This window comes from Nuphar pumila, chromosome 11 (genome assembly GCF_984573655.1).
Source record: "Nuphar pumila chromosome 11, dmNupPumi1.hap1.1, whole genome shotgun sequence".
In the NCBI taxonomy this organism is placed as follows: domain Eukaryota; kingdom Viridiplantae; phylum Streptophyta; class Magnoliopsida; order Nymphaeales; family Nymphaeaceae; genus Nuphar; species Nuphar pumila.
The window spans coordinates 48,594,174-48,666,262 of record NC_143259.1 but is presented as its reverse complement, the minus strand read 5'-3'; positions in this window follow the sequence as shown (position 1 = coordinate 48,666,262).

The window sequence follows — 72,089 nt, the reverse complement described above, 5'->3', positions numbered from 1 at the left end:
AAAAATTCATAGTGACTCAATCATTCATACCTGACAGGCACCAGAGCTCATGTTGAATGCAGATGAAGTTTCCCTGTCCTGAAAAAAGTTGCACAACTCATTATGGACAAGGTTGTGAATGACTTCATGTAAAAAGTCATGCATTGTGTCCTGAAGAAACTGGCAAACACCATCTCAAGAAACAATAGGGTCAATCGGATGGTGAGAGTTGATACTAGTGGGAGAACTCTGAGAGCCCTGACTGCAGGAGGCAACGACTGGTGTGGTGTTCATGTTACTCCCAAACCTGAACACACGACCCTTTTTGGGTTCATCGGTTGCAGTCACCCATGCTGCAGGATCAAAAGGCGGATGCTGAGTGGAGTCATCTCCATATCGCTCTACCATCTGCTGCTCGTATAACTCCTACAAAGTAATGATTACAGTATGAATTAATAATTAATAATTATAATATTTATGATAATGTAATTCATGATAACTTGTATATTACAATGTTTATTAATACAATAAATACATACCGTTGTCGCTCTCGCCTTCTCTGATATGAATTCTCCCGTGCTCTTATGTTTATGTATTTTAACAAATACATCCTTGTAAGACACATGACTTCCTTTTTCGGCTTCTTATAAGGTTAAATGATAAAAAAATCAATTAGAAAGTATGCAAAAATACTTATAAATTTGACAATATATATATATATATATATATATATATATATATATATATATATATATATTGATGAGTTACCATTTTCTTCTGGTGGCTCGCAAAAGTCCTAGAACCACTTGTGTGTAGATGGGCATCGGGCATCTTCGCTTAGTTTTGTGCAGCCTTTGCTGAGCGGTTTTGAAATTCATGGCTCACCCACTTGTCGCATATTGCATTCCAATAATCTGTCCTGATAGTAGAAGGGTCATGGCCCTTTCACCGCAGTGGATCATCTATCCCACCAGCTGCTTTTATTGTTGCAGTATTCATATTATGCATCACGTCAGCATATCGACTGACAGCTACCTTTTGCCACACTAGACTTGAGTCATGCTCCTCCTTCGCAGTTGCGAAGCGATTCGAAGCCTACAAATAATTTCAAAAAGTTAGTGCACATGACTATAACAAAAAATTAAATATGAAACATATTAGATATGATAAATGATTGTATACCATGAATGAGGACCATAATCTTCAAACACCTCATTCAGATACTTTTTTTATTGAGCGATCGGTCCTGGTAGATGCTGAAGTAGTGACTTCCTAATTTCTCGTATTACTTCTTGTGTCTCGAACCTTGTGTTGCACATGAATTAATATACATTAACAATGAACTATCGATATACACTATTTATAAGATAAGTATTGGACAAGTGACAATGTAATACTTACGCTCGACTATCGATATATACTATTTTAATGAGTCATCGTGCATGAGACTCAGAAGACTCTGCATCCGGCGTTGTCTCGTGATGTGTATGAGCAACTGCTGCAAGTGGGTCATGTACATGCAAAATATCATCTACAGAACAATGAATTAGAAATTCACACAATGCACATATAAACTAATCAACTGTATATTTATTTAAATGATATACCTATTGAAGCATTACGTGAAGACGAAGGCTGAGACTGGCTATCACTGAGCTAGGATCCTATAAAGATGATTAACAAGTAACAAATTTTTTATCAACATATAAGCAAAAACATAATGAATTCCTATATTTAAATATAACACAAAGACATTTACCTAATGATGTCTCATGGCCTCCACTTGGTCCTCGACCACAGAGTGCTCAACCACTGTGACCTCCACGAACCATATTCTAACAAATAAAAATGTTATTTAGATCAGTTATATAACTCTTGATCTTAGCATGGACATGACATATGGATGAAATGTAAAGATTTAAAGGTCTTATATGAATTAGTTTTATAACTATGCATGAACTGTGCATGTACATGTTAAGTATGGAATGCAACATAATATGCAATTCCATGAACATGGAATACATAATCAGATAAAAAATAACTTCATGCAAGCATGCATACAATCACATCAAATATTGCAATACATTCAAATCATTCATATCACAACAATGTCAAACATGTACCTGCAACAAACACACTCCAATATCTCGCTAACTACAACTATGACTAGCATGGTCTCCGAAATACAAACATAAGAACATATGAGAAAGTGATGTGGTATGTATTACAAGATATATTTCACTAGCTCGAGTATGCTTCCTCATCACTTGTTTGACTTTCATATTCTTCTTCTTCCTCCTCCTCCTCCTCTTCGTCCTCTTCTTCATTGGGCGCCCATCCGCTTGGTATATCATTTGTATTACATTCTTCCATACGTGTGCCATCAGACAATGGAGATGTGATATGCAAACCATGTGTGACATCATGACTATAAGATAAGTCATACATATCATTTGATTGATAGTAATTACTCTCTTCAATAATCTTGTTTTCCAATAACTAATCATACTCAAGGTCTAGTTTAGACTTCACCTTACAAACCGCCCACCATTCATTTCTATCTAACTTCCTTGTATTCAGATATGAAGTATAGTAAACTTGTTGAGTTTGCAAGGCTAATATGAATGGTTTATATGTTTCAAACCTTGATTTATGATTCACCTCCATAATGCCTAAGGCTTTGTTGACTCTTGTTGCTGTGAGATTAAACCAATGACACTTGAATAAAGTTACTATGTTATTTATGCCTAAGTAAGTAAACTCCATCATTTCTTCAATAACACCATAGTAGTCAAGTTTATTTTCACCGTAACTGCTACCCTTGACACACACGCCATTGTTCATCATTAACTTGTTTACACCATAGTCTTTTGTATGGAATCGATAATCATTTATGATGTACCCGTTGTAATATTGCACAACTTTGGTCAGACCATTTTGTAAATCACATATTCCTTGATCATTAACATCACCATGACGGACCTACAAGCATAAACAATGACTGTAATCACGACCAATTAAGTAACATATTGTTGTTTACACGAAAAGAATGCATGTCATCGTCCTTACCAACTCTTTGAACCATGCCCCAAACTTATTTTCATGTTCTTTTTATACTTCTAAATCAGTGAGATGTGGAAGTTATCTTCAGAATTGCAGATCAAATCGTCTACACTTAATAAATATTTATATTACCTAACCATGTATGCACGTAGAGAACTTAGTGTTATATATTAAGTATACTTACTCGATATAGGGGTTGATCACTGAGCAATTAAAAAGGATATAGATTTATGCTGCATCTTGCTCTCGATCTTCCAAGAGTCTTGACCAGCAACTGCCAAAGGCATGCCCAAGTGGTTTAAATATCTATAGTTTGTCAGCCATAATAACTTGTTCTCCATCATCATTACAAGGTAGGCAAGTGTAATGTATTAGAATGTGAGGTTCAAAGTACATAGATGAGAAATTTAAAATCTCTTCTAAAGTGTACGCCTCACAAATTGAACCATCCACTCTTGCTTTATTTCGAACCTTTTTTTTGAGGTCAAACATGCATCTGTCAACAATATACATCTCATAATACAATAAATTCTCAATAGCATTAGAGAGAAAAGTATAAATAAAAAATATACCTTTCAAACGGGTACATCCACCGATATTGTATAGGACCATCATCCCTAATTTCATATGGCAAATGTATGATCACATGTTCTATAACATCGAGAAATGCTGACAGAAATATCTTCTCTAGCTGACAAATAGTAGTGACAATAGAATCCTCGAGATTTTCTACCTCAGTTACTACAACTTCTAATGCACATAATGTTCTGAAAAATCTACTCAATTCGGATAATACCCCCCATATAGGTTTGTCTAACATATCATGGAATGCTAGGGGAATCATGTGATCATTGCAAAATTTTTCCTCTTGTATTCCTTTCTTTTTCTCCCTTTTCCCTTTCTAGCCTCTATTCCATTTTTAAAGGGGAATCAAAGACAGAAAAAGAAGAGAGAAAAGAAAAGAAAGAGAGAGAGAGAGAGAGGAACTCTTTTGTAAAGGTCTCATTTGACCTAAATTTTGAATATGTTTTGAAATTACTCGCCTTCATTTTGAAAATTTGTGGGAAAATAGAGAGACGAGATTCGCTCGTCGGTACGAGGTTCGACCGTTCTTGGCACCGTTACTAGGGGTAATCGAACCAAGGATAGAACTTATGCCTTTTGCTTTGCATAAATATTGTCTAAGAATTTATTCTAAGTCTAAGAATGCACAAAGAATCATGCTTGTGCGAATGCAAACTCAAATGCAAACAAAATGTATGCTTTTGAGAAGAAGATTTTAGAATTTTGATTTTCCCAAGTGATTTTGAAATACATTTGAAGATACTTGAGGAAATGATTCAAAGGGTTGAAATTGTTTTTAAAAAAGTTAGATTTTGAATATAACTCAGAATTTGAAATGGATCTGGAAGGAGAGTCTCGAAATTCTAAATCTTGGAATAATCAAAGTTTGGAAAATGGATTTTGAATTTGAATGGATTGATTCTGAAAAAAAAATTCTTAATTTCCGAACCTGAAACAAGAATTGAATTTGGATTTAGATTTAAAAAATAGATTTGAAAAATGGTTTTGGAAATAGGAATTTGGAAATGGAACTGGGTTTGAAATCTGGAATCCTAGATGGAATTGGATCCAAAATCTGAAATCCATAATGGAATTGGATCTTGCAATCTGAATCCACGATGTGATTGAATTTAAAATCTGGAATCCTAGATGAATATTGGATTTGAAAAACTGAATCCAAGGTGAAAGGGGCTTTGAAATTCGGAATCCAATATGGAATCGGATCCAAAATGGGGAATAGATTTCGAAAATGGGATTTGGATTTTGGAAATCCAAATGAAACTCGAAATTGGATATGAGAAATCCTAAATCGATTTTGAAAGGGAGATGAAATTTTAGAAAAAATTTGATTTTCAGAGTGAATACCAAGTTTTGATTTTTAAAGTTTGGTTTAAGACTTAGAATTTTGAGAAATAAAGAATAAATCTTGAATTCAGACTTGAATTCTGAATTCAGAAGATGATTTGAAAAATTTGGGCACCTGAAGTAAAGAATAAAAAATAAAACTTGATTTTAAAACTGAAATTTTTGAAATCAGGTGATGAATCTAGGAATTTAAAAGTTAAATTGAACTTTAAAATTTGATCTGAAATGTTAAATTGAATTTGAAATTGAATTCTGAAAATGAATTTGGAATTTCAAAGTTGAATTGAACTTTGAAATTTGATTTAAATTGGAAATTGAATTATTGAATATAAAAATGAATTTGAAATTTCAAAGTCAAATTGGACTTTGAAATTGAAGTTTAAATTTTTGAAATAAGATAGAATTGAGAATAGAAAGATGAATTTGAATTTATAAGAATTGAAGATTGATTTGAGAAGTGAAGAAGATATTTGAAGAATTATCTTAGAATCACTTGGATTTTGAAATAATATAAAAAGAATTTTGAAAATATGATGTAATTTTATCCTAAATGATGAATGAATTAAAGAATTTTGAAAATTCGATATTGAAAACCATATTTCATTCTTTAAATAAATTGAAATAAGATTGAAGATATAATACATTTCTGACTATGGTCATAAAATGTATTATATAATAATCATATTTAAATTCAAATGAAGAATAAAATACATTTTGGTGCCTTTATAGAGTTTAAAATGAAATTAACTCTCAATATATCCTGACTATGGCCATTGATATATATTTTGAGTTAATTTTAAGTTAAACTCTGATAAAAGAAGAAAATATTTTAAAAATATAATAATTTTTTAAAAGAGACCCAATGTGGATCCAATATTATTGCATAAAAGATGAAAATCCTAAGTTTTGTTCACACCTTGACTATGAGCATTGATGCAGATCATCAACGTAGGATTTAATCACCTTTTATTAGAATGGTGCATGTGCCATTCATGTTTCACCATGGTGGATTTTTGAAATAAAGGAGAAAATAAGATGAAACAAGTAATTTTAGAAAATATGCATGCTCATACATTCTAATCTAAGCTAGAAATGTAAAATTCTTATTATTATCTAGATATTACAACATTGAAATTGAATTGAAAAAAACAATCCTTAAACTAAGAAAGAAAAGCAATATTTTCCATATATTTATGCAAAACAGGGTTAGTATATAGCAAAATACAGTAGAAAGCATGTGAGAAAATGAAGGATGTCATGTGAAAACCCAAGCAGATATGTAAGAAGGCAAATATCCAAATGTATATATAAAAAAAAATGCAGAATACCCAAAGTTAATCAGGAAATGAATGTTGAAATATATGTGAATGACATCCTAAGTTAATCAGAACATATATATACATCATCTAAATGAAAATGTGGTGTTTGTCTTTGATGGTGTTATATATATATATAATCACAAGTGGACAACTATGTATACATTTGCAATATGCAAATACCTGTGCAAATACATATACCAAAAGGAGGTATAATACAAGTACTAACTGTCATAGGAATGAAGATACATAGATATGTATGCTGTGGTGGAGCTAATTGGAGTTGCAGGGATAGCATGAGATGGTGTTGGTAGAGGGAAGTGTGCTATGGTAATGCTGCTATGTTCATCACATCAGATGAAGATGTGGTGCGGGTAGGTGAAAATGGAAATGTGAAGTAGGAAGTGCTTATAAAGAAAGTATACAGGTGGGTGTCACTGCTGTGCAGGCGAAGATGCTACCGAATGCAAGTTGCAAAGGTGCGGGTGACTGTGAGCTATTGATGTGCAGAGGGCTGCGTATAAGTGATGTGAATGAAGGAGCAAGTTATGCCCAGGCTGCTGCAAACGATACTTTAGCAGCAATGACAGGGGGAGGTAAGGTGCAGTGAGAGTGATTGTATTTGCGCAGGTGATGAGGCTGGAGATGTACTGGTAATGGTGTTATGAAGGGTAGGTTGTAGCAGTGAAAGTAATGGGAGCAACAGGTAAACTGGCTGTCAGTGAGGGTATGTGGCAGTCCACATGTGGTAATATGCTGATGGTGAGTGTTTATTTTACTGCATATCAGTTCACCCTTCTGTCGAGGAAAGTCCACCCGATTTTACTCGAAGTCGAACTTTTCTGCCCTCCATAAATATGGTTGATGCTTGTCAATTCAAAGACTTCCAGGCATTGCTCACTTTTTTCCTGTTTGAAGGACTCCTCTGATACTCACGAAATATGCCTTCCATGATTCCCAAAAACTGGAATTTCTTGATTTGTAGTCAGAACTCAGGCAAGGAACGTGTCCCAACTTAGATCTGCCATTTTGAGAGCTAGCAATAATAACTGAGGATGTCTCAAAGCCTAGACAATGTCAGCCTTAAAATGCATTAGCAGCACATTAACCAAGTATCACCCTTATGCAGAAATATAGTTTGTCAGAGGGAAAAGGTTGTAAATCATTAGTGTGGAGTGTTGTATAGGGAATAAAACAAGTATTTACACCATGGCAAAAGCATGAATTCAGACTGTGATAAGATTCCAGAAAGCAAAAGACTACAGTACCATGATAAATAAAATAAAAAAAAGAACTGAATATGACAATCAGAGGCTATGACTGAAGATAGTGATAATACCTGATCAAAAGTAATGGAGAGTCCAAGGGTGTTACAGGATGTGATGTAGTAGTGAGATGGAGAACTCTACTGTAAACCCCTATCTCCTCAATTCCAACCCCATGGCAACAACCAACTTTCCTTGTCATGACACGGTTGGAATTTCTGCACATTGCAAGTACGACCTCAAAGCCAATTCTGGACATGGCACCATATTTTCATGAGGTCTCTTGCTGCTCTCTATATGCCAGCTTATCATTCTGAGCAAGGACAAGGCATTGAAGCAATACATCCTGGGGGACTGGGATACCTCCTTCAGGCATTCACAAAATCAGATTAATCACTCAAATGTAAATCAAGATGTCATACAACTATAAAACCAATAAGTCTCATCACTATTCAATCTCTTGATTTATCCTTTTGATTACAAAGAATCTTGGTGATGAACCTGCACATAAAGAAAAAGAATGTACACCAATTAATTGTAATCCAACTTCATAATCTACCGATAGTAAATCAAATGGTCCTAGTCCTTGAATAGTATCCTAAGTGAGATAATATGCATAAAATGAACACCACTCATGAACCTGCCACTAGAACATCTAATTGAAACCTTTCCTGCAAGTGCCATTCTGCAAGCAGAGTTATGGTTCGACCATCAAAGTGATTACCTCTATCATGCAACACTCTGTTACCTTCTGTAATCTCGCAAAATTTTTTTTTTCGATGGGATGTTAGCGCCTTTGAAGCATTATGATTGATCGCTTCATTTCTCATGAGAAAACATAATAGGGTCGATTACCCCTATTTGCTTACCGCTCCCCCAAGTTCAATCACCCTATTAACAAGTTCTTTAAAAAAAAAGAAGAAATGGAAGGACACGCCCAGCATACAAACCAAACGATAATCCGAACATCAACAATAGGATCATGAAACACAAGTCAATGTTCATCCCCTTTCATCACTTTTTTCACCGTCAGGTTTATCTCTTCATTATCCTTCTCCAGTGTAGTCAGATTTTCATGAGCGTCAGAGAATTCATCCCTTTTCATACCTTTATTAGCGTATCGGTGAACATAGGTACACTTAGCATACATAAGATCAAACTGATGATCACAAGGGTTTATAAACATCATTTATTTTTATTTTATATTTTTTTTGTCAAAGCGTGATACCAAAGATATAGACAGAATCCCATGGTCATGGTACATCGTTATGAAGTGTGGTGAAGCGAAATTTTGAAAGAGATTACTAACAAAATCACCTGAATGTCAAAATGAAGCAGAGGTAATGAACCTCAAAGTGCTTATAGTATGGATGGCAATCACAACCACAGAAGGGTACAAACAAAGGGATGACATGCCATATGAATGTAATGATGCTACACAAGATCAAAAACACCCGGGTAATGAGCTCGCAATGTACAGAATCGATGAAGTAAAGAGGACAAAACGTGATACTGAAATCCCATAAATAATTCTGATCAATAAAAAAAAGCGACGAGAAAACCACAGGAATTTAAATTGAAATGCAAACAGAAGATCGAAAGCCAGAATATAATACGATTTAAACATTGGAATGCAACGGAAAAGAAAATGGAAATCAGAAAGGAAATCGTCCATAGATAAGAATGCCACAAAAATGCAAAACGAAAGAAGAAAACAAAAGAGAAAATATATTGGAATAGAGTTATTCCGTTGTTGTTGCACAGAAGAGGTTGATGTTGCTATAAGCAACCCAACACGCTCGATAGTGCGTTAGTGGGGATAAAGTGAGAAAAATCTAGAGGAAATATATATATAAAAGGATGAAAAACTGAAACAACAGAGGGGAGAGGGAATGAAAAAGAAAACCAAGAGATAAAGTCTGAACAATAAAAGAAAACGTAATAAAGAGAGAAGAATTTTGTAGAAAATCAAAATAAGGGAGAAGTGCTTACTTACCTGTTACTGCAGCAGGGGATAGGCGATCGACCTCCTTCAGTTGATGGAGAGAAAGATCAAAGATGAAGAAGGAGGAAATGAAGAAGCGAGGGGGGAGAAAGAGCATTTGGATGGATCCAGAGGAAAGCGTGAACCATGGGGAGGTGAGAACAGATCAGATACAGATGAAGAAGAGGGGTGCTGGGGTGAAACACGATGAAGGAAGAGGACCCTCTGATGGTTGTACATATAGGTAGAAGAGAAGGATCGAGAGAGAGAGAGAGAGATAAAGAGAGAGGATCAAGAAGGTGGAGGCCATGCCCTCCATCGCCCCTTCATGCGATTCTCTTTGCAACAGCAGGCCGTTGGGGATTTTCAACTTGGATCCTTCGAGTTTTAAAAATTTCAACAAGAGGGCTTGTTTATAAGGTTTTCTCAAAAGGGAGGTTAACTATGAAAATTTTTAAAAAAAGTGGGTTGGGTTACTTTCTGAATTTTTTAAAGGGGAGTAAAAACCCCAAAATGTTAAGGAAATACAAATGATGGGGTCTAAACGGGATTTTTGAAGTATTTTTGTAAAAATTTTGTTTTGAAATTGTAAGTTTTTCTGAAAATGAGGCTTTTTGGAAAATACATGATTTATTTAAGAAAATGAACCCCAAAATGGATTCGGATCCAAGATTTTGAGAAGATATTGATTTTGGATCTCGCATTGAGATTGGATCCGGATAAAACATTCAAGAAAATTCAAAGAATTGATTCTTTTGATTTTTTTGAAAATAAGAGATCCGGGATCAGAATTGGATCCAGATATTTGATTTGGATCATAAATTGGGTCAAAAATAAGAATTGAATCTAGATTCCAATGAATCCGAGAAATGAATGATTTTTTGATTAGAAGTTGACCCGATTATTCAGAAGATGTGAGTCAGTGGAAAAAAGGGGATTTTTGAATTTTTGGAAAAATTTGTAGTGTTTGCAGATGCCCCTCTTTGTTGCTAAGCTGCTTGTAAGCCGAGCTTAGCAGGAAAGAAAACACACCAATTTTTTTTAAAAATGCCTCAGTCAGGAGGTCTGAACTGGGTGTGAAAGAATTGTTTTTGTAAAATATTATTCTCAGGTTTGATACCTTACTTTGAAAGGTTTTGGGAAGAAATGAAATCCTCGATAATGAAAATAATTTGGACAAAAGAAAATGAGGAAATCATGATGGGGCTTTGGGATGAATATCCCGAAATGGTAAAAAGGAGAGATTTTGAAGAAGCCTCATGGCTGAAACAAAAATAAGAATTTTTGAAAAGACTCAGGTTTAGCCCTTAACCTGGATGGGACGAAGATATTTAAAAAACCATGATGGGATATTTTTGAAAAATACCTCCTGAGACAAGGTTCAGGTATAATCCTTATTTGAATGGATACACAAAGCATGAATTCCTTGATGGGGAAGACCATGATGGGATTGGGAGAAATACCTCACCAGAATGAGGCAACTCTCTTTGAAAAATTAAAATAGATATTGAGCATTTATTTCATTTTTGGATAACCAGAAAATTTTGCTAATAAGATGAAATTGTAATTGATTCAAATGCTTGAAAGTGTGCACATATATGCGAAAAATATTCTCTCTTTTTACCTTGAGTATTTCCTCCAAAATGAGGTTAACTTTCCGGATTCCAGAGTCAGATTCAAATTTTTATGCTGTTGAGTTTCTTCAAGGGAGTTATCCATTTCCTTGATATGAATAGAGAAGAAATACTCTTAATTTCATAAAAGCAAGCAGTGAAAAGATATTGATGAAAGGATTTTGCATAAGAAAAGATGATTTCTGACAATTTGATATCTGGGAGTTTTCCCATGATGATCTTTTTGCACTCTTTTTGAGACATTAAGCTTTCTTGGGTTTTTGGCGAGAAGTTTATTACATCATCCTTCATTTTGGAGATGTCCTGACTTTTCTTTTTTTCTGGGAAGGGTACGTCACAAACTTTTTCATCTTGAAGATGCTCCGACCCTTCTTTTTCTCAGAAATTATATTGATGATATTAGCTCATTGATCAAAATCTTTAGATGATAGCAGAAATCAAATATCTTTTAGGGTTTGTCGGGAGGTTCATCACAGTCGCCTTCATCTTGACGATGATCTGAAGTTTCCCTGGAAGGATCCGTCACAAACTCCTTCATCTCGAAGATGATCCAAATCTTCTTTGACCTTGGGGGTCTAGCTCGCATATTCGTCTTCAACTTGATGACAATTGAGAGATCCCTTTTGCAGATATTTGATTGCAGCCTAGATGACTGAGGAGATATGGATTGGGTGGATTCCTTTTATCGCTCAGGATATTTCCACTGCCGGATTGCCAGAAAATCGTCTTTAAACATGCGCCATAGCTATGATCAATATCGATTCGCTTTTGGATCTTCAACATCATTGAATATTTCTTTCGCTAATCACACCAAGGATATTTCTTACATCCTTTTGTTTGATCAATAGAGAAAAGATTTGAATTTTATCATTTTTCGCAAAAAGCTTCAGCCTTTTGAAAAGAATACTAGAGGTAATCTCAGGTGATTCTTTTGTGCAGTAAAATATTGGAATCAACACATTATTAGCAGATTGGCAAAATTTTTGAAAATTCTTTGTGAAATAATCACTCAATATAGATTTTGATAAGACCTTGAGCTGAAATTCGAAAGAAATAATGTAAGAATTTTAGACTTTGAAAAACTTGACCAGTAAAAACTGGATTTGGCAGGACCAACTAAATGGATTTGGGTAAAAGGATTTTAGTAAAGGATTTTTGGTAATGGATTTTGGTAAAGGATTTTTGTAAAGGACAAGTGTTAAACTGGAGTTTGAAGGACCAATTTGAGCAATTGGATTTTTGAAGGACCAGTGTAAAACTGAAATTTGAAGGACCAATTTGAAAAACTGGAATTTTGAAGGACCAGTGTAAAACTGAAATTTGAAGGACCTAATTTGAGAAAATTAGAATTTTGAAGCACCAATGTAAACATTGGAATTTTGAAGGACCAATAAGATTTTTGAAGGACCAATATAAAACTGGAATTTTGAAAGACTAGTGTAAAACTGGAATTTGAAGGACCAATGTAAACATTGGAATTTTGAAGGACCAATTGGAATTTAAAGGACCACCATAAAACTGGAATTTTGAAGGACCAATTTGAGAAAATTGGAATTTTCAAAGAACAATTGGAATTTGAAGGACTAGTGTAAAACTGGAATTTTGAAGGACTAGCGTAAAACTGGAATTTTAAAAAACCAATTTGAGAAAATTGGAATTTTAAAGGACCAATGTAAACATTGGAATTTTGAGGGACCAATTGGAATTTGAAGGACCAATTTGAGAAACTAGAATTTTGAAGGACCAGTGTAAAACTGGGATTTTGAAAGACCAATTTGAGAAATTGGAATTTTGAAGGACCAATGTGATAATTGGATTGGATGAAGACCCAGTGTTAGACTCGATTTGGAAGGACCAACGTGAGAATTGGTTTTGACGAAGAACCAATGTTAAACTGGATTTGAAAGGACCAACGTGAGAATTGGATTTGATGAAGGACCAGTGTTAGACTGGATTTGGAAGGACCAACATGAGAATTGGATTTGATGAAGGACCAATGTTAGAATTGGATTTGATGACGGACCAGTGTTAGACTGGATTTGGAAGGACCAATGTAAGAATTGGATTTGATAAAGGACCAGTGTTAGACTGGATTTGGAAGGACCAACATGAGAATTGGATTTGATGAAGGACCAATGTGAGAATTGGATTTGATGACGGACCAGTGTTAGACTGGATTTGGAAGGACCAATGTGAGAATTGGATTTGGTGAAGGACCAATGTGAGAATTGGATTTGATGAAGGACCAATGTTAGACTGGATTTGGAAAGACCAATGTGAGAATTGGATTTGATGAAGGACCAATGTGAGAATTAGATTTGATGAAGGACCAGTGTTAGACTGGATTTGGAAGGACCAATGTGAGAATTGAATTTGGTGAAGAACCAATGTGAGAATTGGATTTGGAAGGACCAACGTGAGAATTGGATTTGATGAAGGACCAATGTGAGAATTGGATTTGATGACGGACCAGTGTTAGACTGGATTTGGAAGGACCATTATAGAAGGCTGCGCTGTTTCTTTGCCTGGTTTCAGGATTATCCCTTATCCTAAATGGGAATGAAAACTTGAGTCAAAACCTGGATTTTCAAAAGAAAAATAGTCCAACTCGAGCATTGGATCTAAAAAGGGGAGTCCGAATAAGAACTCGAGACTTCAAAAGCAAAAGATAAAAAGGAAAAAAACCCGAGTTTGAAACTCAAATTTTCGAAGAAACGATTGGTCCAACACAAACATTGGATCCAAAAGAAAGTTCGAGTCAGAACTCGGAACTTCAAACGAAAGATAAAAAAGGGAAAACCTGAGTCGGAACGCAGATCTTCAAAATAAAAGATAAAAGAAAAACCCGAGTTTGAAAACTTGAATTTTTAAAGAAACGATTGGTTCCAACACGAGCATTGGATCCAAAAAAAAGTCCGAGTCGAAACTCGGAACTTCAAACGAAAGATAAAAAGGGGAAAACCCAAGTCAGAACGTGGATCTTCAAAATAAAAGATAAAAGAAAAACCTGAGTTTGAAAACTCAAATTTTCAAAGAAACGATTGGTTCCAACACGAGCATTGGATCAAAAAGGAAGTCCGAGTCGAAACTCGAAACTTCAAACGAAAGATAAAAAGCGAAAAACCCGAGTCAGAACGAGGATCTTCAAAATAAAAGATAAAAGAAAAACTCGAGTTTGAAAACTCGAGTTTTCAAACAAACGATTGGTTCAAGGATGAGCATTGGATCCAAAAGGAAGTCTGAGTCAGAACTCGAAACTTCAAACGAAAGATAAAAAGGAGAAATCTCGAGTCAAAACGCGAATCTTCAAAATAAAAGATAAAAGAAAAACCCGAGTTTGAAAACTCAAATTTTCAAAGAAACGATTGGTTCCAACACGAGCATTGGATCCAAAAGGAAGTCTGAGTCGGAACTCGGAACTTCAAAATAAAAGATAAAAGAAAAACCCGAGCTAGAAAAGTTGAATTTTCGAAGAAACGATTGGTTCCAACACGAGCATTGGATGCAAAAGGAACTCCGAGTCAAAACTCGGAACTTCAAACGAAAGATAAAAAAGGGAAAACCCGAGTCATAACTCAGATCTTCAAAATAAAAGATAAAAGAAAAACCCGAGTTTGAAAACTTGAATTTTTTAAGCAACGATTGGTTCCAACACGAGCATTGGATCCAAAAGGAAGTCCGAGTCGGAACTCAGAACTTCAAATGAAAGATAAAGGGGGAAAAACCCGAGTCAAAACTCGGATCTTCAAAATAAAAGATAAAAGGAAAACCCGAGTTTGAAAACTCAAATTTTCGAAGCAACGATTGGTCCAATGCGAGCATTAGATCAAAAAGGAAGTCTGAGTCGAAACTCGGAACTTCAAACGAAAAAAAGGGGAAAACCCAAGTCTGAACCCGGGTTCTCAAAATAAAAGATAAAAGAAAAACCCAAGTTTGAAAACTCGAATTTTCAAAGCAACGATTGGTCTAATGCGAGCATTGGATCCAAAAGGAAGTCTGAGTCGGAACTCGAAACATCAAACAAAAGATAAAAGGGGAAAACCCGAGTCGGAACCCAGATTTTCAAAATAAAAGATAAAAGCAAAAACCCGAGTTTTGAAAACTCAAATTTTCAAAAAAATGATTGGTCCCAACACGAGCATTGGATCCAAAAAGAAGTCCGAGTCGAAACTGTAAACTTTAAACGAAAGATAAAAGGAGAAAACCAGGGTCAGAACTCGGATTTTCAAAATAAAAGATAAAAGAAAAATCCAAGTTTGAAAACTCAAATTTTTGAAGCAACGATTGGTTCCAACACAAGCATTGGATCCAAAAGGAAGTCTGAGTCAGAACTCAGAACTTCAAATGAAAGATAAAAGGGGAAAACCCGAGTTGGAACTCGGATCTTGAAAATAAAAGATAAAAGGAAAAATCCGAGTTTTAAAAGCTCAAATTTTCAAAGAAACGATTGGTTCCAACACGAGCATCGGATTCAAAAGGAAGTCTGAGTCGAAACTCGAAACTTCAAACAAAAGATAAAAGGGGAAAACCCGAGTCGGAACTCGGATCTTCAAAATAGAAGATAAAAGAAAATCGAATAGAATTGATGAGAATTGAGGAAATTATGGAAAATGATTCAGGTTTATCCCTTAACCTGAAAGGAAAAAAGTAAAAATTGACAAAATTGATAAAAAGTTGATGAATCAAAAGAATTAATAAAGATCGATAAAGAATCAATAGAATTGATAAAGAATAAAAATTGATAAAGAATTGACAAGGACGAACAAAAAAATTTGGTAAGAATTGATAAAATTTGGTGAAAAATTGATGACGCTTGAAAAATGCTGAAAGACTTCAGAATTATCCTTTATCCTGAAGGAAGAAGGATCTCGCGGGACGAGGTTCAGGTTTATCCCTTAACCTGAGCGGAAAAATAATAAAATTGACAAAATTTGCAAAATTGATAAAAAGTTAATAAAGAATTGATAAAAATTGATAAAGAATCAATAAAATTGATAAAAAATAATGAAGAATAAATTTTTTATAAAGAATTGACAAAGTTCTAATGAAAATTGGTAAAATTGCCGAAAAAATTGATGACACTTGAAAGATGATGAAAAGACTTCAGGATTATCCTTTATCCTGAAGGAAGAAGGACCTCGTAGGACGAGGTTCAGGTTTATCCTTTAACTTGTGCGAGAAAATTGAATGAATAAAATTTAAAAAAGTTTTGATAAAAATTAGATGAAGAATCGATAAAAATTAGATGAAGAATCGATAAAAATTGATGAAAATTGATAAAGAATAAAATTGAAAAAACTTGATTATAAAGAATCAATAAAGATTAAAGAAATTGATAGAATTAATGAGAAATTAACAGGTTGATGAAATTAATAAAGATGAAATAAAAAAATTATTTGATAAAACTGACACAAATAGATAAAAGATTGATGAGAAATTGATAAAATTTGAGGGAAAAGAGTTTGTTTGATCCTGCCTGCATACGTGATCTTTAAAGTGAGACGAGATGGTTCATGAGAAAATCATTTTTGGAAAGAGGATCAACCGCGAGGTTGATTTTAAAGAATGATCAACACGAGAGTTGATCTTTGAAGAAGAATCAACACGAGGGTTGATTTTGAAGAGAGATCAACATGAGGGTTGATTTTTGAAGACAATGGTTCGAAACTGATTTTGAAAAAGAAAGATCAATACGATGGTTGATTTTGAAAAAGATGGGACCAAAATATTGAACTTTTTGTGATCACGATGAAGATTTTACATAAATTTTTAAAATTTCATGATTTTAAAAAACCCTCATAGGTAATTTCATTTCTCTCATGAATGATGTCAGGATTGTCCCTCATCCTGAAAAGAGTAGAAATTTGATGGCAAAGAAGATTTTTGAACTGTAAATATAATTTTAACAATAAAAGATGCCCCAATATGGAAAAAGAAAGAATAATTGAATACCAGAGATATAAAGGAAATTGACATTTCATTGATAAGCAAAAATTGAAAACAAAAACTTGAATATTTACAAGCACGTGACCAAAAGACCGCAAAAGACTAGGGCTAACTTGCCCCTACAAGTTTTTTTGAGTGATCTGGGAAAGGCTTGGTCAGGATAGCGGGGTGCTCTTCGTCTTCGTCCTCTATCATAAGGTTTTTATCAATGAAGTCCTGGATGATGTTCTTGAGAATGAAGCAGTGTTCGATATCGTGCCCCACTGCCCAGTGAAACTTGCAAAATTTGTCTTTCCATTTTTCCAGGGAGACAGGAGGATCAACAACTCTTGGAAGTTTAACCATCCCTTTGCTCAACATGTATTCAAGGACCTGCTCGAGGGACTATTCTAAAGTAGTGAACTGGCGGTCATAACTCCAACCGTCACGCTTTATCTTTTCTTTTTGTTTGGACAAAACCGACTTATCATTTTGTTTGTAGAGTTCCTCTCGCTGACCCGCCTGCTTGTTCTTGCCATCTTTGTTGCTATTGCCGCCAGAGTTGGCTGAGAAGGTATAATTTGCCTTCTTTTTGGAATCTTGATAGCTCTTGATGAGGGTGATGCCCTCATACATTCCATTGTCCATTCTCATCTCGAGCCACTCAGCTCGTTCAATAAGTTCGATGAATGATTTTGACAGGTAGGTAGAAATAAGACTCTTGAGAGGTTGAGAGAAATTGTTCAAAATAATCTGGAGCACGTGCTCCTCTGAGATGGGAGTTCTCATTTTGTTGCAGGTATCTCTCCACCTCTGAATGAAATCTATGGCCTTTTCTTTGTCCTCTTGCTTCAGATTATATAAGTGATTGAGGGTTGGCAGTGCCTCAGTGTTGAACATGAATCGCTCCACAAACATATTAACAACTTTGTCAAAATCTTGCAGCTCAACGGGGTTGATGTGTTCTGCATACCACTTTGCTACTACGCCTTCGAGACTGCGCGGGAAGCACAAGAAAAGAGCACGATTGTCTTCACTGAATCTGGCACACTCTGCAAAAAATATTGCAATATGGGTCTTTGGGTTGTCGGATCCATCAAATTTAATGAACTTTCTGGGGAGGTCTTCCAAGTTGCTGTCCCCATCCAACCCTAGATAAAAGTCTTGCCTGGTGTATGCTTTCTTCCCCTTGTCTCGGATTTATAGGTCCTTGACTATCTTAGTTAGCGCTTGGATTGAATCTTTTGTTGGGACCCCGTCTCTAGGATTGTTCACTGATTCGGGCTCTTCTACAACCTTCTTGGGTTGTTACAAATGTCTTGTGATGAACACAAACTTCTCTTCTACGGAATCTTCTTCTGCCGATTCTGTACCCTCAGAGGTGTTGTCCTGCTGGATTTTCCTCTTGTTGATCCTGACATGCTTTTTCATTGGCTTTCTCTTGATCTTGTTTTTAGAGGATGCTTTCTTCGAACCTGCCCCAGCCTGTTCAGATATTATTTTAGCCATCATTTTTTTGAATATCTTATACATTGCTGAATCAACATCATCTTCTTCTGAATCATGTCTTCGGGACAATCTCGGAGAGTTCCTTCCTCCACTTCACTGTCATTGTGCTGCTGAGCTGCTCTCATTTGAACCATGATGGAATGCATGATGTATAAAATAAGGGAAGGGTTTAGATTGAAGATTATTTTTAGAGTAAGAGAGGTAGTTAAGAAAAAGTTGAAAAGAGATCTCCTGATAAAGAGATTTTATATGAAGAAGATAGAATGTATGAGGAAGAGCATTTTGAAGATGGATAACAAGACTTGAATATTTTGAAAAATTACAGGCAGGATCAAAAGAATTGAATAAATCAGAAGAGAAAAAAGAAAAATATACCTGGACTTTAAAAAATAGAAGAAGACTTCAAAAATGACTCTGAAGAAACATGGAAAGAGAAAAGTATACCTATATTTTGAGAAAAAGTTTTTAAAAGAATGTTCAGGGAAACACATAATCCTTGATTTTGAGAAAATAAAGGAATTTTTGAAATAAACATCCAGAGTTTTGAAAAAGGTAAAGTAAATAAGAATTTACAAGATAATATCCACAAAAGAAGTCAAACCATACAAGCAATGATATACAGAACAACATTCAATAGAAGCTGACTCTAGATGCAATATATGAAATGGCTTGTAGGACCTTAATCCTAACTCTATGGTTCAGATAATCTAATTTCAATCAAGGTATGCCGATATACTCAAGTCGAAGCTCGAAGTACGTGGCATAGAAATATTTCTCCAATTCTAAGGTAATGGCTTCCTAATATCCTTGAGTACCTACCGATATACTTCGGACTATGGCCCTTAAGTATGTGGTAGGGGGTGTTAACCCAAATAAGTGGTCCAGTTGTGAGGCTCTCTCCCAAACTATGGTTCAGTGAGACAGCCCAACAACATAAAGACCGAAACAAAATAGGTAGTGATATTTTTGAAAATATGTTCAACATGTAAAAAAATCAGATGGCTCTAATCCAAGTCCTAAAAAGATAGAATTTAAATGAAGAAAAGCATACACTTGCATACATTGTTTGCATTCAATCCCTAGAATTGAGGAGAGTTGTATTTCAGACCTAAGTCTAAGTGAGCATGGAATAGTCTCCTCAATATGGTCCTACCAAACCATACTTAGATCCTATATGCATTATGTCAGCTAGGACAAAGTCTAGGCTCCTAAGGTTTGCATGGAAATGAAGCTGACATTTGTAGAATAAAGACTTAGATAATATCAAAGCAAAGCAAAAGGCACAAATCCAACCAGACGAAGACGAGTGCCATCACGGTCGCCACTTTTGTGATCATTGCAAAAATTTTCCTCTTGCATTCCTCTCTTTTCCTCCTTTTTCCCTTTCTAGCCTCTATTCCCTTTTTGAAGGGAAATCAAAGATAGAAAAAAAAGAGAGAAAAGAAAAGAAAAGAAAAGAAAGAGAGATAGAGGAACTCTTTTGCAAAGGTCTCACTTGACCTAAATTTTGAAAATATTTTGAAATTACTCGCCTTCATTTTGAAAATTTATGGGAAAATGGAGAGACAGGATTCGCTCGTCGGTACGAGGTTCGACCTTTCTTGACACCTTTACCAGGGGTAATTGAACCAAGGATCTAACTTATGCCTTTTGCTTTGCCTAAATATTGTCTAAGAATTTATTCTAAGTCTAAGAATGCACAAAGAATCATGCTTGTGTGAATGCAAATGCAAAAAAAATGTATGCTTTTAAGAAGAAGATTTTAGAATTTTGTTTTTTCCATGTGATTTTGAAATATATTTGAAGACACTTGAAGAAATGATTCAAAGGGTTGAAATTGGTTTTAAAAAAGTTAGATTTTGAATCTAACTCAGAATTTGAAATGGATCTGGAAGGAGAGACTTGAAATTCCAAATCTTGGAATAATCAGAGTTTGGAAAATGGATTTTGAATTTGAATGGATTGATTCTGAAAAATGAATTCTTAATTTCAGAACCTGAAACAAGAATTGAATTTGGATTTAGATTTAAGAAGTAGATTTGAAAAATGGTTTTGGAAATGAAACTGGGTTTGAAATCTGGAATCCTAGATGGAATTGGATCAAAAACCTGGAATCCATGATGGAATTGGATCTTACAATCTGGAATCCAAGATGATATTGGATTTGAAATCTGAAATCCTAGATGAATATTGGATTTGAAAATCTGAATCCAAGGTGAAAGGGGATTTGAAATCCAGAATCCAATATGGAATTGGATCTGAAATGGGGAATAGATTTTGAAAATGGAATTTGGATTTTGGAAATCCAGATGAAACTCGAAATTGGATCTGAGAAATCCTAAATTGATTTTGAAAGGGAGATGAAATTTTAGAAAAAAACCAATTTTCAGAGTGAATACCAAGTTTTGATTTTTAAAGTCTGGTTTAAGACTTAGAATTTTGGAATTTTGAGAAATAAAGAATAAATCTTGAATTCAGACTTGAATTCTGAATTTAGAAGATGATCTGAAAGATTTGGGCACCTGAAGTGAAGAATAAAGAATAAAACTTGATTTTAAAACTAAAATTTTTGAAATCAGGTGATGAATCTGAGAATTTCAAAGTTAAATTGAACTTTGAAATTTGATCTGAAATGTTAAATTGAATTTGAAATTGAATCATGAAAATGAATTTAGAATTTCAAAGTTGAATTGAACTTTGAAATTTGATTTAAATTGGAAATTGAATTATTGAATATAAAAATGAATTTGAAATTTCAAAGTCAAATTGGACTTTGAAATTGAAGTTTGAATTTTTGAAATAAGATAGAATTGAGAATAGAAAGATGAATTTGAATTTATAAGAATTGAAGATTGATTTGAGAAGTGAAGAAGATATTTGAAGAATTATCTCAGAATCACTTGGATTTTGAAATAATATGAAAAGAATTTTGAAAATATGATGTAATTCTATCCTAAATGATGAATGAATTAAAGAATTTTGAAAATTCGATATTGAAAACCATATTTCATTCTTTAAATAAATTGAAATAAGATTGAAGATATAATACATTTCTGACTATGGTCATAAAATGTATTATATAATAATCATATTTAAATTCAAATGAAGAATAAAATACATTTTAGTGCCTTTATAGAGTTTAATATGCATGCTCATACATTCTAATCTAAGCTAGAAATGTAAAATTCTTATTATTATCTAGCTATTACAACATTGAAATTGAATTGAAAAACAAATCCTTAAACTAAGAAAGAAAAGCAATATTTTCCATCTTTTCCTACAAAACAGGGTTAGTATATAGCAAAATACAGTAGAAAGCATGTGAGAAAATGAAGGATGTCATGTAAAAACCCAAGCAGATATGTAAGAAGGCAAACATCCAAATGTATATATATAAAAAAAAATGTAGGATACCCTAAGTTAATCAGGAAATGAATGTTGAAATATATGTGAATGACATCCTAAGTTAATCATAACATATATATACATCATCTAAATGAAAATGTGGTGTTTGTATTTGATGGTGTTATATATATATATATATATATATATATATATATATATATATATATATATATATATATATATATATATATATATATATATATATATATATATATAATCACAAGTGGACAACTATGTATACATTTGCAATATGCAAATACCTGTGCAAATACATATACCAAAAGGAGGTATAATACAAGTACTAACTGTCATAGGAATGAAGATACGTAGATATGTATGCTATGGTGGAGCTAATTGGAGTTGCAGGGATAGCATGAGATGGTGTTGGTAGAGGGAAGTGTGCATGGTAATGCTGCTATGGACATCACATCAAATGAAGATGTGGTGCGGGTAGGTGAAAATGGAAATGTGAAGTAGGAAGTGCTTATAAAGAAGGTATACAGGTGGGTGTCACTGCTGTGCAGGCGAAGATGCTACCGAATGCAAGTTGCAAAGGTGCGGGTGACAGTGAGCTATTGATGTGCAGAGGGTTGCGTATAAGTGATGTGAATGAAGGAGCAGGTTATGCCCAGGCTGCTGCAAACGATACTTTAGCAACAATGACAGGGGGAGGTAAGGTGCAGTGAGAGTGATTGTATTTGCGCAGGTGATGAGGTTGGAGATGTACTGGTAATGGTGTTATGAAGGGTAGGTTGTAGCAGTGAAAGTAATGGGAGCAACAGGTAAACTGGCTGTCAGTGAGGGTATGTGGCAGTCCACAGATGGTAATATGCTGATGGTGAGTGTTTGTTTTACTGCATATCAGTTCACCCTTGTGTCGAGGAAAGTCCACCTGATTTTACTCGAAGTTGAACTTTTCTGCCCTCCATAAATCTGGTTGATGCTTGTCAATTCAAAGACTTCCAGGCACTGCTCACTTTTTTCTTGTTTGAAGGACTCCCCTGATACTCACGAAATCTGCCTTCCATGATTCCTCAAAACTGGAATTTCTTGATTTGTATTCAGAACTCAGGCAAGGAATGTGTCCCAACTTAGATCTGCCATTTTGAGAGCTAGCAATGATAACTGAGGATGTCTCAAAGCCCAGACAATGTCAGCCTTAAAATGCATTAGCAGCACATTAACCAAGTATCGCCCTTATGCAGAAATATAGTTTGTCAGGGGGAAAAGGTTGTGAATCATTAGTGTGGAGTGTTGTATAGGGAATAAAACAAGTATTTACACCATGGCAAAAGCATGAATTCAGACTGTGATAAGATTCCAGAAAGCAAAAGACCATAGTACCATGATAAATAAAAAGATAAAAAGAAAAAAAAAGAACTGAATATGACAATCAGAGGCTATGACTGAAGATAGTGATAATACCTGATCAAAAGCAATGGAGAGTCCAAGGGTGTTTTTGGATGTGATGCAGTAGTGAGATGGAGAACTGTATTGTAAACCCCTATCTCCTCAATTCCAACCCCATGGCAATAACCAGCTTTCCTTGTCATGACACGGTTGGAATTTCTGCACATTGCAAGTACGACCTCAAGGCCAATTCTAGACATGGCACCATATTTTCATGAGGTCTCTTGCTGCTCTCTATATGCCAGTTTATCATTCTGACCAAGGACAGGGCATTAGAGCAATACATCCTGAGGGACTGGGATACCTCCTTCAGGCATTCACAAAATCAGATTAATCACTCAAATGTAAATCGAGATGTCATACAACTGTAAAACCAATAAGTCTCATCACTATTCAATCTCCTGAATCGGCTTGTTGATTACAAAGAATCTTGGTGATAAACCTGCACATAAAGAAAAAGAATGTCCACGAATTAACTGTAATCCAACTTCATAATCTACCGATAGTAAATCAAATGGTCCTAGTCCTTGAATAATATCCTAAGTGAGATAATATGCATAAAATGAACACCACTCATGAACCTGCCACTAGAACAACTAATTGAAACCTTTCCTACAAGTTTCGTTCTGCAAACAGAGTTATGGTTCGACCATCAAAGCGATTACCTTTATCATGCAGCACTCTGTCACCTTCTGTAATCCCACAAATTTTTTTTTTTTGATGGGATGTCAGCGCCTTTAAAGCGTTGTGATTGATCGCTCCATCTCTCATGAGAATACATAATAGGGTCGATTACCCCTGTTTGCTTACCGCTCACCCAAGTTCAATCACCATATTAACAAGTTCTTAAAAAAAAAATAAGAAATGGAAGGACATGCCCTTGAAGGGAACACACCTAACATACAAACCAAACGATAATCCGAACATCAGCAATAGGATCATGAAACACAAGTCAATGTTCGTCCCCTTTCATCACTTTCTTCACTCTCAGGTTCAGCTCTTCATAATCCTTCTCCAGTGTAGTCAGATTTTCATGAGCGTCAGAGAATTCATCACTTTTCATACCTTTATCAGTGTATCGGTGAACACAGGTACACTTAGCATACATAAGATCAAACTGATGATCACAACGGTTTATAAGCATCATTTATTTTTATTTTATATTTTTTTTGTCAAAGCGTGATACCAATGATATAGATAGAATCCCATGGTCATGGTACATCATTATGAAGTGTGGTGAAGCAAAATTTCGAAAGCGATTACTAACAAAATCACTTGAATGTCAAAATGAAGCAGAGGTAATGAACCCCAAAGTGCTTACAGTATGGATGGCAATTGCAACCACATAAGGGTACAAACGAAGGGATGACATGCCATATGAATGTAATGATGCTACGCAAGATCAAAGACACCTGGGTAATGAGCTTGCAATGTATAGAATCGATGAAGTAAAGAGGATGAAACAACAACAACAACAACAACTACGCCTTCATCCCAAAACAATTGGGGTCAGCGATATGAACCAAAAAAGAAATTCATTTTGGGTCTTCCACATGAATCATTTTCCTCCAATCATTTCTATCCAACGCCATGTCCTCGGTGAGGTTCAAAGCATTCATATCCTTTCCTATCATCTCCATCCAAGTCTTCCTAGGCCTACCCCGACCTCTTTTAACTAATATATTTTCCCATTTCTCCAACCTTCTAACTGGAGCATCATTAGGCCTTCGCCGAATATGTCCAAACCACCGTAAACGATTCTCTCGCATCTTATTTTCAATGGGTGCAACACCTACCTTCTTACGTATCTCTTCGTTCCGAATCTTATCTTTTATTGTAATTCCACACATCCATCTAAGCATCCGCATCTCAGCTACACTCATTTTTTGAATATGATGTCTCTTGGCAGCCCAACATTCCGTACCATATAGTAAAGCGAGTCTAATAGTTGTCCTATAAAACTTTCCCTTCAACCGCAATGGCATTCTACGATCGCACAGCACTCCAGTAGCACTTTTCCATTTCATCCACCCAACCTTTATCCTATGATTTACATCTCCATCAATTTCTCCATACTTTTGAATGATGGATCCCAAATATTTGAAATAATCATTCACCGGTATATCTTGCTCACCAAGCTTCACTACACTCCCATCCCTACTTCGTTGCTTACTAAACCGACATTCCATATATTCAGTCTTACTCTTACTCAACTTAAAACCTCTAGCTTCCAATGTCTGTCTCCATAATTCTAACTTAGCATTAACCCCAGCTCTAGACTCATCAATCAAAACAATATCATCAGCAAACAACATACACCACGGTACATTTTCTTGAATTGATCTCGTAAGCTCATCCATCACTATCGCAAATAGGAAAGGGCTTAAAGCAGATCCTTGATGTAACCCAACCGTTATCGGAAAATTGGTTGTCACCCCTCCACAAGTGCGGACATTGGTTACTACTCCTTCATACATATCTTTAATTATACTAATGTACTTGAGAGAAACACCTTTCTTCATCATTGTCCACCAGAGAACGTCCCTAGGTACTCTATCGTATGCCTTCTCTAAATCAATAAAAACCATATGCAAATCTTTGTTCCTCTCTCTATATCTTTCAATAAGTTGTCTAAGAAGATGTATAGCTTCCATAGTTGATCTTCCAGGCATAAAACCAAATTGATTCTCCGATATCATGACAACCTTCCTCAACCTAGACTCAATCACCCTCTCCCAAAGTTTCATAGTATGACTCATGAGTTTTATACCACGATAGTTTGTGCAATCTTGTATATCACCCTTATTCTTATATAAAGGCACCAAAGTACTCTTCCTCCACTCATTAGGCATCTTATTTGTTCGCCAAATCAAGTTAAAAAGATTTGTCAACCATTCTAAACCTTTCTCTCCCAAGCATTTCCAAGCCTCGATAGGTATACCATCTGGGCCAACTGCCCTTCTTGATTTCATTTTCTTCAAAGCCTCTGCAATTTCTTTCTTTTGAATCTTGCGCATGAAGTCACGATTTATCTCATGAAAAGGAATGGAGAAGTCTCCAAGATCTTGAGCATGACTATCATTAAATAGCTTATCAAAATAATCTTTCCATCTCTCCTTAATCTCCTCATCTTTGACTAAAACCCTTTGCGTTTCATCTTTGATACATCTAACCATACCCAAATCCTTCGATTTCCTATCTCTCATCTTTGCAAGCCTATAAATATCCTTCTCGCCTTCTTTGGTATCCAACTTGTCATAAACCTCCTTATATACCTTAGCCCTCGCGTTTCGAACAACTTTTTTAGCTTCCTTCTTTGCTATCATATACTTCTCCAAATTCTCATTATCACGACTCTTACTTAGATTTCTATAACACTCTCTTTTAACCTTAATAGCTAATTTGACATCCTCGTTCCACCATGATGTATCCTTACCTAGTGGTGCACCGCCTTTAGACTCACCCAATACCTCCTTAGCTACTTTTCTCATACCACCCGCTATCTTATTCCACATTGATTCTGAATCCTCCTCGAGACACCAATCAACTTCCTTAACTACCTGCTCTACAAACATTCCTTGTTTAGCTCCTTTCAGTGCCCACCACTTAATTCTAGGATCTATCCTATGTCTATCCCTTTTGCGGCATTGTCTAATTCTAAGATCTAAAATTAAGACTCTATGTTGTGTAGCTACACTTTCTCCTGGTATAACCTTACAATCGATGCAACAACCCCTATCTCTCTTTCTAAGTAGGAAAAAATCTATCTGACTCGTATTAACCCCACTTTTAAATGTTACTAGGTGAGACTCCCTCTTCCTAAACCAAGTGTTTGCTAAGATCATATCATAGGACAAACAAAAATCTAAAATCCTTTCTCCACTTTCATTTCTTTCTCCTATACCATATCCTCCATGGATATTCTCAAATCCCTCCCTACTAATGCCTACATGTCCATTAAGGTCACCGCCGATGAAAAGCTTTTCTCCATAAGATGTCTCTTGTACTACTCCATCTAAATCTTCCCAAAATTGATGCTTAATGGAATCATCTAAACCTACTTGAGGTGCATAAACACTAATAATATTAATAATATCCGTACCTAATACTAATTTAATAAGTAAAATTCTATCACCCTTCCTACGGACCTCAACTACATTATCTATAAACTGACGACTCATAACAATCCCTACTCCATTCCTATTCCTATTTATTCCTGTATACCAAATCTTATATCCCCAAGGTTCTATCACTTTAGCTTTCTCACCTACCCATTTGGTCTCTTGAAGACATAAAATATCAATCTTTCTCCTACACATAACATCTACTAACTCTACCAACTTACCAGTTAAAGACCCTATGTTCCAAGTGGCTAACCTAATTTTATGGTCTTGGACTAACTTCTTTACCCCCACCCGTCCAACAAAGTGAGGGAACCCTTGCCTATTTGACACCACACCCGGGCGCCGGTGTGACGCGTCGCTTCTGGGCGACGACCTAGCAACCCTTGCACATTTATCACTGCCTCCGAGCCTAGAGAGTACAGCGCGTCGCTCAGTAGGGAACGCCCCAACGAAATTCTCATATTGGTTCATTTTCATAGGATATGACAAAGTTTTTATGCTGGCTGTCACAGGCCTACCGCAACCCTCCTCCTTTATCCGGGCTTGGGACCGGCAGTGTATAACTACACAGGCGGAGTTGAAACATGATACTAAAATTCCACAAATAATTCTGATCAATAAAAAAAAGCGACGAGAAAACCACAGGAATTTAAATCGAAATGCAAACAGAGGATCGAAAACCAGGATATAATCCGATTTAAAACATTGGAATGCAATGGAAAAGAAAAGGGAAATCAGAAAGGAAATCGTCCATAGATCGGAATGCCACAAAAATGCAAAATGAAAGAAGAAAACAAAAGAGAAAATATATTGGAATAGAGTTATTCTGTTGATGTTGCTATAAGCAACCCAACACGCTCGATAGTGTGTTAAAAGGGGATAAAGTGAGGAAAATCCAGAGGAAATATATATATATATATATATATATATATATATATATATATATATATATATAAGGACGAAAAACTAAAAACAACAGAGGGGAGAGGGAATGAAAAAGAAAACCAAGAGATAAAGTCTGAACAATAAAAGAAAATGTAATAAAGAGAGAAGAATTTTGTAGAAAATCAAAAGAAGGGAGAAGTGCTTACTTACGTGTTACTGCAGCAAGGGATAGGCGGCCGACCTCCTCCAGATGATGGAGAGGGGGATCAGAGATGAAGAAGGAGGAAATGAAGAAGCGAGGGGGGAGAAAGAGTGATTGGATGGATCCAGAGGAAAGCGTGAACCATGGGGAGGTGAGAACGGATCAGATGCAGATGAAAAAGAGTTGTGCTGGGGTGAAACACGATGAAGGAAGAGGACCCCCTGATGGTTGTATATATAGGGAGAAGAGAAGGAGAGAGAGAGAGAGAGAGAGAGAGAGAGAGAGAGAGAGAGAGAGAGAGAGAGAGAGAGAGAAGGTGGAGGCCATGCCCTCCATCGCCCCTCCTTGCGGTTCTCTTTGCAACGGCAGGCTATTGGGGATTTTCAACTTGTGTCCTCCGAGTTTTAAAAATTTTGACAAGAGGGCTTGTTTATAAGGTTTTCTCAAAAGGGAGTTTAACTATGAAAATTTTCAAAAAAAGAGGGTTGGGTCACTTTCTGAATTTTTTAAGAAAGGGGGGTAAAAACCCTAAAATGTGAAGGAAATACAAAGGATGGGGTCTAAACGGGGTTTTTGAAGTATTTTTGTAAAAAAATTGTTTTGAAATTATAAGTTTTTCTAAAAATGAGGTTTTTTGGAAAATACATGATTTATTTCAAAAAATTAACCCCAAAATGAGAAGATATTGATTTTGGATCTCGCATTAAGATTGGATCTAGATAAAACATTCGAGAAAATTCAAAGAATTGATTCTTTTGATGTTTTTGAAAATAAGAGATCCGGGATCAGAATTGGATCCAAATATCCGATTTGGATCATAAATTGGGTCAAAAATAAGAATTGAATCTGGATTCGAGTGAATTCGAGAAATGAATAGATTTTTTATCAGAAGTTGACCCGATTATTCAGAAGATGTGAGTCAGGAAAAAAAAAGGGGATTTTTGAATTTTTGGAAAAATTTGGGGTGTTTACAAATCAACCATTGCATAATGACATGAAAATCACGGCTCTTAAACCCATAAAATTGTCCCTCGTCTATCTTCACAACCCGAGCAATGTTAGAGACGCATCCATCTAAAAATTTGAATTGTCTCAACCATTGACATATCTGCTTTACTTGATCTGGTCCAAGCACGTATCTTGCCTTTTGTTTTAGTACTTTACCATTGTACTCTTAGAGTTCCAATTCTGGTCTTTTACATATTACTTTTAAATCCATATGAGCCTTCAGATTATCCTTCGTTTTCCCTTTGACATTCATTACCGTATTGAACAAATTATCAAACACATTTTTCTTTACATGCATCACATCTAAATTATGTCATATCAATAAGGTCAACCAATATGGTAGTTTCCAAAATATAGATTTCTTTATCCAATTATGATCCTTCTCAAATCCAAGGAAGGGCATCGCACTACGGGCATCTGTCAGTCCATATCAAAAGTATCACAATCGTCTTAAGAACTCTGTGCTAAACAACCGTGTAGGTGGACCTTCTATTTCAGTTGTGCCTGCTCGAAACACATTTCTTTGTCGTCGAAATGGATGGTCGCTCGGTAGAAATCGACAGTGACAATCAAACCAGCATGACTTCCTTTCATGCATCAATCTAAAAGATTTTGTATCCTCCATGCAGTACAGACATGCCAACCTCCCATGTATACTTCAACCAGATAACATACCATATGCAGGGAAGTCACTAATTGTCCAAAGATCAGCAGCCTTCATATTGAAGTTTTGTTTTTTGTGAGCATCGTACATGAGAACACCGTCATCCCACAATATTTTCTGTTCATCAAACAATAGCCTTAAATATACATCAAGATTTTGGCCCGGAGATGTCGGACCATGGATCAATAGAGACAAGAAAATATTTTGACGCTTCATACACAAGCTTGGAGGAAGGTTGTATGGGGTGACAAATACCGGCCAACATGAGTATGGGGTTGATCTACCCCCCAAAGGATTAAATCCATATGTACATAAACCGAACCTAACATTTCTCGTTTCGAAGGTCTGATGAGTATGATCAAAGTGCTTTCAAGCTTCTACGTCAACAGGATACGTGATCTTGTCTTCATAATGTCAAACTTTATTTGCATGTTGTCTCATGTGTTTAGCTGTCCTCGAAGATATATACAATTGTTGCAATCTAGAGGTGAGAGGAAAGTAGCAGAGTGACTTGTATGACACTTCTTTTAACCTCGTGCTAGCATTGCCTCTTGTCTTTGGCTTGAACCGAGGATGCCCATATGATGGACATGATCTGTTATTTTCTTGATTTTTGAAATACAACATGCAGTGATTTGGTCAACCATCTATCTTTTGATACCCCATACCTAGAGCATTGACCATAACCTTCGCACGGTAGAAATTTTGTGGCAATTTCTCATATTTGGGGAATATAGTCTTTACAATAGATCACAGACGGTCAAAACGTGATTGACTCAAATTATACTCTGACTTCAAATTCAGTAGTTAAAGAACTGTAGACAAGATAGTGTGACTCTCACAACCTTTCCACAGTGGCTCATCAGCATCTCTAAGTAAGTCATAAAATCTATTAGCTACATCGTTTGTTGCTTCTTCCTCTACCCCAATCGGTACATCACTAGGACCCATAGCAGAACCAAGTTCTGGTCCCGTGGCATTAAATATTAAATCCGCATATGGATTATTGTGCACCACATCCACCCGTGTGTCAAAATTATTCTAAAATTCTTTACCATGAAGCGTCTAATTCTGATAACCACTCACAAAACCCTTCTTGTATAGGTGATGTCTAACGCCATGAGGTTCTACAAATCGATTATTCTTACACATCGTGTAGGGACACCTGATTCGACCGATAGGATCCACTGTACTAACACTTGCCATTGCAAATTCAATAAAACTGTCAACACCATTCAAATATTCAAGCGATACCTCATTATCAACTATCCGATGGTACATTCATTCATGGTTTGCAGTCATTTTATCCTATAATATTACAGATATTAACTTCACAAGTTAAAAGAGAATCATAAGATTGCTATGTGGTTTGCAAATCTGTTAGAAATTCTTATTTGGTGATTTTTGGTGGGTAATTTTCTTTCCCTTTTTACCATAAACATGCTTAATATAAAATGCAATTCTATGAACTATTATGCATGCATTGATAATTTAATATTTTCGTGTGTAACACCATCACATCATATTTACACACATCACAAGGATATTTAGAAAGATGAAATCACATTCACAAACATGATACATTTAATTTAAGCATTTTTCATGATACAATTTTACATGGAATGCATAATCAAATCTAAAATAACTTCATGCAAGCATGAATAGTCATGTCAAACTTTGCAATACATTCAATCATTCATATCACAACAATGTCAAACATGTACCTGCAACAAACACACTCTAATATCCCGCTAACTATTACCATGCCTAACATGGAATCTGAACTACACAAATAAAAGCACTTCTATTCTCATACATTCAAATCATGCTCAACATGATCTCCAAAATCCAGCAAAACAGTTCTAGATATTCACAACTAAGTGAGTGTGTAAAGAGAAAAGTGTTACATCTAAGAAAGTAAATAACATGTGATGTGCTTGCATCACTTACTCACCACGGGTATTTACCCGATTTGCATGCTTTTGTATTTACATTTTTCTTGTTTCTTTTTGCATGACATTTTAAGTCGCATAAGATGCTTAACATTAAGCATCACACATTTTGCTCTGCTACGCACCTGCAATGACAAAGACTGTCGACCAAAGACAAAGACACATGCAGTGGGCTTCGTCACGCCCTGCCTGACGAAAGGGGAACATGGCAGGGGGTAGATTCCCCTCTCCTTATCGGCAGAAGAACCACTCAGGTAGGGGCTTTGCCCTCCCTGCCTGACAAGAAAAGACAACATCAGGGAGGCAGAGCCCCTGTCGACCAGAGAAACAAAGTGGACAGGGGATGGAGGGGCTCCACACCCTGCCGACTGAAAGAACCAAGGAGAGGGGGCTCCGCCCATTGCAGACCGAATGAAAACAAAGAAGGAACGGGGGAGGGGCTGAACCCCTCCCTCGCAACTCAAGCAACAGGGAGGTGGTCTCGACCCCTCCCTTACGAAGAAGGACAAATGGGAGGGGGCTGAGCCCCTCCCTCAAAACTGAAGAAAATGCAAACATGACAACAGGGAGGCATAGCCCCTACAGGTCGAAGAAACAAAGTGGACAAGGGGCGGAGGGGCTCCGCACCCTGCCGACTGAAAGAACCAAGGAGAAGGGGCTCCCCCCCTTACCGATCAAATGAAAACAAAGAGGGAACGGGGGAGGATCCAAACCCCTCCCTCGTAACTCAAGCAACAGAGAGGAGGTCTCGGCCTCCCTCAAAATTGAAGAAAATGCAGACATGGAGAAGAGGGAGGGGGTCTCGGCCCCTCCCCTATGAAGAAGGAGAAACGGGAAGGGGCTAAGCCCCTCCCTCAAAACTAAGAAAAAAAGACAGGGAGGGAACTAGACCCCTTGCTAGAGAAAAAGAAGGGAACGGGTGGGGCAATGACCTTGCCCCTGCTTATCGGAAACACCAAGGCAGTAGGGGCAAAGCCCCTGCTAGCCGGAAGGAACAAGACAATGGCCCAAATCCCTTGTTGAAATTTTTTTCACAGGCGGCAGGGGGTGTCTCCCTTACCGACCTATCAGAAAAATTGGCAGTGGCTTTAGCCCCTGTCGGTCGGCCATGGTTTGCTAGCAAGAAAGAACGACATGCCCCTGCCGGTCGACAGAAAAGAAAGAGAAGGAGAAGAAGAAGAAGAAGACACAGGAGAAAGAGAGAGGGAGTGAGAGGTTACCTAGAGAGGTGAATGAGCGTTTAACTATGAGAGTCGAACGAGGGAGAAGGTTTGACAATGTAAGAGAGGTAAGAAGTAACACGACGGTCGGCAGAAGGAGAGAGGGTTTGGGGAAAGTGAGTGAGAGTTCGGGGTCGGTGGTCGATGGTGGCACACAACGGCGAGAGAGATGGAGTGAGGGAAGAAGTAACTCGGGCGATGGGCGGCGACTGCGTGAAAGGAATGAAAAAGAAAGGGGCTCGTATTAGGGTTTTATGAGGGAAATTAGCGATGGATTAGCGACAAAAAAATTATGTTTCATAATCCATCGTGAATTAGCGACAGAGTAGCGACGAAAAAATTCTGTCGCGAAGTTGCGATGGAGTTTGAGACAAAATTTTTCTGTCGCTAATCCGTCTTTAATTAGCGATGAATTTTGAGACAAAAATTTTTTGTTGCTAATTCCACAACTAATTCCAATTTTATGGATGACTAGTTTTCTCTAGCTAATCCGTCCCAAATTTGCAATGAATTATTTTCGTCGCAAATTTTCATCGCTAATTAACATTTTTCTTATAGTATTTTTGCATTATGATTGGAGACAATCTAATATCATAGAAAACAAAAAGACAAAGTACAATCTCTTGATCTTCAAGAGAAGCAGAGTATAGGCCCATGACAGTAGCCACATGCGAGATGACATAGATAAGACATCTCCTTCATGATTTTGACATCAATCATCAAGAACTAATGGTTTTGAATTAACGTGCAAAACACATAGAGGTCATGTAGTTCGCGAAAAGATCCAGAAAGGAATAATTCAGACTAAGTATGTTCTCAGCAAAAATCAATGTGTTGATATTTTGACTAAGGAGCAAGTTGGTGTGATAAATTCGCACACTCCAACTTGATGGGGAGTGTTAGATTTGTTATATTTTTTCTAATGTTTTCCTATTTACTGTGTGGTAAATATGGAGTGTAATCTTATCTTTTGTGTTAGATTTTTATTTTTTGGTTTACTGAAATAGAGGAGAAGATAGATTAGCGTGAATCCCTTAGTTTGGGATGTAATAGAGGTCACTTAAAGGGGGTTTTCTTTTTCTGTTATCATACATATATATATATATATATATATATATATATATATATATATATATATATATATATATATATATATATATATATATATATATATTGTGTATTCTTTTTGTAAAATAGATAACAACAGAAAATAAGTGCTCTTCTTCTCCACCAGGTATTCTTCTTATTCTATATCATTTTCCTATATACAATAGGGCGGGTGATGAGAATGATTTTGCGCTATCGGAACGCAATAAAAATGATCAAACTCTTATTTATCGAAAGAAAACAAAATACTTGTGAGAAACGCTGATCAGTGGGCTAACGATGACCGAACAAAAAGTACAAAGAACTGGAGGCCGATACCCAGAAAACCCCATATATCAAATGACCAGACCAAATAAAAAGCAAACTAGCAGTACAACTGATTATTTAGAAGTGATGTTTAACGATCGAGCTTTCTTTTTGAGCCCATGGGAAGATGGCAAGGTATACTGTTCTGAGCTTCTGGATCCTTGAGGTAAAAGGCGGTCAAGCTCTTCAACTATTCTATCGAGGTCGTTCGTTCTGAGCTTCCGGTTCTTGAGATAGAAGGGGACCAAGTTCTTCAACTATTCTAGCCATATCTGTGCTTCCCGATCCTTGGTGACTGAGCTCTTCGACTATCCTAGCCCGATCTGAGCGTCCTGGTAATTGAGATAGAAGGTGACGAAGCACTTCAACTATTCTAGCCGTATCTGACCTCCCCGTTACTTGAGAGAGGATGCGATTAAGCGGTTCAATTATTCCAGCCTCATGGGAAGCAGATGCCATGGGTAGTTGCATTTCTTTGTGCTTGTGGACGTATTTGAACTCCACGGAATCTATTGCCAATACCTGAGGAGGGAAAATGGTAATAATAACAATATTAATGATAAACAAAAGGCAAAAGTAGTTTCTCCTTGGACCCTTAGACCTGCATACTTGAGCCCAATACATTTTAAATTTTTTGAAATTTAATCAGATGGACTCAGCCCCCGTTTACTATGTATGCGAATTGGGATCGAAACTCGGCCTTTAATTGGGATGTTACCTATCATCTCTTTCCATCACAAAGCCAAATTACAAGCGAGTTAATTATAGGCCAATTACGTGAGAATAATGCCTCCTCATTCCTTTCTTTCATCAACACCACTATCCCGTAGAATGCAGGGGCCACGGCACGGCATGCATTCTCATTTGATTGGCCTATATCATCAGTTTCTATAGAATAAGTGAAGCAGTAATACCATCCTTTTGAAGATATTATAGATGTGTGGAAAAATCTTCAATTTTCTCTTTTGAAATTATTGGGCGCTCATCTTTGGTGAATTCAACAGGAGAAATGAAATCTGTTAAGAACAAAGATTCCAACCAAAAAACAACTTTTGGTCAAATTAGAGAACCAATGTGATGAGATGACAACAAACTTTTGAAAAAAAATGTATGTCTAAGTTAATTTGTTAGTACAGTCTCGAGGCATCTTTTTGTTTAGTACACACTCGTGTTGAAAACCAACAGCAATAGCAAGACAAGAAAAGGGAGTGAAATTGGAACCCCTTTATTGTCTTGAATTCATAGCAACCAAAAATATGGTGATTTCAAATGACCGAAAAAACTTTAGTCCTAATCATGGAATCCCGAAAAGGAACTTACTCACTGTTTCAGCACCATTGGGTTCTCTTGGAAATTCTGCATGCTCCTCTTGTTCTCCAACACTGACGTTAGATGCAGCCAACCAGCCAAATAGTCCGCCAACGATGGCTGAGACCACTACCAGAGCTTTGGACCATATTTCGTTACTATAATCCTGACGATCAGGGGCGTAGCTAGGATTCATGTGAGGGGGGGGGGGGGCAAAAAGGGGTGTAGAAAAAAAGTTGGTGTGATAGTCGGGGGTTCTGGGGCAGCGCCCCCGAAAAAATTTTTTTGAGATAAAATAAAAAATGGCTATAATTATTAATAAAAATCTATTTCATATGGACAAATCAAACTATCTGCTGCAGTCTTTTTCAATCTCAACATAAAGTTCTTAAACATTATCTAATGGCAATATATAACACTGGTGCGATAATTTGAAGTTCATAACAATGCATAAATTTTATTTATGACAAAATAAATCAAAATAAGAAAGTACCAACTAAAATGGGCCCCGACGGTTACTCGCAGCATAAAATTCATCTATAAGAGAATCTATAACTAAAGTCATAGTATATTCTCGTTCGATGTACAATGTCATACAGTCAGCAAGAAAACAGTCGTCCATTTTGTTACGAATTTTCATCTTCACACGCTTCATCACTGAAAATGCTCGTTCTGTAGTGGCCGTAGAAACTGGTAATGTCAATACAAGACGAAATAATCTATTCAGCATGACATAACTTTTTGACCTTCCACTTGCAACCAACTTTTGATACAAATCAGGTAGAGTAGGTACTTGAAATCGAGGATCAGAAACCACATCAATCTGATAATGTTGTAACTCTGCTTTCAAGTAAAATATATCTTGTGGTGTAAAATCTTGAGGATAGAACTTCTCTGCAAGCTTGCAAATATCAGTTATATTAAAGGATTCAAATGAGTTTCTAGGATCCAATGTCGCACTGAGAGAAAGAAGTTTGACTGATGTATCATTAAATCTAGTATTTAACTCTACCAACAAGAAATCTATAGCTTTATTGAAAACATCAAAATGATAGTGATGCTCAACTGAGAGATACTCACGACCACGGGATCAACCAACCATATATGAACTACTGAAGTCAGGTAGGCAAATATCATTTGTTGAACAAAATGATGTTACCTCTTGAAGGAATTTTTCCCAACCATCTTCTCTCAAAGCTTGAAGCACAGTCTTTGTAGTGTAGACAAATCTCATAGCAGTCAAGATATCTTGATTTTTCTTTTGAAGGGTCTGACATAGAATATCAATAACTGCAAATATTCGATTCATCAAATGCAAGACAAATACAAATTCAAAACTTGTAATGCAAGTGTATGCACCATCAACTTCAGCCTGAGATCTAGCACTTGGAGAATTTTCAATAAGACACTCAAATACTTTACATGTTGCAACGTACATATCCATCAAGCTCTTTACAGATTCATAATGAGAACTCCAACGAGTAGCTCCAGCTCTATGCAAGTTCCCAATCTGATTAGCCCCACTTCATGTCGACCGTTCTCCAATTTCTAACAAATGCTCAATTTCTTTTCTATGTGCAGCTTTCAACTCACCAACACGCTTAGGCGAAGAAGTAATAATGTTAACAACATTATCCACATGAGAAAAAAAATGCCAAATGTCACAAACATCCTTAGCTGCAGAAATCAATGTTAATTGCAAACGATGTGCAAAACAATGGACATAATATGCATAAGGACAATCCTTCAGAAATAATGCTTGGAGCCCATTCCAAGCACCCCTCATATTACTAGCACCATCGTACCCTTGTCCTTGCATATTCTGAATTTGAAGGTTGTGACTACTAAGAATATCAGAAATTTGATTTTTCAGATTCAATGAGGTAGTATCACTAACACTTTTAATTGCAAAAAACCGTTCTCTTAAAATTCCCTCTTCATTGACAAACCTCAATATAATGCACATTTGTTCTCGTTTAGATGCATCTCGTGCTTCATCAACAAGGATACAATACGGTGCATCTCCAACTTCATTACCAATCATACCTTGTACTCGGTTTGCCATAATGTGCAAAATCTCCCTCTGGATATCTGGAGAAGTGTATGTGGCATTTCTTGGAGCATTAGCCAAAACAACTTTATCAACATCTGCATTCATTTTACCAGAATAATCAACCAATTCAATAAAATTTCCACGATTCAATGAAGATAAAGATTCATCATGGCCCCTAAATGCGCAACCTTGGAGCGCTAACCACTGAAGAGCTAACATTGATGTTCTTACTCTCAAACGAGCTTTCTGACATTCCTCTTGGGATACAACGTTCATCACTTTGTCAATGTGATGACCCGGTCTCATCAAAATCTCTGCATTTCTTACACATACATTATGATATAAAGATGGTGAAGAACCGACATGGGTAAGAAAAGCACATTTTTCTCCTTGACTAACCCTCTTCCAATTATTAAACCCAACAGTTGCCAATGCTGAGAGATTTGAAGAAGGACTATTATCAAGAAAAAGAAAGCAATAAAAACAATATGCTTTATCTTCTGTCGGAGAATACTCTAGCCAACGAAACTTATCATACCAATGTTCTTGACATCGACGCACTTGTTTACCACATTATCTACTTGGGTATTATGCAAGTTTTGGTTGAAAAGGTCCTGCACTAAGATAAGCTCGTCTAATTTGATCTCTTTCATTAACAGGGTGATCACACATACGCTTTCTTTTACCCGGATCTCTTTCAATATAAAAATCAGATTTGAAAGTTGGATTCGAAGATGGAATATGCTCACGTGATGAAGGAATGGTTGGAGTAGGACTTGGAGTTTCCTCAACTTGTCCATCTGAAGAGCTGTCTAACTTCGAAAAAAATGATAACAAGTTTTTTCTTTTTTTAGTGCTCGAAGATTGTCCTCTTTCCATTTTAAATTCTACAAATAAATAAGATACTACATGAGCAATGAGTAAGTGTATGACATTTTATGACATTTAAGGAATGAATATCATTTCACACAAGATGAAAAGACAAAGCATGACCATGGAGAAACAATGCTTCATTCTATACATGCAAAGTAGCTTGGCCTTTACCTTGCAAGTAAACGGCAGGAAAAATAACTCCTAAAGGCCTTTCTTATTTATAAATGTACCCAATTAACTAAACATGTCCAGCTATTGATTACAGATTGGTAATGCACATCTGAAGATATATGTGGAGTATAAGAACCTATTAGACATTGCCACAAAAAACAAATATTCAACAAAATTTCTAAGTGCATCAATTGCAAAAGTGATATAATAATCAATGTAGTTCTAAAGATAGAAGAAAAAAGAGGCACTTATAAGCATAACAATGACATCCTGATTGACTCACTAAAGCATCCAAAAGCTTGAAACGAGTTAACAAGAGCAATCTCCTGAAATTGGGCTACATGTTTTAACTTTTCCAAGTGAATAACCAGAAGAACAAATTAATTTTGGATCAACACTGCCATGAAAAGCATCAAATTATGTGGTGGTAGCAAAAACCATCATATACTGATTCTTCAGTCAAGATTCACCAAGACACTGTTATTTTTGCCGTTCTCTGTTTAAGTGTGATTCTCTGTCGTGATTTCCATACTTTCTTCCTACTTGCATTAGTTTTCAGAAGAAAAGGGGTTACCCAAGTGTGATCAAATGCTTTTTGTAAAGCCCCAACGTTTGTTGGGCTATCCTTGCAGCTGAAGCATGGCATTTTTAGGTTTTCATATGTATGGGTTTTTTGTTTGATTTTATTGATCAGGATTTTCTTCTTGATTATGATTTCTTCTTCGTTAAGTTTTTTTTTCATTGATTAGGGTTTCTTCTTCTTGATTCTTCTCTTATAAATCAAAGGACATTTGTTGGGCTTGAACAAAAAGAACAGAACGAACATAACCATTGTTTTGTTATGTTTTTTTTGTTTATTTCGTCCAACCCTGGAAAAGGGATCAAACATACCCTGGGCTTATTTCCTCAAGCTGATTTGGCCTTAAAAATGGCTAGAGAACTTAATGAATAGCAGGATAAGGATGATCGTGATGAACAACATAATGGTGATTGTGATTCAAGCACCATGTTTGATATCAAATTTGGGCTTATTTAATTTATTCTTAATTGCTTATGTTTTCATAAAGAACAGAAAAGCAATGGATCTCCAATCAGTTTCACACAACAGTGGCATTCTCAGTTTCACACAACACTTGACTGCATCAAACACTGTATCTTTGTTCAAGGCTAGATCCGGATCACAGAATTCACTGGTCCAGCCATCAAAATGCAAAAGTAGTTCAAATGAACTAGATCACAGATTCACAAGTCCCTAGCAACCCAGTTCACCATAATCAGTGAATCCATTTTCTTATTGCTGATGCAAAAGAATGAATCTACATTCAACGTGAAAAAGGATAACTGTGAAAAAATTCCTATAGCATCAAACATTCTTTTAATAATGATACAAAAAGACTTATTTTCCAGTTACTTCAGAAATTAAGCAATAAAAGGTAATAGTGTCTAAATATAATTATCTATCTGGTCATCGTAGTTGTTATACACAACTAGCCTTAGAAAATTCGGTTGTCACTAGGTACTTAGTGAGTGGCAACCAAATCCAAATAAAATCAGGGGCAGAGCTGGGGGAGGGGGCAGAACTGGGCAAATCTAAACAAAGACCCAAATGTTTTCTTCAATTTGTTCCTCTATTTCATATGACCCACATTAAAAGAACCTTTTTTTCAAGATTACTTTTTGTTAAATGAATTGATGAAGACAGATTTTCGTTTTCAACTAATGAAGAAACTGAAAGACAGATGAGAATCAACCTAGAGAGAGAGAGTTCGATTCAAAGATCACTGACCGAGGCTTGCTGAGGAACTCTGCAACTCACCGGAAGCCGACACTGAAGCCAACACCGAACGGCGGCGAACGTATCTGGATTCCGTCGGCATCGTCGGCTGTTGCAAGTAGGGAGAGACAGATGGGGGAGAAAGATAACACAATACGTAACAGGGGGCAGGAGCCCTGTTTTAAAACCCTACCGGGTTTTGGATCCGGGTCAAGTCTGACCCGGCCCGGGTCCGACCCGGTTTCTGAGGCAGGACTGGGCTACAGCCCAGTCCTGCCCCCCCCCCCCCAGCTTTGCCCCTGCTGACGATTATCTTCTCTTGCCATCTTCAGAGCCTGCACAACTACTTCTTTCCTACACACTTCAATGCAGCCAGTACCTGTTGTGAAGATGGTCCTATTTATAGAGTTTTACTGACAAAAAGACGTGGAGGGGGAAGGTTCGAAGACGATTTCAGTAACTCGCATTGAAACCTCATCAATACTTTTTATTATTTGTTTTTTTGAGAGAAATGTCACTTAGATGTTGAGTGGGCGCATCCGACGCACCAAACACAACTAATCAGAACTGGTCAAATACCATATTTCACAAATCGGATTGTGAAAATCTCATACCACATCCGCTTTTTTACATGTAAATGGATTCATATGTCCATCAAATTGGGATATCTGTTAAATTTAGTAGCAAATTAAAACTCAAAATGATATCTGCATCCATTATAATCGGATATGGTTTTCACTTACCAAATGCAATTAAACTGAATCCAATTTGGTCAAATATTGGATAAAATATGATTCATTGACTGTTATCAGTATCGGCCATACACATAGTATCAGCAAAATTCTATACTCTGCAGACTAGAATCGGTTATTTTTAATAAATATAGAAAATTCAAAAAAATATTAATATTATTTTAAAATTATTATAATGATTCTAACACGTGTTACGTTATGATTGACACATAATATTTTTTTATTTTTTTTTGGGCCGATACAGAACGATTCAGTTATCGATATGGGCTTATACAATGGAATCGGTGGCCCAACTATTCAGGGTTGATACCTATACTGACAACAATGATATGTACATCACATAGCTCCATATCATGAGGACATCTTCGTGGTAGGAAGATTCCCACCCGACAGGACGTGCAGACAGATATCACCTTGTCCGATCTAGAAGGAAACCTTCTCTCATAGAAATAGGGGTGGGCAACCGAACCGACAGCCCGATGGGCCAAGCCAACCCGGCCCATCATGGGCCGTGTTTGGGTAATGATTTTAGAACCAAGCCCATTAGGTACCGGGCTAAAACCCAGTCTGTTATATACTTGAGTTGGGCTCGGGCCAGCCCGTTGGGTCTGAGTTATTTATCATTTTTTCATTAATATAAAATTTTAAAAATTAACTATTACATAGTAACTTTGATAACTATTATTATTTATCTAATTAGTTGCATGAGAACTTGCTATTTATTAATTATTACCTATTTACGTAGAAAATTGCTATTCTCTGGTTAACCCATAATTTCAGCCAAGCATTTATGCATTTTAAGATTGAGTCGGGCCGGACTCGGCTTGCTTCATATTCCCATTGCTGGGTCATGGGCTTCTCTTCAAACTTGAGCCCGTTAAGAACTGGGCTAAAACCTGGCTCGTTAGTACCCGATCAAAGGCTTGGTCCATTAGTGGGCCGACCCGACCCGATGCCTACACCTACTTGGAAATGAGACACGCAGTTTGAAAAAGCATTGATTGTCTACGTTCATGCTTCCAAATTCAATATGGTTGACTTTTTTTTTTAGCAAAGTGGGGTTAGGCGTATCCCTATCAGATGCACAATGATACAAAATCATATCATACTGATTGGATTAGGAACCGATTAGTAGGTTTTATCTTTTCACATTACATACACCCAAGTGAGGAATACGTCTAGGAATGAAATTCCTCTTTTTGGCAACTTTGCAATACCTAAAATGATCAAAATTAAGAATCGTATCAAAACAAGCTCAGAATTCTCACTAGTGCATCGCGGACAACCTCATAAATAGGCTTGGCTCTGGAGTTGATCGCCTTCATCCGGCTCCTTTTTTTTTTCCATTGTAGCCCCAATCGCTTTGCCTCTTCAAGAGAAACAAAGTTGTGCATGGCGCCCGTGTCAATCAATGCCTTGGTGAGTCGGTCATTCAGGAGGACTTCCAAGTACATCAGCTCTTTGCTCACGGGTGGTCCGACAACAGGTGTTACCTTCACTCCACTCATTTGCATAGCCCTAACAGTCAGCTGCTCTGCGGTGGAACTTCTGGCTTCAGCTTGAATGACATTCACAACTCTAGGCTCTTGGTTATCTTTGTTCCTTAGACCACGATTCCTGTTCGGACAATAATTTGCCTAGTTATCACCATGGAAGATGTAACAATCCCAATGATGATAATTTTTTTCTTGGTAGTTGTAATTTTTCTATTAGTTATTGTGTTGTCCCTCTTGCTGGCCATGATTCTGCTGGTTATCACTCTATTGCTTTCCATTACCAGCATTGTTCCCTCGATCATTCATTCATTTGTCCCTTCTATTATTGTTACAATCATTCTCGAATTGTCCTCCTTGGGATGTCGTATTCCGCCTATCAATCTCAGCGAGTTTCTCAGCATCAGGAAATGCCGCAGCAAGAGTTTGAGGGTCTTGCTGATTGAGCTCTGAGTTGCCCACCCCTGTAGTCCATGCATGAAGTGGAATAACTGGTCTACATCACCCATGTTTTCAATGTCTAGCATCAGTGAGGTGAATGCTTTGACATACTCATGAATTGACCCAGTCTGCTTTAGGGCTAACATCTTGTTGTAGGCAATTCTACTATCATTTTTGGGCAAAAAAAACTCACATAGTTCCTTCTTGACGTCTGCCATGAGTTTACAATAAGATTCCCACACTTAACATCACCTTTGCTGCATCTCCACCAAATCATAGTATCATCAATAAGGTATATATAGTTTCAGTGTGCAACAAATCTACATCGTTCATCACACCTCCATGCTTGAGGTACTGGTCCATCAAGTAAATAAAGCTCCCAAGATCTATAGAGTTTCGAGTGCCTTTGTACTTTACAGGCTCAGGCAACTTAATATTTGACTCCACATATGCCATTGTTCCACCAGCTGAAGCATTCCTCAATTGTCACTCCAACTGTCCATCGAACAACATCCTATTCATCAGTCAAGATGTTGGACCTTTCCAACAGATCATCGAACTTGGTGTTAAGACTCCCAATCCAGTCTTCATATCTAGTGGCAAAATTTTTCATAAAATTTTTCACTCCCTCTACTGTAGTCTTGATCTCTTGATCAAGCAACATAAAAGTAGTATTAGTATTATTAACCAACCTTTTCACGTTGGTCACTATTTCTATCAATTTGGTGACATCGCAAATGAGAGTTGTCACACAGTCATCAGCCATGAACTTGTCTTCGAGAGAAACCTGACTACCCAAAAGAATATCCTTGTGCTTCTTTGGAGGCATTCTCAATGAAGAATGTTGAATCTTTATCCCAAACTTCAACAAGGATCTAATATCAACTTGTCATGAGCTAAAAGTGAAGGCCCCCATGACGTTCCTCGATGTACCCCAACACCGAAACAACCTTTCAAGTGCACAATAGAAATCGAGCTAAACATCGCTTATCGAGCATGCGGGCGCAATAGCACAAGCATGCATGCATACAATCATATAAATAGAGTGAGGAGGTAAGAAAGCATATAAGAAGGCAAGAAAGCAAAGACTTCTATTAGCAAGTTAACGAGTACATAGGGACCCTGAAATTACCTTGTACTCGGTAAGTCATTAGGCCAAAGGCTATTATATACACTGCAAGAAAGCAAAAAAGATAACTACATCAAGAAACAAAAGCAAAAAGCTTGGCGGTTTAAAACACAACTCATTTCTTATCAAATTCCAATTGAGGTCATATCAACACACACATGAACAAGTTCTAATCAGATAACCCACTATCCAGCTGCTACCAAGCATAGTAAAAACATTGATGTTTGTCATGTTTGGCCCAGGCTCAATCTAACACCTTGCATAAAACCACCTTTGAGAAATGACCTAGTGGGGTTTATCCTGACATGAAAATTATCGCCCTACTACAGACAGGGTCACTCAAGCTTCTGGGCATACAAAAATACATAGCATAATAAACACCCAGATGGCTTTGTTTGATGTCAAAGTTAAGTTCTCCTGCGTACCAAAGAGTAAATTCGTAATTATCCAAACAATGTATAAGCTATAGGTATACCGCTGAATGAATGAATGCATGTTAATTCTACTCATGCATCACCTTATGTAAGGTACTAATCTTGGTACACTGTTGAATATTTAATTTATGTATTTTTATGGTTTTTAATAACATTATATATGATCCACGTGCTTGATTTTATTTAAAAATTTAAGAGTTTTGTTATTTTTTTTCAATTAGCTTATGTATGAAAACTATGAATGTTGTTTGCTAGGATTGAGTTTTTCTTTTTTGGTTTTTTTTATAGCATGAATATTTAATTAGATTTTTAAATTTTTGTATTTTTTGAATAGCATTTAGATTTTTATTATATTTTTAAATAAAATTAATATTTAATTTAGGTAATTTTATATTTTTTAATTAACATTAAACATAATTCTACATGCTTGATTAGCATAAATGCATAACTAGAATTAGGGTTTTACTTTTATATTTGTTTAAATGATATAAATTTTAGATTATGCTTTTAGGGTGTTGTATTTTTTTCTTTTTAATTCACATTAATTATGATTAATATATACTTGACCTTGGTCAAAATTTTGAATTTTAGGTTTTTTTTTTTAATTAGCATAGATGATAATTTTAGTGCTTTCCTATTAGTTTTATTGCCTTTTGTTCATTGGATTAGTGCTTTTATTTATTAACCTTAGGATAAAAATAAATTGATGAATAACATAACATTTATTAAATATGTTTGATGTTCTTCTTCATCATTTTGAGTGACTTGTACTTTTTTTAATTATTTATAAAACATTTATGATGTTTTTTGTAGATTTTTTGAAAGATTAACTAATTACTTGATTATTTATTTGTAGGGTATTTGTGTTCTTTTGTCACGGCTTGTTGAATGCATTTCAAGATCGAAACTTGAGTTTAATTACATTTAGTTATTCATGGAAAGTGCTTTATTTTGTCTTTATATCAAACAAAGCTAAATTTGAAAGTATACATGCATGTTATTATACTTTATCTTAAAAAAAATGTTTATTATTAAAAGCATGTTTAGTTTCAACCAAGGTTCCTAATTATGAATATGACATTGTCTGTTTCTCATTTTTTTTCAGTTGCTAGTGTAGTTTATTGTCATAGAAACTATTTTTTTTTTGCTGTGCATTTTTGTTTACCTAGCTTAAATTTCTCGCTCCACCACTCCAGTGAAAAGAGTCTGCTTCTACACAACGAACCAACATAGGAGCCAGTACATTTATGGAATGATAACGATCCATCTCCTTCATATTCCTCTTAAGTTTCTCCGAACCCATTGAGTTAATCCCCCTGCTTTGACGTCAATTGCATCACATTCACCATCTCTTCAAGCTCAGAAAAGGACTCCCTCCAAATAACCGGAGTTGTACTGGTTCCCCCCTTACACCAGACTCTCCTTTCACCGGACCTGTAAACAATCACTTTTCCCACCAATGTGATTGTGTCTTCATCATGAGCGTCATGCTTCCTTTGGAACCCCCGCTCTATTTCTTCCAAGAACCTATTAATAGCTTCCTTTGCCCCTACCGTCTGTTTGGTAAAGTTGCACCTAGATATGGGAGAGGGTGTTGCGTGTTCTCCCCCGAACACGCACTGTACAGTGCATGTTTTGGGGTTCCGACTGAGCACCGCGTGACGCTCAGTCGGTGTACGGGTGAGCCATACACCGACATACATCCTGCAGGCGGGTGTACGGCGGTGTATGGCACACCAGTACACCCAACTGAGCACCATACGATGCTCAGTCAGGACCCCGGAACACACACTGTAGCTACAGTGTGTTCCGGGGGGGAACATATAACCCTCATCAATCCTACTGAGCGCTTGAAAGGCAGCGGCACAACTTCCATGGGATCTCTCTTCTCAGTTGATCTGGCCATAGAATAGATAAAGTGAAGGCATTATTCCAATGGAAAGTGGAGTATCTCCCCCGTCAAGTATTTAGGCATGCCAATTTTTTGGTCACTTGAGCTGCTGTTACTGACTTGAAACAGCTGAACAATTGGTGCGTGCTTCGAGTTGCCAAAGTTCAATGTTCAGATCCTTCAAAGCTGTGATGAGAATATTTTTATGGTGTGAACAGAAAGTCATCAAGTACCCATCTTAATTTTGATATCATATGTGGTTTCAACACAGAGAACTGCAGGAGGGTCTAGTATTAGAAAATTGAAAGATGTAATGTCTTATTATATTGAATTATTATTATTATAACCATGTGAGGAAGAAGACACTTTCTTTTTTAAGGAAACCACCAGACTGGTTCCCGAGTGGGATTGAGTTGTAATGTCCTTTGATGACTAATTCAATGAACTGGTAAGGTGATTACTTTAAGCCTCCCATCATCCCTCATGCTTGAACTTTTCATAGTTCTTCAAGGGCTTTAAAGGTGATCGCTTTAAGCGTTCCATCTTGTCTTGTTTAGGCTGCTGACTCAACTATACAGACACTTGAAACCTATTCCATGAAAATAAAAAACTTTTAGTTAGAAACTTAGAAATTTAGTTTTTTTTTTCAATTTACATATATATGCGAATAATGTTTGCTTTAAATTTAGGTTTTTTATTTAGTTTTTAATTTTTAAATAGCATGAACCATCAATATTTCATTAGGTTTGGGTTTTTTATGTTTTTTTTAATTAGCATTTAGGTATTTATGTATTTTTTATTTTAATCAACATTGAATACGATTACTTAGATTCTTTGTGTCATCTTTTCTCCTTTTCGCTTTTCATTTGTGCTCACCCTAGTTTAGACCAGGTCTCCGATAACAGGGTCTGCTGTCACACCTAGAGGTCATAAATCTTTTAAATTTGAAGTGGGTCACGCGTCTTTTTCATTTGAAAGGAAAACAAGCTCTACCTGTAAAATCAACTGGCCAGTCCATTGATTAGTTTTTTTCTTTTTTTTGGGGAGAGGGAGCCAATTGAATAGTTAAAGCAGTAAGGGAGTGCGTCGCATTTTTCACGGCCAAGAGGAAGGTTCCAAAGCATTTAACTAATTAAGAGTGGAACCGATATTAAGAGGGGCACAGCTCAACCACTCTTTGAAGTTCCCAGACAAGAAATAGAAGTCAAACCTTCTTTGTTATCTCCACATCTTGCCAGTGAAACTCCATAACTAGTCTCACCTTCAAAGGAAAGTAAGTGGTTGCAGGAGGCAGTGGTGCGATTGCTGAATATGGCAGACTTTGGTGAACTTCTGATCATGATGCTAGGCATAGTTGGTGCCTTCACTGCTGGACTCCTTGCGAGAGGGGCTTTCTTTGGAGACAGAGCAGAAGATCCGGACACACCCACTGCTCCTATGCAACCACGATCACGTAGGACCAACATCTTTCACTTGGCCATGTGAATATAATCATGATGCAGGATTTTGCCTCTCACTATTAGAGTATTTAACTTGCATCAAGGTTCCTGAAATGAGTTTTTTTTTTGTTACTCATTCTACATATCTTAATTGTATACAGAATACATATTTCGAGAACATTTTCTCCGATATGCCATTTGTTAAGGGATCAACAATCATATCAGATGTAGGTATTTTATTTCTTTCAATCATGTCATGAATATAATTATATTTTACCATTATATGTTTATTTTTAGAATTGTTCGCTCTACTCTTCATAAGAAAAATGACAGCTTGTTATCATAATAAATTTGAACTGGCCCGTTGGTTATATCCTTCTTCAAATCATTAATGAAGTGGCTTATCCAAACGATAAATGTGACAGCAACATTGCATGCATTATATTATGCTTCTTGAATATGTCGAGCTACACAACTTTGTTTCTTACATGATCAGGAAGTTGCTCCTACTCCAAGGACAAAAATATATCCAGAAGTGAATTTACTATTATCTCTGTTGCCTGTAGCATCAAAATATCTAGTCATTTCTAAAGCATCATCTTGAAAACACAATTTCAAGTTTATAGTGTCTTTTAAATATCAAAATATTCTTTTCACTGCTTGCCAGTGAGGCCAACTAGGATTACTTTGGTAGCGACTAATGAGACCAACAACAAAGCTGATATCACTACAGGAAAAATGTGTATTGGCGACAGATGCTATCCGTCGCTGTATATCTTTGTGACGGATTAGCGATATATATCACCCATCGCATAACCCTAGTCGCTAAATTGCGACAGAATTTATCTGTCGTCAATCCGTCGCTATGTTGTGATGGCTTAGCGACAGATTATGTACGTCGCGAATTCATCGTTAAATGGAGACCAATTTGGTTATGCGACAGAATTTAATCGGTCGCTACCATTTATCGACGAATGAGTATCCATCACTAATTTTCGTCACTAATTTGGCGACGGACATTAGCGACGGCTTAAATTCTGCCACAAACCGACGACTGCTTCAAATTAGCGACGGATAATATCCATCGCTACTTTGTCGCTAATTTGTAATAAAAAATTTTAAAAAAAAATTAAAATATTTTAAAACTCGAGAAAAATTTCTCATACAATTCATATATCCTGCTTATAAAAAAATAGTACAAACAAAAAATGCATACAAATTAAATAGAAATGCTAAGTTAAGAAAACTTTAACTACCAAGTACAGTTCTTGCGAAGTTATAATTAGTTATAAGTTTGTCAAACAAATTAAACAAAAAAAATCTAATCCTCGCCAAGATTTTGGGCATCATCCTCTTCATTTTCTCGATCTGCCCCTTCCTCCATCAACTCCTCTACGCTGATTATCTCCAGCATCCTACAAAAGAGAACCAAAATGTTAGTATTTATAAACAAAACATAATGAAATAAATTATATGCAATCCATCTAATCAAATGTAACAAAGTAAATGGCTGAATGACACATAGATTAGTAATAAACTGAAGGACATTAACAAAATTATAAGAAAAAATTTATAGCAATTCAATCTACCTAACGGGCACCTGAGCTCATGTTGAATGCAGATGGAGTTCTCCTGTCCTTAAAAAAGTTGCACAACTCATTACAGACAAGGTTAGGAATGACTTCATTTAAAAAGTGTTGCATTTTGTCCTCAAGACGCTAACAAATACCATCCCAAGACATAGCAGAGTCAATAGGTCATTGGGAGTTGATGATGTCAGGAGACAACGACTGGTGTGGTGTTCATGTTACTCCCAAACCCGAACACACGACCCTTTTGGGTTCACCTGTACCAGTCACCCATGCTGCAGGATCAAAAGACGAATGCTGAGTGGAGTCATCGCCATATCGTTGTATCATTTGTTGCTCGTATGAGTCCTACAAAGTAATAATTAGAATATGAATTAATAATTAAGAATTATAATGTTTATGATAACATAATTCAAAATAACTTGTATATTACAATGTTTATTAATACAATAAATACATACCGTTGTCGCTCTTGCCTTCTCTAATACAAAATCTCCCTTGTTCTTACGTTTATGTGTTTCTACAAACACATCCTTGTAAGGTACAATGCCTCATTTTTCTGCTTCCTGCAATGTGACATGATATAAAAAATCGATTAATAAGTACGCAAAAATACTTACAAATTTGCCAATATATATATATATATATATATATATATATATATATATATATATATATTGATGAGTTACCATTTTCTTCTGGTGACTCCCAAAAATCCTAGATTCACCTGTGTGTAGTTGTGCATCGAGCATCGCTGCTCAGTTTTGTGTAGCCTTTGCTGAGCGATTTCAAAAATCATTGTTCGCCCACTTGTCGCACATGCCCTCCCAATAATCTCTCCTCAAAGTAGGAATCCCATGGCTCTTCCACTACAGTGGATCCTCTATCCCACCAGTTGTTTTTTTTACTGCAGTCTTCATATTATGCAGCATGTCGGCAAAACGATTGGCAGCAACCTTCTGCCACACTACCCTCGCGTCTTTCTCCTCATTTGCACTCGCGAAGCGATGGAAAGCCTACAAATACATTAAGAAAGTTAGCACACATAAATATAAAACACTTCTTGTTATGATAAATGATTGCATACCATGAATAAGGAAATTAATCTGTCCAACACCTCTTTCGGGTACTCTTTCCATTGCGCTACCGGTCCTGAAAAATAATGCAGTAATGATTTCGTAATTTCTCGTATTACTTCTTGTTGCTCAAACCTTGCACTGCACACGAAAAGATACACATTAACAATCAAATGTCAATATACACTTTTTATAAGTTAAATATGGAATAAGTGACAATGAAATACTTACGGTCAACCATCGATATACACTATTTGAATTACTTGTCATGGATCACACTGAGAAGACCCTGCATCCGACGTAGGTGGGTCATGTGTAGGCGAAACAACACCTACAAAACAATGAGTTAGAAATTCATACAATGTATATTTCAACTAATCAAGTATATAATTATTTAAATGATATACCTATCGAAGGAGCCCGTGAAAACGAAGGCTCAGACTGGTTACCACTGGGTGCTCGACGAGTGTGTCCTCCATGAACCATATTCTAACAAATAAAAATGTACTAGCAATACATTCAAACATTGCAATACATTTCAATATATTTAAATCAATACAATACATTTCAATACATTCAAATCATTCTAATCATTTAAATTAAATTGAAAAAAAACTTCATGCAAGATATTCAAATATTGCAATACATTCAAATAATTCTAACACGTTAGATGTGCATTCAATTCATAACTCTATACCTATCGAACATACATAATCAATTCGAAAAATATCTGAGACATGCAATACATTCAAACATTGCAATACATTTTAATATATTTAAATCAATACAATACATTTCAATACATTCAAATCATTCTAATCATTCAAATCAAATTGAAAAAAAACTTCATGCAATATATTCAAATATTGCAATACATTCAAATAATTCTAACACGTTACATGTGCATTCAATTCATAACTCTATACCTATCGAACATACATAATCAATTCGAAAAATATCTGAGACATGCAATACATTCAAACATTGCAGTTACATTTCAATATATTCAAATCAATATAATAGATTGCAATACATTCAAATCATTCAAATCAAATTTTAAAAAAAGGTTCATGCAAGACATTCAAATATTGTAATATATTCAAATTATTCTAACACGTTACATGTGCATTCAATTCATAACTCTATACCTATCAAACATACATAATCAATTCAAAAAATATCCAAGACATGCAATGCATCCAAACATTGCAGTTATAGTTCAATATATTAAAATCAATATAATACATTTCAATACATTCAAATGATTCAGATCAAATTAAAAAAAAACTATGTATTACAAGATGTATTTCACTAGCTCATGAATAATTCATCATCACTTGTTTGACTTTTATACTATTCTTCTTCCTCCTCCTCCTCCTCCTCCTCCTCTTCGTCATCATCTTCTTCTTCATTTAGCGCCCATCCACTTGATATATCATTTGGATCACATTCTTTCATGCATGTGTCATCAGACAATGGAGATATGACATCCATACCATGTGCGACATCGTAACTATAAGAGAAGTCATATATATCATCTGATTGATAGTAATCACCCTCTTTAGCAATCTTGTCTTCCTGTAACTGATCATACTCGGGGTATAGTTTAGTCTTCACCTTACAAATTGCCCACTATTCATTTGCATTTGACTTCCTTGTACTCGGATATGAAGTAGAGTATACTTGTTGAGCTTGCGAGGCTAATATGAATGGTTCATATGTTCCAAACCTTGATTTATGATTCACATCCACAATGCCTAAGACTTGGTCGACTCTTGTTGTTGTGGGATCAAACCATTGACACTTGAATAAAATTAAGCTATTATTTATGCCTAAGTAAGTCAACTCCATTATTTCTTCTATAACACCGTAGTAATGTTCATTTTCACAATAGCTGCTACCATTGACGCACACGCCACTATTCATCATTGACTTGTTGACATCGTAGTCTTTTGTATGGAATCAATAACCATTTACGATGTACCCGTTGTAACATTACACAACTTTAGACAAACCATTTTGTAAATCACATATTCCTTGATCTTCAACATCACCATGGCGAACCTACAAGCATAAACAATGACTATGATCACGATAAATTAAGTATCTTATTATTGTATAAAGGGAAAGAATGTATACAATAGTCCTTACCAACTCTTTCAATCATGCCACAAATTTATTTTCACGTTCTTTTTGTACTTCTGCATTAGTGAGTTGTGGAAGTTTTCTTCGCAACTCTAGATCAAATCATCTGCACTTAACAAAAACTTATTGTTATCAAACCATGCACGCACCTATAGAACTTACTGTTACGAGTCTTGACCAGCAACTGCCAAATGTATGTCCAAGTGGTTGAAATATAGACAATTTGTCAGTTACAGTTAATTGTTCTCCATCATCATTACGAGGTGGGCATGCGTAACGTGTTGGAATATGATGTTCAAAGTACGTAGATGAGAAATTTGAAATCTCTTGTAAGGTGTACGCCTCACAAATAGAGCCCTCTACTCTTGCTTTATTCTGAACCTTTTTTTTGAGGTCAAACATACATCTGTCAACAATATACATCTCGGATTACAATAAATTTCTCAATAGCATTAAAAAGAAAAATTTAAATAAACATATACCTTTCAAATGGGTACATCCAACGATATTGCACAGGTCCACCAACCCTAAGTTCATATGGCAAATGTATGATCACATGTTCCATAACATCAAAAGATGTTGGTAGAAATATCTTCTCTAGCTAACAAATAGTAGTTGTGACAGATTCCTCGAGATTTTTTACCTCAGATACTATAACTTTTGTTGTGCACAATGTTCTAAAAAATCTACTCAACTCGGACAATACCCCCCATATAGGTTTATCTAACATATCATGGAATGCTAGGGGTATCAACCGTTGCATAATGACATGACAATCATGACTCTTCAACCCATATAGTTGTCCCTCGTCTATCTTCACAGCCCGAGCAATGTTAGAAACATAGTCGTTTGGAAATCTCAATTGTCTGAACCATTCACATACCAGCTTTACTTGATCTGGTCCAAGCATATACCTTGCATTTGGTTTCAGTACTTTGCCATTGTACTCTTTGAATTCCAATTCTGGTCTTTTACATACCACTTTTAAATTTATACGTACCTTCGGATTATCCTTCGTTTTTCTTTTCACATTCAATATTGTATTAAACACATTATCGAACACATTTTTCTCAACATGCATGACATCCAAATTATGTCGTATCAATAAGGTTGGCCAATATGGTAGTTCCCAAAATATAAATTTCTTTATCCAATTATGATCTTTCCCAAATCCAATAAAGGGCGTTGGCCTACAGGCATATGTCAGTCCACATGGAAAGTATCACAATCTTCTTAAAATCTCTATGCCAGACAACCTTATTGGTGGACCTTCCATTTCAGTTGTACCCACTCAAAACACATTCTTTTATCGTCAGAACGGATGATCGCTGGGTAGAAATCGATGGTGACAATCAAACCAGCACGACTTCCTTTCATGCGTCAATATAAACAATTTTATATCCTCCATACAGTACATACATGCTAACCTCCCATGTGTGTTCCAACCAAATAACATACCATATGCAGGAAAGTCACTAATTGTCCATAAAACAACAGCCTTCATATTAAAGTTTTGTTTTTTGTGGGCATCGTACATGAGAACACCGTTATCCCATAATATTTTCAGTTCATCAATCAATGACCTCAAATATACATCAAGATTTTGGCCCGGAGACGTCAGACTAGGGATCAATAGAGACAAGAAAAGATTTTGACGCTTCATACACAAGCTTGGAGGAAGGTTGTATGGGGTGACAAATACCGTCCAACACGAGTATGGGGTTGATCTACCCCTAAATGAATTAAATTCATTTGTACATAAACCTAGCTTAGCATTTCTTACTTCCAAAGCAAAGTTTTGATGAGTACGATCAAAGTGCCTCCAAGTTTCTGCGTCAACAGGATGTGTGATCTTGTCTTTATCATGTCAAACTTTATTTGCAGTGTTTAGCTATCCTCGAAGACATATAAAGACGTTGCAATCTAGGGGTGAGAGGGAAGTAGTAGAGTGACTTATATGACACTCCTTTTGACCTTGTGCTACCATTGCTTTTTGTCTTTGGCTTGAACCGAGGATGTCCACATGATGAACATGATCTGCTATTTTCTTAATCTTTGAAATACAACATGCACTGATTGAGACAAGCATCTATCTTTTGATACCCTATACCTAGAGCATTGACCATAACCTTCGCTCGGTAGAGATTTTGAGGTAATTTCTCATTTTTGGGCAACATACTCTTCACAATAGAGCACAGACGGTCAAAACATGATTGACTCAAATTAAACTCGGACTTCAAATTCAGTAGTTGAAGAACTGCATACAAGATAGTGTGACTCTCGCAACCATTCCACAGTGGTTCATCAGCATCTCTAAGTAAGTCATAAAATCTACTAGCTACATCATTTTTTGTTTCTTCCTCTACCCCAGTTGGGGCTTCACTATGTCCCACAGCAAAACCCATTTTCGGTCCTGCGACATCAAATATCATATCCACATATGGATTATCGTGCACCACATCCACCATTGCGTCATAATTATTCCAAAATTCTTTACCATGAAGCATCCAATTTTGATAACCACTAATAAAACTATTTTTGTATAGGTGATGTCTAACCCCATGAGGTTCTACAAATCGATTGTTCTTACACACCGTGCAGGGGCATCTGATCCGACTGGTGGGATCCACTTTACTGAAATTTGCCGTTGCGAATTCAATAAAACTGTCAACACCATCCATATATTCATGTAACAATGTGAACACCTCAAATTTTCTAAAAAATCCAAAAAAAAACTTTTTGCCCTTGGCCCCATCTCTTGAATAAATTGGGGCAATCTTTAAAAACCAAAATTCCATTCATTTATCAAATTCACTAGAATCTAGACTCAATTTTCATATCTGACCCAATTCTAGATCAAAATCAGATATCCATATCCAATTCTGATCTCGGATTTCTTATTCTTCAAAAAATCAAAAAAATAAATTCTTTATATTTTCTCAGACATTTTATCTGGATCCAATCATAATTTGAGATCCAAACCCAATATTTTCTGAAAATCTTGGATCCAGATCCATTTTGAAGTTCATTTTCTGAAATAAATCATGTATTTTTCACAAAAACCTCATTTTAAAAATCCTTATATCTCAAAATTAAAAATTTTGCAAAAATGCTTCAAAAAACTCATTTGGGTCCCGCTTGTTAAAATCCTCATATTTCTCTTACATTTTCAGGTTTTTCCTTCAAAAATTCGAAAAAATAGTTTGCCCTCCTTTTTTGAAATCTCTTTCTTAAACTAGGAGCCCCTCAACTCTTTTTCCAAAAAACACCTTCTAGAAAATTCCTAAAAACTAAAGGAGTTCTTCTAAAAAAATGCTAACGGCTTGCCGTTATAAAACCACGATCGAGGCTCCTTCATCCCCATTGCATTTCACCCTCTCACCCTTCTTCTTCTTCACGATCACCTCTTCACCCCACCATTGCTCTGAACCATCGTTTTCCTCCTTCTTCTTTAAAAATTAAGGTCAAGTGAGACATTTACAAAAGAGTTTCACTCTTCTTTCTTTTCTTCTTCTCTTTTCTTTTCTATCTTTTATTCCTCTTCAAAAAGAGAATAGAGGTTAGAAAGGGCTAGAAAAGGAAAAGAGAAGGAATCAAGAAGAAAAATTTTGCAATGATCACAAACACCTCATTATCAACTATCTTACGATACATTCATTCACGGTTTGCATTCATTTTATCCTATAATATTACAGATATTATCATCACCAGTTAAAAGAAAATCTTAATAATGCTATGATGAAACAAATATCTAATTTATCTATTAATTCTTATTTGGTGATTGTTTGTGAGCAATTTTTTGTTTAAACTTTTATGTGCAATACACCATCACATCATATTTATACACATCACGAGGATATTTACAAATTTAAAATCAAATTACATAAAACGATATATTCATTTGAACAAAAATTTCATGATACAATTTCACATGAAAGGCATAATCAAATGGAAAATAACTTCATGCAAGCATGGATACAGACACATCAAACATTGCAATACATTCAAATAATTCATATCAAAACAATATCAAATATGTACCTGCAGCAAATACACTCCAATATCCCGCTAACTACTACCATGCCTAGCATAGAATCCGTACTAAAAAAATAAGAACATTTTTATTCTCATACATTAAAATCATGCTCAGCGTGATCTCCAAACTCCATCAAAGCAGTTCTAAATATCCAAAACTAAGTGAGTGGGTGAACAAAAAAGTGTTGCATTCAATAAATTAAATAACATGTGATGCACTTGTATCACTTACTCACCATGGGTATTTACCCGATTTGCATTGTTTTTGTCACTTACTTACCACGGGTGGCAGGGCACAAGCGGGATCCGTTGAGAAATCTGCAAGAGACACTGTGTTAAAATGAAGTTTATTACTCGATAACAAGGAGGGCCTATCCCTGTCAGAAAATACAAGGCAGGGGTGGCCACCCCCCTGCCAGAAAACAAGCGAGGAAGGGGGGTGCCACCCCCTGCCAGAGAAATCAAGCAACGCAGGGAGGGCACCCCCTGCCGAAGAAACAGTAAGGCAGGGGGGCACCCCCTTCCTGAAAACAAAATGAGGCGGGGGGGGGGGGGCTGCCAAAGAAGAAGCAAGGCAGGGGGTGCCACCCCCTACCGGAAAACAAGTAAGGCAAGGACGGCGCCCCCCTGCCAGAAAACAAGCCAGGCAGGGAGGTGCCACCCCTTGTCAGAGAAATCAAGCAATGCAGCCCCCCCCCTGCCTGAAAACAAAATGAGGCATGGGGGGGCGACCCCCTGCCAAAGAAGAAGCAAGGCAGGAGGTGCCACCCCCTGCCGAAAAACAAGGAAGCGGGGCCACTCCCTACCAAAAAACAAGTCAGGTAGGGGGGTGCCACCCCCTGTCGGAGAAATCAAGCAACGCAAGGGGGCCACTCCCCTGCGAGAGAAACAGTAAGGAAGGGGGGCAACCCCTGCCTGAAAACAAAATGAGGCAGGGGGGGTGACCCCCTGCCAAAGAAGAAGCAAGGCAGGGGGGCAACCCCCTGCCAGAAAACAAGCAAGGCATGGGGGTGCCACCCCCTGCCGAAGAAATCAAGTAACGCAGGGGGCCACCCCCTGCCGACGATCCCGAAAGAAAGGGGGAAAAGGTGAGAGGGGGTCGTAGGGTTTACCTAGGAGACACTGAGAAAGGTAGCAGCGGCAAGGCTGGCACAGGGGACCGTGACTGAGAGGTCGCTGGTGTGTCGACGACAGAGGCGATGGCTCTGCACATAGGGTTTGCCGAATGTGAGCAGAGAGGGGTACAAGGGGTCACCGACAGCTTTGGCCGGCGGCACCTGCTAAGAAGGGCAACGGAGGTCAGCGATGGGTGAGCGTCGGACGACGACCGTGGGGCGACGCTCAAGGGGGCGACGGGCAGCCGACCGGGAGGCGGTGGGCCGGGGAGCGCTGGGTGGCAGAGAAGAATGGCGTCGGGTGGGAGAGACGAAACATAAAAGAGAAAGAAAGGGGGTCAAATTAGGGATTTGCGGAAAAATTAGCGACGGATTCGCGACAGCCAAATTCCGTCGCTAGGTCGTCGCTACTTGGCGACGACCAAGCAACGGAAATGTTCTATCATTGATCCGTCGCTAAGTTGTGATGGATATTGCGATGAAAAACATTCCATCGATTATTCGTCGCTAATGAGTGACAAATTACCGACAGAATGTTTTCCGTGGTGAATTTTGTAAAGGTTAGCAACAAATATCTTTCTCTCGCTAATTCGTCGTTAATTTGCGATAGATTATTTTCGTCACTAATTAGCATTTTTCTTGTAGTGTATCAGGCCTTGTGCATAGCATAACATACATCAGGCTTCCAACAGCTTGTACATAATGGACATTCAATCTTTCTTGTCCATCACCAAAACTATCATTCTTAGTCAATTTGACACCTTTTACCATAAGCGTTCTAATAAGCTTGCAATCACTCATTCTAAATTGTTTGAGTATATGATTTATATAGCTTTCGTGACTCAAGCTTAAAATTTTAGAATTTCTATCTTGAGTGATTTTAAGTCCAAGAATATATGATGCCTCTCCTATGTTTTCATCTCAAATTGAGAATTTAACCATGACTTATTTTTATAATCATATCATTGTCGTTTTTAGTCAAAAGAATGTCATCCAAATATAGTGAGAAAATAAGAATTTTGCTCTCACTTTTCTAGACATAAACACAATAGTCAAATTTATTTGCCACAAATCCCAAGGAAGTAATTGACTTATGAAACTTTAAGTACTACTGACGTGGTGATTGCTTGAATCCATATAGAAATTTTTTTATCTTATGTACTTTATCTTCTTTGCCTTTAATAATATAACCTTCAAGCTGATCTATAAAAATGGTTTCCTTAAGTTCACCATTTAGAAATATGGTTTTAACATACATTTGATGTAGATCTAGATCGTAATGAGCTACAATAGCGAGAATTATCCTTATTTAGACAAATTTTACAACAGGTGAATATGTATCAACATAGTCTAACCCTTCTTTATGAGAAAAACCTTTAGCTACCAACCTAGCTTTAAATTTATCAATACTACCATCAGATTTGAATTTTTTCTTTAAAATTCATTTGCATCCAATGGATTTTCTTTTCTGAGGTAAATCAGTCAATTTTCAAACTTGGTTTTTCTTAATGAACTCAATTTCTTTCTTCATGAATTTTACCCAGTCTATTGACTCATATGATTTTATTGCCTCATTATATGATAGGTTATCTGTAATCAAGGTCTAATGCATAACACAGTTCCTCTGACAAGTAGACATAATAGTCATCCAAGTATAACATGAGAGCTCTAGCCCTCTTGTGGCCAACCTGAGTCTGATGAGAAGAAGACGAAGAACTAGTAGTTGGTTCATCATTACTTAAACATTCTTGTGAGTCATCAGAATCATAATATAAATCAAGAGGATCATCTTTATTAATTTCATGAATAATTGGAGCCATGTTTTGATCTTCCAAGAATACATTTCTATTTTTGATTAAACTCTTATCTAGATAGTAAAATCTATAACCTTTGGATCCTTTGAGATATCCAATAAAGATACACCCCATAGATCTTGTATCGAGTTTATCTCTTGATCGCTCTATAACCTTTATAAGAGTTACTTAACCCCATCTGCGAATATGACTTAGGTTAGGTTTTTTTTCAATTTATAATTCATAAGGTGTAGAGACAATAGCCTTACAAGAAACCTTATTTAGAACATTTGTTGTTGTATGTATCGCTTCTCTCAAAAATACTTTGGGTAAAGAAGCATTAGATAACATGCATCTAACCATGTCAAGAAGGATCATATTGTATCTTTCAGCCACACCATTTTGTTGAGTTGTGTCCGGAGTCGTAGTTTGAGGTTTGATCTCATTAGCCTTACAATATTCAAAAAATTTATTTGAGGTACATTCTTCTCTTCGATCGGATCGTAAAACTTTAATCTTTCTACCAAGTTGGGTTTCGACCTCTTAACAATATTCTTTAAATTTTTCTAATGCTTCATATTTATATGTTATAAGATATACACAACTATATCTTGAATAGTCATCAATAAAAGATATAAAATATTGCATTCTTTTATGAGTTTGAGTCATGAAGGCACCATAAATATCAATGTGAATGATTTTTAATAATTCAGATGTTGTAATTATATTATGTAAAAATAGTTTTTTTGTTATTTTACCATAAATACAAGATTCACATATGTGAAAAGAAGATTCATCAAAGTCAAACATTAGATTTAATTCAACAAGTTTCTTCACTTTCTTTAAATTAATATGTTCAAGTCTTTAGTGCTATACATTCACATCCATATTAAGGACATTATCAATATAAGAAGAAATAGATAAAATTTTATTCATCTCAGAATCTAAAATTTTAAATAGACCATGTTGTTTATCAAAAAACTCATCAAATAGGATCTAACTGTGTTTTCTCATAGTAACCTTTCCAGGTAAAAACCTAACTTCAAAACCCTTAGCAACCAGTGCTAAAATTGACACTAGGTTTCGTCTCATGGGTGGCATAAATAGAACATTTGATAAAAGAACATTGTTCCTTGAAGTTTCAATATGATAAGTCCCAACACCCATAACATCAGAGTAGGTATTGTTTTCCATATACACTTAATGTTTTTCAAATTTATACTCGATCATGTCCAACATTTCTTTCTTGTTCTTGGCTACATATTGTCTCTCCCCAGAGTCCACCCACCATCCAGAAAGTGCTTGGTTCACATATGAGAATTTTGATATCACGCCTCTCCTTTTGCTTGTCATTTTTGTTGTTCTTGCTATTATTGTTGTTCGACCGACTCTAGCAATCTTTCTTGAAGTGTCCAGGTTTTCACACTTGAAACACTTCACTTGAGAGGCGGTTGCATGCGGCTTGCAGAATGTTGGACTTTTTTTTTATGAAATTTGCCATTACTTTTAAAAAACTTTCTGTTGAAATGTGGGTGGCTTAAAGGACTATGGCTATTGTTTGGAGCATCTTTAGCGAAATGCAATTCACTCTTCTTGTCTTGCTGCATATATTTTTTCTCAATTTTAAGTTTAACTAGCAACTCTTCTAGTGTCAGGTTTTTAGAGTTCATTCTAAGAGCAGTTTGAACAATCTTCTATGAATATAGAAAGCTATGCAGAATAGTGGATCTTTGCATATAATCAGGAATCACATTCCCAATGATTGCCAAGTCTTTTGTCATTACTAACATTTTATTTATGTGGTCAACTACATTGTCATTTTCTTGTATCCTACATAAATTATATTGCTCTAAGAGCAATTAAATGTGGGTTTCTTAAGTAGTATCATATTTCTTCAAAATAGCTTCAAACATTGACTTTGTAGTAGGGTAATCTTCGAAAACCCTAATGAGATTGTCATCCCTGTAAGTGGGCATGATGGTTTTGGCTAACACGTCATCCTTTTTATATTTAAGATAAGCATTTTTAGCTGCTTTAGGAGCTTTGTCGCCAGGGTCTCTCATTTTAGTAGTCAGGGCATTCTCGATACCCTTTAAGGTCAAAACAAGAGGAATCATGCTCTTCCAAATATGAAAATTGATTTCATTCAATTTATCAGTTTTGGCTAACTCAGTAGCACAAACCCTACTAGACATTTTTCTAGTTTTAAGTATTTTATGTTGACAAAATATGATAAAAATATGTCCAATATTCAATAAAAAGATAAATATCACAACATTAGCCATGAACTCACAAAATATCATGTTCAAAATTTGTAAATTCATGATATTAAACATATTTATCATGCAAATAAAAGTAAAACACGACAAACACTCAATTTTCAACTTATTTCAATTAAAAACAAAGCTTTATGAGGTAAACTGTAAACTCTAAGCACTTTTCTGTAATTTCAAAAAAGGTCAGAGGTCTGTACCAAAAAGTAAAACCCCCAGAAGAAAAATAAACAAAACTTTCAAAAAAAAAAAAATCAAGGGGCTTTCTCATGAATTTAGTCATAATTCGTGCTTAAAACCATCATGCAGAACTTAACCAACACAAAACACATGAATTAACATGCATAAGTCATGCTTTTCATATAATAAACACTTTATAAAGCATGAAAAATAATAAAAGCAAGCTCATATGGGTAAAACCCGGGGTCTTCAAGTAGGAACCGATCTTAAAACACATTGAACCAGTCTGAAATGGCCCTGAATCGGTCGTCCAAGGGTCCGAACCGGTTCTAAACCTTATGAACTGGTGCCAAGTATGAACAAAAATTCATAAAACCCTATAACTGTATGCCAAAATCCTTGTATCTTCATATATTTATGAAAACAGGGTCTTAGCATCTCAGAACAGGTGAAAAATTGGAAGAAATCGGTCAAAAACAACTCTGAACCGGTCCCAAAAAGGGCCGAATCAATCACAGATCCAGTTCAGTTTCAAATAGTGCCAAGATCCTGATTTGGTTCATATTAGATCCGGGTTTGACCCAGTACAAACTGAATCTGGGTCTGACCCGGTATAAACTGGATCCGGGTTTGACCCGGTATAAACTGGATCCGGGTCTGACCTGGTATAAACTGGATCCGGGTCTGACCTGGTATAAACTGGAACCGGGTCTAACTCGGTATAAACTGGATCTAGGTCTGACCCAGTATAAGCTGAATCTGAGTTTAACCCGATATTTACTAGATTCGGGTTTGACACAGTTCAAACGGGATTCAGGTCAGACCTGGTACAAACCAGATCGGACCAGACCCGAAACCAAATGGGTCTGGTTTTGATCCAACCGCGTCGGATCCGAGTTGTCCGGATGAAATCCAGACCTGATTACCTTATGGGTCCGAACCATAACCTGATTCAACACTAAATTTGGGTCTTCCAAAATAGACCCTGACCTAAATACCTGATGGATCTGGATCATAACCTGATCCAAAACTGAATCTAGGTCTTCTGAATTAGACCCATACCCGAATACCTGATGGGTCTGGATCATAACCAAATCCAAACTATTTTTGGATCTTGACCCAGTACAACCGGATCAAACCAGACCCGAAACCAAATGGGTCCAAGTCAGATCCAATCACTAACCCAAACCCCAAACGCATCTGGGTCCCTCTAGGGGATCAGATCCTAAGCCCGAACCAAAATGTTGGTTCTAACCCAGTCCCAGACCCACTACTAAGTGGGTCTGGGTCCACAGGATCAGACCCAGACCCAGACCTGGATGCCTTATGGGTCCGGGTCTGATCCAAACAAAAACCAACAGACCTGATCCACCAAAAATGGGTTTGGATCGGACTTGTCACCAGGTTGATAAACCTGATCCAATCTGAGTTACTCAGTAAACAAACGACATTCGGTTTCTAAAAAACTGAATGTGTTCAGTTTCATATAAAACTAAACGACCACGATGCTGTAAGCAATGACCCACGTCATCTGAGGAAGGTGCACGTCACCCCACGAAGATGTGCCGATGCGGGCACCTGCGCTCTGGTCGGTTGGCCGCCAGCGATGGCGACCGCATAAGAAGTCACCCCCTCTTTCCTACGAAAGGGTTCCTCTATCAGCCATCCGGTCCTGAGGACGACCAATACAACACCGGCGAATGGCGGTGCTTCAGTGACCGATCACATCTACCAGTGGCACCGGCAAGGCCGCCAGCCATCATCCCCCCTTTCCTAACCTCGTCGACGAAAGGGAAAAGGGTTCCGAAATCCCTGATTGGTGTATCTGGTGATAGGGGACCTCGCCGGTTATGTTGTCGATGAGGCGGCGACCCCCGTCACATCCAGCTCTGGCTCCCCGGGGAGGGCACCTCCAGCAACCCGGCAATGTCGGTATCAGGTGGTTGGGTACCGACCGAAACCCCAGCCTGACGGCTAAAGGAGTAGAGAAAAAAAATTGGGGTTTTTCGGATGCCGCATGTCGTCGGACGACGAAAGCTCTCTCTCCCCTCTAACAACATCCTGAGGCAACCCCTGCACTGACAGACGATCCTGCAACCCAACGGCGCTGGTAAAATGTGATTTGTTCCTCTCCTTTTTTATTGATTAATGTTGTTGATGGTCGGCCTGTAACCGACGAGCCACATCGCCCCACGGTGATGTTCGGCCAGTAACGTGTAACCCGGCGACCAGCTATTGGCCTACTGCATCCAGTGCCACCGGCAAAATCGTCGACGGTCCACTGGCTTTTACAAAGCCATTCCGACGATAAACAAACAAAAAAAAATGGATCGGGTCTGCCCGAAAATGTTGTCGCCCCATGGCGACAGTTGTCGAAGTTCAGGCGACCGTTTACTGAATACAAATGAGCTACATCACCCCACGACAACAGGTTCAATCTGTCACGATTGCCCCACAACGATAGGCGCTGTCAACCTACGACTTACCTCGCCCAACAGTGGCAGTCGCAACAAATGCCAACAGGCTTGCACGCACCCACATGCAGTGGTATGCATGGTCGTGGGCCCATAACTCAATGTTGTGGTTTTCTACAGTATCATACACAGAAAGCGTACCTGAAGATGCCATAGAGTGTGTGTGGGGGTGTTCGGCGTTCTCCTCATCCGATCGATGCCCACGATGAGCCCAAGCCTTAGGTCGACGGTGAGCAGGACCCTATACCACATAATCTGCATGTGGAATTTGGGTAGGCTTACAGTGAAACTCTCATCATTTTCATGGCAGTCTACCCCTTTGTATAATGAGAAAGAGGCAGTTACGTACGTAACTCCCACCCACTATCTCCCCATTATATGGCCCACTAATGGCGTCAAACTAGGTCACCTGAATGGGTTGGACCCATATTCGTTATGTTCAACATTGCCTTCCTGAATGAGCCTCAAACTCGACTAAAATTTTCTACAAATTACACAAAGATTCCTTATTGGCCTTACTAAATAAAACCACATTGTCTATATAGAAAAGCGACAAAACTATAGTGACATTGTGTTCAGATACATGAATTGTATTATATACCTAAGTATACTAAGGTATACTTCTTTGTATTTCTTTTGTATTTTCTTTTTCATTGTAATTCCAAGTATACTAAAGTATACTTATTGTGATTTAGATTTTAGTAAAAGGATAGTTTATGATAAGTATACATATTGTATACTTTTAGAGTAGAATATAGATTTTATCTTTATTATTATTAGTCATTATAGGATGACTAAAATCCGTAAGTTTATTTATTTATTTATTTATTTATCTCTTTAGTCAAATGAGATTGACCAACTAGCTGTTGGGGCTTGTACCAACTAGTTTGACTAGTCAAACTAGCTATTAGGATTTTCTTTAATGGATATTTTGGATAGTCGAACTAGCTATTGAGATTTGCGTTAACAGCTAGTTTGTCTAGTCAAACTAGCCGTTAGGACTCACTTTAACAGCTAGTTTTATGTCTTTCTCTATGTATTGCTCATCTTTTTGTTGTATAGATGAGAGAGGATGGATGTACATATAGAGTGTATTTGAGTGTTTTGTAGCGAGGAACATTTGTAATTTTTATTTATTTATTATTAATAAAAAAAACTTAATTTATTTCATAGTGTTCTTGTGGATGTAAAAGTATGTTGCTTGTCTTTGATTAAATGAATTATGCTTTAGATCCTTTTTGTTTATCTTTCGGGTGTGTCTTCAGACTCGTGCCACTTCGCGATATGGTATAAGAGCAAGGGTAGATCACCTTGATGTTTAAGGTGATGGACTAGGGACCTTCTTGTTTGGGTACGCACTTTGTGAAGTGTTATTGATCAAGTTATGTTTCTCATAGTTTTAGGATGTTTTTCTAATAATTTTTTTTATTGTTTATGCTCTTATATATTGTGCGTGTGAGAGTGTTCTTTTATTTAAAATTTTCATAAAATCTCTCATGTCCTTTTGTTCTTATTTTTGTGTATGAGCTCACTGCCATTGACTTTTCATGAATATCCATTTGGTGATTTCGTAAATTAAAGTTTGTTCTTTTTTATGGCTTTCAAAATTGTTACTTAGTTTTGGCCTATTTCAGGTGCATATGTGCTTTTTTGTGTTATTCTCATGGATCTTTGAATCATATATATATATATATATATATATGTGTGTGTGTGTGTGATAAGGATCTTATTTTTTATTTAGTTTAGATTTGTGGTCTCTTTTCTTGATTTCTTCATGAATGTTTTTGAAGAAAAACATGTGTCTTGGTATGAATGCATAGTTTATTTTAATATGGTTCTATGGACAGTTGTGTATCTCCTATATGATAAGCTTTACATGGTTAATCTCTCAAGAACTTTATCTCTACTTTAAAATTTTTATAATATATTTCTTGTGATTTGAAATATAAGATACATGCATCCTCCTTATGCCATATATCCTTATTTAGGCACTTTGAGTATTTATGAATCTTGAATTTAAATTTTATATGCATGAATCTTTTTCTTTTGTGTAATTAGTTCTTTCATGAGCATGAGTCCTCATGTGCTTGGTTCAAGGCATTTGATGCCTTGAAATTCTTTTGTGATCTATAATTTTTGTAATTGTGTCGGAGTTCTATGTGATCCTTTGAATGCATATTTTGTGTATATTATCACCAACAAAATTGTTGTTTTTATATGTGATTGTGAGTGCACTTAGTGAATTTGTGAGTGTGTTATTGCCCTTTAGAGGCTGTTATGTATTGGATGGTTGCCTTGTGCTATTGTTCCCTTGAACACTACTTCATTACATGTGCAAAAATATCTTGTAAGGTTCTTTGTGAGTATTCTTAATAAATCTTTGTGAGTATTCTTAATAAAATAATTATTTTTTCTTCTTTGAGGGTTGTGTTTGTATATGCCACTGAACTATTGTATTTACCTATAGTGGCGCATTTGTATTGCCCATGCACATTATTCCTTGTCTTTTGTGTATTTTTGGCTTAGTGGGATTGTGATTATTTCATTCTTGACTATGTCCCTCTTGAATTGCCATTGATTGCATAAGGTTTGCGAGACTTGTGAGCGTCTTGTTTGAAGCTTCTCATGAGGATTTAAGTGATATGCTTGTCATCCTGTTTTGCATATATTTACACCTTATTCATAAGAGGTTTCAAACTCCTTTTGTTGAATTTGATTTAAATTTTTTTTTTTTCAAATCAACTCGTTTATAACCTATTTTTTGAAAGTATTTTCAAGGCTTTCTTGTCGCCTTCTTTTGGCTTTGGTTTAGTCCATCACAACTTTTTCTTTGATGCATCATCTCTTTCTTTTGGCCTTTTGAGGTGAGTTGTGTGAACCTTGTTGTCGTGGAGCCAGAGATGTTTAGTATTTGGGGTGGGTTGTGTGCACCTCATCATTTTTGTCAATTTAGATTTGTTGGTTTATGAGTCTTGTGTTGGCAATCAGTTTGGCTCTAATTGAAGGTTGTTTTAGTCTCTGGTTTTGTGAGTGTGTTGTGTCACTCATTTGCTAATTTGGCCCTTGTTATTATGTTGGACTTGTATTGATTATTGATATTTATCTGTGATACCTAAACTGTTATTTGTTTTTTTTTTAACAATAACGATGCGGGGCTTACCCTGAATTTGTATTAAAAAAAAACAAAATTACAAATTATCATCCTCTGAGGGTATAAAATCCGGCAGCTTATCTTTCCAAAGCAAGTTGTTACAAGTCCGAAGCAAGAAAAACGCATAGCCCATGGCCAGTAAAAGACCCTTAAACAAAACATCCCCATAACCAGAGTTACCGGAAGCGCCTAGGTAAGTAGGGAAGCGCGCTTCCCCGAAGCACGCTTCGAAAGCACAGAACATTGCGCTTCCGAAACGCGCGGGGAAGCACCGTTTTTAAATGAAAACCGCGCTTCTCATCACGCTTCCCCCGCGCTTCCCTCTCGCTTCTCCCATTTTTTTCAATTTTTTTTGTATTTTTTTATTTTTATTCGCTTCCCCCTTGCTTCCTAGGTTGCTTCTGGTTCGCTTCCTAGGTCGCTTTCGAGACAATTTCTGATTCGCTGCTAAGTGGTCCCACACTTCCCGCTTCCTAAAATTTTGAAAGTACCTCACTTCCCGCTCCCGCTTCCCGCAACTGGCAACCATGCTCATAACCAAAAGTATTGGTCAAAACATAAGCTGGAACTGATGTACGATGCCCTTCAGCAGCACCCCTAACGGTTTTGAGATCACACGATCCATGCTGGAGAGACAAAAACAGAGGTAGACAATCTCCTTTAATGAGGGTAGAGTTTGATGCTAACTTTATTCTCCCCAAACAAATAAATTTGTCTCTATAGTAGACTGCAAAACAAAGGAGATCACAGCCTCTGTAGGAACACGATGCAAATCTGATCACAAACTAACTAGAATCAGGCAGCCAAAAACTAACTATCAAACCTGTTTTGACAAACATAGATATGAGTTTCTTCTGAGCAAACCACCACTCAAACTTAGCAAAGTATTTTGTGCATGATGCCCAAACCAGTTCAGCTATAGCAGACCTACCCGACAACACTCCCTCTGATGCCACTGACTCTAAGACACGGGACAGGACGGTTTAAACGACACAAGTAATCGTATATAATACACACGCTCCTAACTAACGACGCCTAACTAGAGAAATATATACCAACTATACTTGGAACTAGATTAGTAAATGAAATTCCAACAGTCTAAGCAAGCAATACCTAAATGACACTATGTAGGTATGTAAGAATGTGACAAAGTGGGTACATTGGTCCTATTACCGAGCTCTAATGGGTTATGCTCTCATCGATGCAACGATCCTATGTAGAGACCTTCCACTAAATGAACTTAGTTCCAAACAATGAAGGCTCACAAGCACACGCTTGATAATCTGCCAACCCAACAAGATGTGTGATCGGTCACAAATTAATTATATGCTAAAACTGTGGAGATGGAATAAATAAGCATATAATCAACGCGAGTTTTAACCCCTAAAATGCATGTAAACATATAAGGGTGTGAATCTGCAAACACATGACAAAATTCACACCAACATGGCAAAATTTAGTTCATTGCGGTATTTCATCAAACAGTGGCGTGTGACTCGAAACAGAATTTTGGGCAGGAATTCTCTTGTAAATTTCAACACGACTGATCGTGAAAAACAAAGAAATATATCATTTAACAAAACACGAACAATTAACAACCTGTAATTTCTGATTTAATGCAGCAACAATGAAATAAAGTCATATTTATATCATTCCCATGTAAATCAGAATTATCAAAACGCATATAGGGTTCTCATAACAGGGTCCTATGAACTGAAAATTCCACACACACTGTTTCGAGGTTGATTTAGTCAGAATCACCACATTCATGCAGCAACAACGATTAAGTTTCAGATTCCTAAATAGCAAAATTTTAGAAAACACGAAACAGGGTAACAGGGGGTGTATCGGTCAAGGGGAGAGCGATGGCTTAGCTCGAAGCCGTGCGATGGTCCACCTCCACGCTCCTTAACACACGAATGACAGCACACGGAACACGCTTAGCAGATCGAGTCATTCCGGCCGCTTCCCAATGGCAGCTCCACCACGATGGCAGCGTCCAAAGAGGTATGAGGAAGAGAGGGCGACCTCCGCTTCTTCCAGTGTTTTTTCTTTCTTTCTTTTAACTCAGCCAACCCCCCAAAAACCAAAAGGGGGGAGGGGCGCCTCCTTTTAAAACAAAAGGAAGAGAGAGAGAGACGAGAGAATAGGAGAGAAACGAGCGGAAGAGACGTTGCTCTTCCTAGTTTCTTTTCAGGCACCACCCCCCAAGGACCAATAGCGGGTCCTTGGGGATCCAACGGATGGGTTGGGCAGCTTAAGTGCCCTACTGGATCCAAGCTGGGCAGCTGGGTCCAGACCCGCCCCGGGTTGGATCCAGCTTGATTGATTTTCCTGCTAAAATAAGAAAAAAAGAAAATAAACATAAAATTAGCATGAAAATAAAAATCTACCAAGAAAACCCAATACACACTCTCGTAGCCCTAAAGAAATCCTAATATCGGGGGCTATCGGACCTAAACCTAATTAATCAAAATCTGAGTCCAGATTCCTCACGCTTGATGTGAACTGGGTTCAAGCGACTGGACTGAAGCTTGCCCAGATGCGTTGCATCACCCTTATAGTAGGGCATATTCCTCAGCTTCCAAATATTCCACAAAACTATGTATAAGGTAATGTCCTAGCAAGGCTTAAGCCAGAGGATGATAGCAAGACGTCGTCCATCATTTCAGTTCAAGAATAAAATCAGGTTGCAGGACCCTCTTTTTACCAAAGATTTTACACATATTTCCAAATAACTTGAGCAATAGGATACAAGAACAATAGATGGGAGTAAGATTTTTCATACTTGAAACAGAATGGGAATCTATTAAGCAGAAGAAGCCTGCCGTGACCAGCCAAGTACTAGAGATGACAGTGGACCAGAGGAAAACCTGCGGCCTCACCCCATTTGGACCGGGGATGGAGGACATGAAACAGGGATAGAGATTAAAATCAAAACCCATGTGGACATGGAGGCGGGGATGGACTTACTCTTTCCCCGCACCGACCCATCCTTGTCCTGATCCCTACCTTGCCCTGCCCCGTCCCCAATCATTCTTTAGGGATGGCAATGGACCAAGGAGGATGGAGGACATGAAACGGGGATGGAGGTTAAAATCAAAACCCGTGTGGGGATGGAGGGCAGGATTTTGAAACGGGGCGGGGGTGGAGACCTTGTCCCCTGCCCCGGTCCACTGCCATCCCTACCAAGTATGTGACCCATGCAGCCCGAGGCAGAACCTTTTTTTGCCACATGAATGCAAACCACTCATGAGCTAGCGCGTCATTGCAAATGGCATCCTAAATTTCCTTTCAGCTTATTCCATCAGTGCATGCAGAGCCTTTCCACCACAACCTATCAGGACCTTGCAAGATCATAAATCCTATCAGATTAAGGCACAAGCTTTCAAGACTAGGGAGAGGACCATGACGTTCCACGCATAGAGCTAAGCCATCCTCTACACAAGTTTTTTCATGTTGACTAACCTATTTCTTTTCCTCTCGAGATGGAGAGAAATCAATGGGGGACCCAGCCAAGGATCCATCCAAAATCGAGTAACAGTCCCATCTGCTACCACACATGACATCAAAGGCTCAATCTTCTTCCATCCTCATAGAATTTACTTCCATG